Here is a 72,089-nt window from a genome sequence, read left to right on the forward strand (position 1 = left end):
CTAAAGCGCGTGAAACTATTTTGAGAATAATGTTTTTTTAAAATAAAAACAAGGCTCACGCGATGATATAAGAAAGATTTGTGATTTGTGACTTGTGAAATGTAAATATGAGGTGTGGTACCTCGGGATGATTCTTGTTATACATTCTATGTTAGAACGGCTTAGTGATATGAACGGTTATTATTTTCTTTAATTTATTTCACTTGTATTTTTAACTGTATTTGATTATTTGCTATTTTTATCACATGTTTAGTCTATATTGTCATTTATTGCTTTTACTTTCCATTATTATCCTTATATTAATATTATGCTTTGTTGTCATTTATTGTTTTTACTTGCCGTTGTTAGTTTTATATTAATATTCGGTACAGATTTCTATATCTAGTGAATGTTTTGACTTGACCTCGTCACTACTCTACCGAGGTTAGTCTTGATCTTGCTGGGTACCGTTGTGGTGTACTTATACTAAGCTTCTGCACATTTTTGTGCAGATCTAGGTACCTCTGACTGTATCGGACATTAGTGAGTTGATTCAAACACGGAGACTTCAAGGTATACTTGTTTGACGCTCGCAAGCCTCGGAGTCACCTTCTAGTGATCCTTCTTTTATTTTCGAGCAGTATTGTAATAGAGATCCCTAGTTTATTTCAGTAGAGTTTATGAGGACACACTTGGTTTTCTAGACTAGTGTTACTGTATACTCTGCACCATGGGCATTGTGGAGGAGAGCGGAGTCGCCTTTACTGCATTTCAGCTGACATGATTGGCATATATGTGGTGGTAGGCTTATGAGGAGGGTAGGCAAGTTGATGCAGCGCCACTCACTTGGGCTCAGTTTTCAGATTTATTTTTATGGAGTTTATTCCCCAGACCCTCCGGGATGCGTGGCGCACAGAGTTCGAGCAGCTGCATCAAGGAACTATGACGGTGTCGGAGTATGCCATGAGGTTTAGTGAGTTATCCCATCATGCACCTACTTTGGTTTTTACAGTCAGAGAGTGAATCTGCAGATTTATTGAGGGGCTGAGTTACAGTCTTAGATTCAGTATGGCACGGGAGTTAGAGATGGATACTCCATTTCAGTAGGTTGTCGAGATTGCTTGGAGGATGGAGCGTATGCATGGCCAGGAGAGGGAGGACAGAGAGGCCAAGAGGCCTCGAGATTCTGGAGGATTTACTTCAAGATTCATATGTGGTATTTAAAGATTTTTGGAATTGTTTATGGCTAGGGCTTGAGATCGGCAGCGGATGGTGTCTAGAATTGCGGTACTTCTATATCAATATGGACATGACATGGCAGTATTAGAGAGATGCAAGAAACAGTTTTGTATTCGCAGAAGGTCCCTTTAGAGAGAGCATTTCGGATTGATCTACTTTTGGGTTTATCAGTTTGTGTGGCTCGATTAAGTTAGAGGAAATTAGTTCTGATGACTTGATTATATGTTAATGGGTTTCGGAGAATTCGTGATGGTTATGGCCAGGGCTCGAGGTTGATGTCTTCTACAGGTATAGAAGGTGTGTTATGTGTAGTGATGTCCTCACATATTGAGTTAAATGGAAGGATCTTCGTTGATGAGTTGTTCATCCTGCTGGTGATTTAGAGTTAATTATAAAGTTTTTGTATTTTCGCAAATTAGCATGATAGAGGCAGTGTGCAGAGTGGGATTGAAAGTTGCGAGTACAAGGTTGCGGTTTAGTTTCGAAGGGCAGATCACGAGTTCTAGTTTTCAAGGGACGACTTTATATGTTTAAGAGAATGCTGGCACTGTTTGATGTCACCTGAGAATAGTGCTCAGTTTAGAAGGCGCATTGTATTTTGACTTGCGGATCCCTAACTAGTATTACGGTGATCGCCTAGTTTTGGGTTGTTGAGGTTCAGGTTTTGCTACGTGGTGCAGAAGATCTATGTGAGTATTTTCTATAACATGATGGAGTAAGAGTGATGTATCAATCATTTGAGTATTGGAGTTAGGATCAGATATGGAGATTCTGGTATTCTTGAGGTTTAGAGACTGGATGTTATCGTAGGCAGACTATTCCTTCGTTACGGACTATGAAGATATGTCAAGAAATGGATAGCTAGGGGTATGTGTTATGGATAGGTTGCTATGGACCTTTGGAATGTTATTTACCTGTTTGGGAATAATAGGAATTGCTTTGGGGGCTATTTGTAAGCCTAATGAGAATGTGTATTTTATATCGAATCATATTTGCTTACTCTTACGCGACTGTTACTGTGGGTATATGATCGGGTGTAATGAACGGTGTTCGTGCCCTGGGCTATGATAGGTGTTTCTCTCTTATCCTATGATGGGTTGAGTGGCTACTTGATTATGCGCACGCATGCTGTAATTCTGTTTAGGCCTTGCAGCAGTATTTGGGCGAGATAGCTCTTGTGATGTTGAATTGCTTATTGCACCTCAGTTGTGCTTGCCTTCTCCCATGTTGTGTTATACCTATTCATCTTCCCATAATTATATGTGTGCACTCTATCGTGCTTGATGTTGACGCATATGTGCTTAGTGAGTACGGACATTATGGATCGATGGGTATCCCTATGTAGATTGATATGTTTAGGATCGGGTTGCGCGTCGCAACGGAGTTATGTGGGATACCCTTCCTTATATTTATTTTGTGTGTTTTGTTTTCCTTTTTGTGGGATGAGTTCATGAAATTATGCTTTTGTTGTTTTATCAGTTGTACTTGTTGGATAGTCCCCATACCTTTTTTTTCATTTTTGAATATATCTGAGTTACTGACTTGTTTGGTGTACGGACCGCATTATGTGAGGTTCCATGTGGCTTTTGGTGTGACTTGTCGGTTGGGCTGCTTGTATTTGGTGAGATAAGGTTTTTGGACCTGGGTTTTGCACTATCGTATTGGGTATGAGGAACGTTTGGGAGAATAATACCATGTTTCCGCTCAAAATTTGGCAATGGTCCTTGTCGGATGAAAGATCTCCTCGACTCGTTGATTTTATGGGTGGTACTAGCTTCTGCATTTTTCTTTTATCATTAGCAGCGTTGTGAAGGTCCTTAATGAGGTCTCATTTGATATGAAATATATTATCGGTATAGGGTTTGGTAATGAGCAACTATTGTGGTTAGAAGTTATTACTGTGAGTACATGAGTTATGTGGTACATCATGTGGTTTGAATTTGGCAGTGTATTGATGGCTTGATGCAGCTTGTTCTGATTGATACAGTGTGTACATACAAGGATCAGATCTCATAGGAGGTTCAAGATGTTGGAATTTGGTTCCACATATAGTGGGGCTAAGATCGAAGGAAGAATCTTCAATCGAGGTCATGTTCATGGACTTATATGTATCGAGGTGGCACGAGATCACTCATGGGTATGGGTATGATGAGTTCATTCAGCTAATTGACGCCATTGGAGCGACTATTAGTATGTTCGAGGACAAACGTATGTTTAAGTGGGGAAGTATATAACCACTCGATCGGTCGTTTTGAGTAATAACTTTCCTTTTTATGTTCTGAGACTTTTCATAGTTCTATTTGATAATTTATGACTTGCATGTGTGGTATGTGTCGATTTTCAAAAAATTTAAACATGAATTTTTAAAGAAAATATGATTGTTGACTTTAAAAATGACTAGAGTTGACCAATGGCAGGAAGCTCGCGTCAATATTTTTGGAATTCAACTTTGGCCTTGTTGTTCGATTCCTTGATGACTTTCATGGAGTCTTGGTATACCTACTTGGACCTTGAAATCAAAACTCCACCCAATCATGAATGTAGACCTCGTGAACATCATCCTTCATTAGTTTGTAGAACGCCGAGAACAAGTACATGCAGCTTCTTAGGAGGAAGGATTTTCCTTGATCGTCTGCTTGTGTCCATTACTTAGTTGAGGGGATAACTTCGTTATAGAAGGATCCGGGAAGCCTCTGATTGATCACAAGTCCCACAAAGAGATGGATAGTTCACAAATAGAGGTAGAAACTGTGTTGTTAGATGGACGCCAAAGCTCGCAAAAGGAATGAAGGACATTCTCGTTATAGTCGTATGTGAACAATGAAGCAAAGATGGCGTCATACACCTTGATAAAATCCAGAGTCTCCTTGTTGCGGGCGAGAACATCTTCTACCCACTCCTAATATTTGGACCATAGCGAACTTCACCAAAGTTGGAGGAGGAACACTCTAAGTGTTGAGACGTCCATCATGATCATAATGAGGAAGACTAGCAGACGCGACATTCTGATAGATGGAGGACTTCAAAAGTAGGACCTTCATACTCGTGGCTTTACCCGAAAATTTATAGGCCAATGCATCCTTCGTCTCTCTAGTCGACTATTCTGCAAGATCAAGGGAGGCGTCAAGCGGCTTTCTAGCGAGCGGAAAAACACCTATCACCGGAGGATGAACTTTTAAAGTGAGAACTTGGGTCCGCGGATTCTGATCTCAACATATAGGTATGGCACATCATTGCCAATAAAATGAATCTTTGCTGATGGGATTCATTGTCCTATACATTGCTTTGGGAGTCTGCAAACAAAAAGGGAGTATCCATAAAAACAGGCAAAACTGATGGGGCCAGCATGTCAGAATTTATTGCCTAGCTTCAAGAAAATTTCTGGGAAGATTTAGGAATATTCGGATTATGAATTTTATATATTTTGTAGCTCTGGAAGTCTAGTTTTCGGTACCATAAATCACTCATGATTTCGGTATTCATATAATAAGATATAAATATTTCGATGAAGGCTCATAAAACAGAAAAGTTGAGCGCGACAAAATATGAACCAAGTTTAAAAAATTCACTTGGGATGGTACAAAGCGAATTTAGCTTAAAATTTTTAATATATTGCAGTACTCCGAAGCTAGTTTCAAAAGAATCCAGCGGCTTGTATTTTCGAGATTCCTACAAAGAGATATGAACGTTTTCTGCAAAATGCGCAAAGCTGATAATTCCTGGCAGCTTCTGCAAGAAAGGGAAAACAAAGTTAGTCAAATAAAAAGGGATGACTCGAGAGCGGGTTTCAAAGGTAGTGTTAAATAAGAGAAAAGAAAAGAAGGGTGTAAAAGAGAGTATAAGAGAAGGGATAAAGACTGTCAAGGGACTTCTCCATTAAGACCTTCATAGGAAGCCAAGAGCTAAGAAGTTTCAAGAATATATGATGAACATGGTTGTATAACTTGTTTCTTATATTAGAGTTATTAAGGGGTTGATTATGGCTTATTGTGCAAACAAATATTTTAAGGAAAAGAAGAGTCCTAGTTGACCAAGGAAGTCTTATATGGATGTTTTGGATAGGGCTGGACATATATCGGGTAAAATTGATAGCCCGAACCTAATAAAGTTTATTAGGTAATCGGTATCGGGTTATTGGGTTACCAATTCAGTAATGGTTTTGTATTATTTTACTAGTGGACTATCGGTTCGGGTCTCGATTTGCCAATTTTATTAACTGTTTAACCGATAACCCAATAAGCTTTAGAAATTTATAATTTTACCCTTAAGTATATAAATACATCGGGGCTTCATTCTCTCATATTCCCTCTCAACCGCACTCTTCATTGTCTTCAAGTCTTTATCTGCAGAGACCCTACTCCTAGCATGTCTTACTCAGTAGATTTTTATAACAAAATTCATCTTCATCTAGGGATTTTTGATTGTTAAAGATTCTTTATTTTGTGCTCATGTTTTATGATTTTTATTTTTGATTCTTAATATTTTGAGCACATGTTGTGCGGCCTATACCTACGACTAGTTTCTCTTCTCACTTCTCAAATCTCAATTGACAGCCTATACATGCTGCTTTCCGCTCCTAATTAGCTACATTTTGACCTCGTGTTATGTCTAAAAGACTAAAACAGTAAGAAAATCTTCTCAGTTGCAAGCTGCTGATAAGTTTTGCCATTTTGAATGTTTTTTGTTTGTCAAACCAAAGGGTGAAAAGAACAATTTTGATCTAGATCGAGTTATTTTATCGAGTAAACCGATAACCGAACCGATAAGAGTTGATAACCGGTTAACCAAAACCGATAACCGATTTCTTATCGGTTCGATTGTCGATTTTACATATTTATAAGCCGATGACCGATATGTCGAACCGATAATATTCATAACCGAACCGAACCGACCGATACTCACCCCAGTTTTGAGGGAGCTGCTAAATTAGAAAGACCAATATTTGAGGAGTTTGTTTGAACTAAAGGGGAACTAACTAACATTGTCCTACATGGAATAGGTTTAAGGAAATCTTTACCAAATTTGATAGTTTCGATTTTGGCTTATACAAAATAGATTTTGTCTTAATCGAACCACGTAGAGCAAACTTGTGTTGGTCAAATATGAATTTAATGATTACTTGAATTGTCAAAATGTGCTAAGATGATATCACTTAAAATTGTCACTTTAGTAATATTGATAAAGTCTGAGTTGCTTCACATTAGTTCATATTCGACGGAAGAAATTACTAGCTACTCTTCTTGTTTAAGATTCATTTGCTACAAGGAGCTTTTTATCACTGTTTATTACCTTGATTAAGTAGCTCGACTTGAAATTCATGTTATCTAAAAAAGTAAAAAAAAAAAAAGGAAACATTGATGACTAGCCACTCTCAAATGAACATAAACAAGCATTTTTGTGAAAGAACAAATAAATGCATGTTGTCTAAATAGATACTTCAAGCTCGCCTTGAGTTTTAGTAAGTCTACACCCAACAAGTTTTGAAGCAAGAGGCATTTATAGACAGTTAAAATTTTATTAAAATTAAAAACACAATAATTAAATTTAAATCCACAAGAAATTTAGATTTTACTATGTATTAAATATATATTAGTCTAAATAATAATATGGGATTTAAATATAAGTCAAATTGATTTAAACAAAAGTTCAATATATCATTGTGCTAGCTCATCAATTGGTCTTCTATCAAATTAATTGACCCAATATGAGTGTCAGGTCCAACGGCTTACTAGGGTTTTCTTGGAGGCTACTCCACTCCACACCTATATCAAAAGGGTCACAGAAGAAGAAATCATAAGGCAAAAAAAGTACATCAAGCAAGCAGAAGGAATGCTAAAGAAGCTCTGAAGAATGGCATCAAGGTCTTCTTCTAGGTCTACAATCTTCGTTCGTGGTCAAACCCCAAAGGCAAAATCAAGTCAAATCCTAGGCGGGCAGCTTAAAATCTTACGTTCGTGATATCTCAAACCTTGTTTTGTGATGGTCACCAAGTCGTTTGTGAGGTACTACAAATTCAAAATTTATCAAGTTCAAGATCAAACTCTCGATCCCTTGAACTGATATTCGTGAGGAAAAGAATTAGAAGACTGCATTTTCTTAGACATGAGATATTTTAGAGATTGTAACCCTTAGATAATATACTATTAAGCAGGGTGGTTAGTGGCTAAGTTTATGAATAATAAATAAAAATAAATAAAGTATTACAGTTTGAATGTCACGATCCAAAATCTACCTAGTCGTGATGACACCTAACCTGTAATGATCGACCGGTTGTTTTGAGCTTTAGCATTCCGTTCGGTAGTTTAAGGTCTTGAGAAGCTTCATATTATGTATTAGGACTTGCGTTTATGGCCGGTTTCGATTTTTGGGTAATTCGGGATTGATTTGAAAGAATGATTCTTGTTTTAGATGCTTAAGTGGTAAGAGTTGACCGGAGTTTGACTTTTATGTAGACGACTCTGAAATGATATTTTGATGATTCCAATAGCTTGGTATGGTGATTTAGGACTTGTACGTATGTTCAGAAGAATTCGACACTATTTGTCGAAAGATAGCAATTTGAAGAATTTAAGAGTTCAGAAGTTTGACCAAGAGTTTACTTTGATGTTATTGGACTCCAGTTGGTGTTCCGAGACTTTGGATAGGTCTATATAGTTGAATTAAACTTGTGTGTAAAGTTTGAAAGTAATCTGAAGTGTTTAAGTATGTTTTAGACACGTTTTTGAAAGAATGAAGATTTAACACCTTAAGAGAAATTCTATTCGGTTTGAGCCTCGATTCTTTATTGTGATATTTTTGTGGGTATTTTGGGGCTTTGGATAAGTTTAAATGATATATTTGTACTTTTTGGCATGATTGGATGGGGTCTCGAGAGGCTCGGATGTATTTTGGATCATTCGTTGAGAAACTAGTTAAGGATTTGAAGTTTGACCATTGTCAATATCGGGTAAAGATGACCTTATTTCGGTGTTTTGAGTGCGCGAGCAGGTTTGTAGTATATTTTATGATTTAAATGCATATATGGTTTGTGTTCACGAGGTTCCAAATGAGTTTTGGGTGTTAAAACGAAGATTTTCTTATTGGTGGTTTTTTCTGGTGTAAGTAACTACAAAAATACCATTTATGTCCGTGACATCATATCTCCCTCATTTTAAGGCCAAATTGGGTGATTAAAGAGGCTATCTTGGGTGTAATCTCACTAGGATTATGTTGAACTTATCAAACATGAGTTTTATTATCATCTAGGACCTGATTCGTGCTAGGACAATTGTTTTATTTTTTTTTTCTTATTTCGAAATTTAGTTACTTTTTCTCATAAGGTTTTGGAACTCGATTTTGGGCGATTTTGGAGAGAATTTTTACTACTTGGATTTGCGTAAGTAATTTTGACTCGGATTTGTTATTATTTCATGATTCCAACCTCGAATTTAGTGTTTGATTAATGATTTGAATTGGAGAAATTGGGGATTTTAGTAAAAACTTTCTAAAATATAAATTGATGATTTGAAGGTCGATTTGAGGTCGGAATTAAATGATTTTGGTATAGTTGGACTCATATCGTAATGGGTGTTCGTAATTTGTAAATTTTGTTAGATTCTGAGGTGCGAGCTCGGGGTTGACTTTTTGGATTGACTTTTTGATTTTTATTAAAGATCGAAACTTTATTATCCGCAATGTTTTCCTATGAATTTTATTTATGATATTAAGTTATTTTGGATATATTTGAGTCGTTCGGAGTTTGTTTCATATGGAAAGGTCTATTTAGAGTATTGATTTAGCTTATTTGAGGTAAGTATCATGCCTAACTTTATGTGGGGGAACTACCCCTTTAGGATTTGGGTTGATTGTATTATTTTAATTATGTAAAAGACATGTACGCGAGATGGGGAGTGCGTACTCGAACTTATACGTAGAAATTGACTGGATTAGACTCTTAGGCTTCTTATATGTATTTAATTGAAGTTGTCATTACATGTTCTACATTCCTTTATTAAATTTATTCTTATATGCTTTAATTGAATTTGTCATATCATGTTCTATATCCCACTGTCAAATTTATTCTTACATACCTTATTTGAAGTTGCTAGCACATGTTTCATCTTTTATTTGCCAAGTTTATACTTACATGTTTTATTTGAAGTTGTTAGCACATGTTCCATTTTTTATTTGTCAAGTTTACTTTTACAAGCTTTATTTGAATTTGTTACCTTTTGTTGTCACGTTACCTCTTTCGTTATTGAATTATTCTTATTCAAAGTTGCCATTTCATGAAAATACCTTCATTATTGAGTTTATTCTTAAGCAATTAATTGAAGTGGAATAATTTTATTTGTCAAGTTTACTTTTACAAGCTTTATTTGAATTTGTTACCTTTTGTTGTCACGTTACCTCTTTCATTATTGAATTATTCTTATTCAAAGTTGCCATTCCATGAAAATACCTTCATTATTGAGTTTATTCTTAAGAAATTAATTGAAGTGAAAGTTATTGAAAGCCATTAACTAGTTTTAGTTGAAGTTATCGTTTAATAGAGTATTGTTCATTGTTGGGTTATTTTTTTCTGTTTTATTTTTTTGTTATTGAGATTCTTGTACACATCATGATTGAGCCATGGTCTATGTATGGTGGTGATATTGGTATTATTATTTTGGAAAGATTGTGGCCTATGGGCACTTATGGTACGAGTTGATATGTCATGTTGTTATGATGTTAGCACATGTGAAATTTGTTGTGTGGATTGATTAATGTTATGCGGAGCATAAGGGTGTCATTCCACTATTGTTGTCATGTGGAGCATAAGGGTGGAATCTCACTATTGGTGATTGTGTGGAGTGATACATATGGCTATTGTGTTTATTGTCTGGACGGAGCGATAAGGGTGGCTATTATACGGAGTGATATAGGTGACTATTGTAATTTATTGTGTGGGTGGAGCGATAAGGGTGGCTATTATGATGTTGTTAATACAGAGAGATAAGGATGACTATGTCGGGGATGATATGTGTCGTTCTGGGGGCATAATGTTGATGATGTTCGTGTGATGGTGTGATTTTCCTTGGGTGTGTCATGCACCTTACGTAACTTGTTGTGTTGTTTCCAAGGAGCTACTCGATATCTTTGATATTACTTGTTGATTCATATTGTAATAGTACACTTGCACATGTATACACCATAGCATGTTAGTATACCAGCTTAGAAGCATGAAACTTGGCATTCATTGAACATGCACATGTATTCTTGTATATTTGTTTTCACTGTAACATTGAACTTGTGACCACATCGGGCGCATTGTGATTGTGAGCATGTGATCATGTCGGGCGGATTGAGATATAGGCACGTGAGTTGTTCGTGCGGTTGTGATTAATAATGTGGGCACGATGTGCCATGAGCACATGATTTGTGATTTGGAACTCGTGACTTGTGATTTGAGATGAGGAATCCCGGAGTAATGTTGTTGTGAGACTTGTGTTAGAACGACTTGATTAGTTGGTTGTCATTTGTCAATCTAGTACTTAAATAGTGTTCAGATTACTTAATTGTTTATATCACATGTTTATTCCTTGTTGCCAATTATTGATTCTTGCTTCCTTTATTAGCTTTATACTTATATACTGCACAAATTTTATGACTAGTGGGTATCTTGACTTGTACCTCGTCACTACTCCACCGAGGTTAGTCTTGATACTTACTGGGTACCGACCGTGGTGTACTCATACTTTACTTTTGTACTTTTTTGTGCAGATCCAGGTATTGGAGATAACAGACTGAGTCGGGGTTAGCTTCTGAACCACGATGATTCAAGGTAGAGCTGCTTGGTCGTCGCAGTCCGTTGGAGTCCTTTTCCTTTTTATTGCATTGTCAACTTGTTATCCGAACATTATTGTATTTTTAAATTTTGAGATATTTCTATGTATTCTTCTGGGGTTCGTGACTCTGGATTACCTAGTCTTGGGAGGTTGTTGTGATTATTGCAGCGTAGGCTTTTTTCACCTTTATTTCGGTATTTATATTAAACTCTGCTGTTAAAATATCATTGTTAAACTAGCTTAACTATTGTAAGTAATGGGCTTACCTAGTCTTAAAGACTAGGTGCCATCACGACGCCAATGGTGGGTTTTGGATCGTGACATAACCCAACCCGCTAGGTAAGCTAAATAACATTAATTACAACTAAACTGAAAAATCAACAATGTACCAACGAGGAGAATGCCCCATTTGTTGAGCTTGACGTGGAGGAGTCACTTAGAGCTGAGACTTATTTGACGGCTTTCCTTGCATGTTGGTTTAACCCAACAAGAGGATCAACTACATTTGTGCTAGTATCGTTAAAATTGCGACTTTGGTGGCTCATGGTGAGAAGTTTTTCTTGGTAGTTCTGGTCCTTGCAAGTATTGGCCATGGCTTGAGAGAGATCTCCACTTCTCAAGATTTGGTCGGTTGGAAAGTACTTATTCCTATTCATTATGTATATGGATGGATAAGAGTTTGAGACCTCCTATCATGTTAAGGGTCCACAACAAGGTCCATAGGTGTGCAAGATTTCTGGCAAGAAGATGACCAAGAATTTGACTTTGGGCTAAAATATAAAAAATTGCAAAAAATGAGGTCTGTTAGTCCGAAATTGTAATTTTGAGCCACTTTGTAACAACACATAGATGCCACATTTCAATGGAGGGGTAAATTGGTAATGGTTCAATTTTGAATAGTTCAGCGACAATTTTAGCCAACTAATTTCTGAACACGTGCATTGCACGTATATCCATATCAATTAGTACAAATTTTATTAAAGTAAAATAGATAAAATTAAAAAATGTGTGTGATAGAAAACTTGAAAAGAAAGAATGTATGCTCAATTTGATTAATGATGAACTTATTAAGCCGATTTAATATACGGAAAAAGAAATAAGCTCAAATTAGTAACATGACATTTTTAAAAGGAAGAATATAAGCTCAAATTGATCAACGTCGAACCTATTCGACGGATATAATAATCTATCAAAGAAGGAATAAGGTTTCAGTTCAATTATGAGAATGAGAATTGTTAACCTTAAAACATTATGAATACTTGGTATATTGTTTGTTGAAATTCACTTGAAATTGATTTATTTTTCTTCTTTTTATCTAAAGTGAATTTATAAAGATGACTATAAAATGGAATAAGTTAATAATCATATGATTACATAAAAGGTTAAAACATTTGAAAATTCATAGGTAATAATTAGGTACGAAGATTTCTTCATCGAAATTTATCTTTTGGTAGGAAAATTCGCGAAAAAACTAATTACCAATGAATATTTTTGTATAGCCCCCATGAAAGTTTTCATGGATTTTGCACCTTTCTTGTAATGCTAAAAAAAAAAAAGTTTAAGAGAGAAAAAGAAAGAAAGGGTGACTGTTCAACGCCATAAACATTCTGAATATTTGGTAATTTGACTATTGAAATTCTGCTCGGTGAATGACTTATTATTCTCCCATTTGTCTAAGATAATTCATAAAAATGTCTGTAAAATGAAAGAATAAGGTGAAGTATTAAAATAAAGAACCATACCATTAATTTAGAATGCATAATAAACATTAATTAACACATTATTAGAATATTACTTCAAAAAAGAGCTTACTCAAGGTTATTATCGACTAAAATGTCAAGCCAATCACCAACTTTTTCCCTAAGAGCAATAGAGCATAATGACATATATATTCAGATGAAATATACCATATGTATAACTTTACGAAAAATTAATGAAATGCAAATTCATGCTAATAAGTGATGTATCCATGCATCTCAAAGAGTAACAAAACAAAGCTATAGACATCAAATCATATAATGAAAATAAAAAGACAAAAAAAGGAAAGAGAAAGAAAAAGAGTTTGAATGATATTATAGTAATTAAATTATTTAATAAGGTTCAAACTTCAAAGAACCAACGGAAAAAATAGAAGAAAAGCAATAGAATGCACCACAAACAGATTAAATTTTTTGATGGAGCATCTTTCATGGATTTCTCAAAACTTTCTTTTATAAATTAAATTATCCAAGAACTTTTACACAGAAGCATAAACAAGGAAAAATATCGTTAAATATCTATATAATTAGCAAAACACTCATAGAAAGTAACTGAAAAAAATCAAATTACCTGATTTGGCACGTGTTGCAGATGTTGAGTAAATATGCTAAGAAAAGAACTTCAAAACATTAAATTGGTATTCTAGAAGGTTGCAATAACTGTTGGAATATGAAAGAAATTCCAACGCCTTGAATAAGATGCAGTAAGTGAGTGTTGTAGCATGCAAAGTATGAATTGATTCTTATTTTATTTTAATTACATTATATTTTATTGAAAGGTAGATTTATTTTTTAGTGCCAAAAATTATAGAAATAGTATTAAATTGAAGGGTAAATTGGTCACTCAATTTTTAATGGGTAATTTAATAATTCTAACTTTAACTTTTTGGCTTTAGGATTGAGCTCCAAAGTCATTTTGAGTCCCAAAAATGTACTTACCTCCTAATAATACCTAAGCGACAAGACTCTCATTTTTATTTTTATATTTCTTTTATTTTTTTGGTTTCACCACTTATTTTTGGACTGACAAAACAGGAATGGCTACCAGCATCACATTTTCAGAAGCTTATATCGAGGCACCCATCTGAGAAAATTAGGTGTACCGAACTAAACTAGCAGAATACATGCATTAAACGTGCTGGCTAGGTTCTAGTTCAAATTAATTTGATTTCTAATAAGCTAAAGATAATAAGGATTTAGGTAGTTAAAAGTAGAGTACCTTTGGTACTGATTGAGAAATCAAAAAATGGAATCTTTGCTTATTGGGTCGTTTCAGAGACCATCCGTTCCACTTGCAGCAGAGTTCTCTCCACTCAAAACCAGTATGCACAGTACTAAAACTTGAATCCTTTTGCTGGGTTTTTAGCTAATTTATTTATTTATGTCTCCATTCTCATTTTTTACTCGGTTCTTGAATTTCTGGACTTTTTGAGTGTTTCAGCTTTGCATGATGTAGTTTTCTTATATATTTTGCTTCTTAATTGGAAAATATGTTCATTCTTGAGTTTGTTTCTAAGTGCTGGACTCTAAGCTCTGGAAGTTCTTAGTTCCACATTGAGTGTTGAATTTCTTTTAATGTCTTTTAGTCTTCTTGATGATTTTGTGTGGTTGGAAATCTGTATTTTCTCGAAGCATGTAAAATTTGAATCTCTTTCCTGGCTCAATAGCTAATTAATTTGTCTATGTCTTCATTGCAATTTCTAATTAAGGACCTGCCCTTTGTGTGTTCATTAATTCCAGTAATTTTTTGGTGTTGCAACTTCAGATGGAGGTGGGTTTCTTGCAGTTTTCCTTTTATTTTTTTTAATGATGGTGGTGTCTGGGTTAGCTTGCGCGCACCTCGACTATTCCACCGGTACCTGCTACCTCCCGCTAGTACCAGGTAACTTTGCCCATCAAGGTTAGGCAGATGAGAAGAATTTACCTAGTGTTTTTGGCCTCCGCCGGGAAGAAATCACCTAGTTTTGCTTTTAATTTGATTATATGTTCAATCTTGAGTTCATTCTATGTGCTGGAGTCATAGCTCTGGCAGAAAAAGTGATAGTAAATCAAGAGAACAGTAATATGGTGCTGTTTTTTTGACAAGACAAGCAATGATGATAGTGGTTGCTGGGATGATACTGGGAAAAGACTTATGCTCTTGGATGATGCAATGTGCTTTTGTATATTGTTTCCACTGTATAGTGTTCACTTATGATTTGAAAAAGCTTGAATCTACGAAGTAGGAAATTTCTGTAATGTGTATGCAGTACCAAGTGGAGAAATAGATTGGATTCTGTTAATACCCTGAGATATGTTTCTCTCTATGCCTACGACATGGCGACATAATAGGTTCACGCACAATAGTACGAGTTTTGAAGTGTAAAGCATGGAAGAGACCAGGAAAGTGTGATTCCACTTCTATGAAGTTGCAAAGGCAGTATATGACGCAAGAGCTTGTTGGAGGCAGTGATGGAAGCATTATTCCCACTGATCGAAAACTTACAAAGAGGTTTTTGGTGCATGCATCCTCTGAACATCCTCTTGAATCTCAACCTTCAAAGAGTCCATGGAACTCAGTGCATGATGCAGTGGATGCTTTCTACAGGTTCTCGCGGCCCCATACCGTAATAGGAACAGTTAGGTCCACAACTCCTATATTGTTTTCATGTCATCTGATATGCCATACTATTTCGTTATCTATCTGTGTAAACTCCATCATTCATTTGTGTTTATTTATGTCATTATAATTCTTAACCACTTTTAATTTGTGGAGCCAGTAATGACTTGCCAAGAAATGAATTTTTTATTAATGCGTATTTGGACTTTGACTACTATGAATTTCATTAGATGTAGCTAGAGGAATAGGTTTTTAATTTCAGAAGGTGTCGAAAGATGTTAATTTCAGAGAATCTGCCTAATGGATAAAGCTTAAAATTTCATGGCATAATTACGCAAACACGCATGCGATCAAATATAGTTGTTTTTGAATTTTGATAATTTGAAAGTATTAGAACAGTGACTTACATTACTTTTCTCTGAGCAGGCATTGAGCATAATTTCAGTTTCTCTCCTTGCAGTTGAGAAGTTCTCTGATTTCTCTCCATTATTTTTTACCGGGATGTTAGAGGTGGGTAAAGGCCATTCTTAAGTCCAACGGACGATGTGATCTGGGATGACAAGAATTTTGATATCCACTATATTGTTGCAGGCCATTGTTGCTGCCCTATTCATGAATATTTACATAGTTGGTTTAAACCAGTTGTCTGATATCGAAATAGACAAGGTATTTTTATATTAAGTGTCCATGAATTTAATTTATGAATGCAGAACATGCAGGCTTCGGATATCAATATGAAGGCCTAATTCGAGAAGCCACATTTCATGTTTATGTTTTGTCATTTTATATTTGGGCTATGGAGGGAGCTGGGTACATGGGTTTATCTAGGCTAACACTAATTGTAATTCCTGGATTCATCTTTGGCAGCATATTGATACATGAGAAGCCATTTAGAACTCACTGAATACTGCTCTTTTTACTCAATGTTTATGAAGGTATTTGAGTATCTAGCTTGTCAACCAGTAGTTATACACTACCTAACACTCAAAAGTCTGTAATTGTTATACTACTGGAAAAAAGGCCCTACAGCAATTCTGCTTTAATCAATTGTCATTTCATTATAATCCTCACGCAGTATAAAATCTTTCCTGAATCTGTCCGTGATAAGGACGATTGCAGTTTATGTTTTTTTCTCCTAGGAAAAGTTCCTGGGAGTATATTTAGTTTTTCTTTCTTTGTTGATATAAAATTTTCCAGCAACTTTTTCTGCTTCTGCATGTGAAATTTTAATATGTTTTATTTTCCAGGTAAACAAGCCATATCTTCCATTGGCATCAGGGGAATACTCTTTGCAGACTGGAGTAATTATCGTGTTGTCTTTCGCCATTCTGGTGAGTTTAAAGATCTTTACTTAACCACCATGGAGAAAATTGTCGTCTCGAACTGCAAATAATATGTATTCTGGCTCTTATTTGCTGTCTTTCATATGTTTGGTAAACATTTATCTTCAGGATTCCCCAGCCTAATCTTCATGGAATTAGAAGAAAAGTTAGAAAGTAGTACGATGTAAGGGTTGGTGAATATTGCAATCCCTATTGTCCCTCAGAATCTTTTGGGGTTCGGGTACGGGATTCGCTGTTAAAGCAGTATCAGAATTTAAATATCCCGCTTAACATAATGGTCAAATGTTTGTTTTAGGCATGTAAGCTTCACGTTTTGTTCTATTGGTTTTACTTTTAGCTGTATGTTTATGTGCTTTACTGTCATAGAATACTTAAAAGCAGCATTTCTATCATTCTATTTGAAGTTTCTGAGAAGATAAGAAGTAAAATAGATTAAATGCAGAGTACTTTTTTGATGGACCTCATTTCTACCCTTTATTAGAATTGTAAAACTCGGAAAACTTCAGGTTTCTATTGTCATCTTGTGTTCCTCTTTTTCTGTTACGAAATCGTAAGTGATGAGTATAATTTTTGAGCCTAAAGGAAGAAGGGGTTCTAAATATGAAGCTTGAAGCTTATTCATGTATCTGCATTATTAGATATGTATCATCCTTAGTCACTGAGACCAAAGTATTGGTTGCAATGTGTGAAAATATAAAAATTTTAAAAAATATTGGTTGCTCAATTCTTGGGACTTGGGTAATTATTCTTCATTGGCTGATGTTATGCTACTGCTCTACATTCGTCTTATTTTAATTTCAGGAGTCATGGCATATCATGTGAACTTGCAAGAATTCTATTATTTTTCCAGTTTCTGTTTTCCAAAGCATTAAATTTCATCAAAGGATATTCCTGTACACATCCTGACTACAGAAATACCTCGTACTCCTCCTTTCCAGAGTTTTTGGCTTGGATGGATCGTTGGTTCCTGGCCTTTATTTTGGGCTCTATTCATCAGTTTTGTACTGGGAACGGCCTACTCAATCAATGTGAGTTGCATCTCATTGTGGCAGCTAATTACTGGTTTCCAAAATTATGAGTTTATTTATTCTCTCATATAGACTGTTCTTTTTAGAGTAGCTTGACATCATGAATACTCATTTTAATCTAAAAGGAAAAGAAAATATTGTTGCAGCATTTCTTTTTCTTCTGTTTCACTTTCGTTTTTCCTTGTCATGATTTTAGCAGGTAACTTAAGTTAGAAAGACCTTGCAATTATCTATGTTGCAGGTAAATTAAAAAGTTAAGAGTTGTTTTATGGCAGATAAAAGGCTCTAGTATATTCCATCTTAATGGTCAAAAGTTCTTTTCCACAGTAAGCAATTTTTTTAAACTTCCTACCATGGTTGACATCGAGTTGCGAGGAAGATGATTGTATTAAACTATACATAATGTAGCAGATTGGGTTGCCCACTTAACACCTTATTACGATCTGGTTCTATTGTATTATCCCACAAATAGGGGAAAAATAACACGATAGGAATGGTGGCATTTCCTATTATGCACTGTAGATATCCCGTATTACAATACCTTTTGTACGCCTTCATATTATTATCCACTTATTATCTTATTGACCTCCCGAACTGCTGATTAACAGTTCTCCTCTTTGAATTTGATTAGCATGTAATGGTTCCAAGAGCTTGTGTTTTCATGAGGGGTAAAGCTGGGCTTCTGGTATCAGTGACAAAATAAGTTTTCTGCTTGTTCTTAAGTCTTTGTATTTTTTTGCTTGGTGAACTTGTATAGTCCTATAGTTCTGTGATTGACCTTTCTTCCTTCTACATTTTTGGAGGGTCAATTTGATTGCCTTTGAAGTTTCATTTCACAGTAGTAATTTGGTCCTCACAGTCAGACTTGTATAACTGATAAATTCTTTACCTCTTAGTGATTCTTTAGCAGGTAAATTTGAAACCAGATAACTTGTCGAGAATTCTATAACTTCCACAAAGCTTTGGATAATGATCAGCTAAATATGCTCCTTGTCAAAGAAATGATCAGCTATGTTGTGGCCCTGATTCTGTAGGAAATAGTGCATCTCTATTATCTTGTTTATAGTCAAATAGAGAATATCTTTTCTCTTTAGTTTGCTTCCTGAGACTGAACACATAATGTGTATCTTTACTTCACATCCATTACTACTTTTTGTGAACGCATTTGATGATATAAACAAGTGACTGGGTCATCAGGCATCTGTTATATTTTTAATTAGTTCATCCGAGTCTGTCTTTACCAATAGAAAAAGTATCTTCTAGTTAATACTCCCTCTATCCCATTTTATATAACAGTACTTGACTGGACATGAAGTTTAAATGTTAATATAACTTCTACTATATTAGTAGTAGTGGAAGAAGCTAATAAAATAGTGGTTGAGTAGTTAGTCCGATAGAGGAAACATCACATTGACGTTTAAAATTTTAATCGTTTTAAGTAATGTTGAGAATTGTAGAACTGTTAAAGTAGTGGATGGTGTCAAATTATTTGGGACATTTCAAAACGAAAAGAATGTTATATAATCTTGGACAAAGGGAGTCAAATGTTACAGCATAATATCTCATGCAACCAGTTTATAGCAAAATTATTGTAGATTCTACCATCATATTTTACCTTCAAAGAGTGTTAGAAGATTCCTCCTGCATATTATTGCTTAGACTCTACAAGTATAATCCGGTCTCTCCTCTATAGTTTTGCTTTGAACTATTATATCAGATCTGTATTTTTGTCACTTGTTTCATTAGCTGTTGCTGTATTGTTACAATCTGGTAAAAAGGGGAAAGCAATAATAAGGGAGAAAATTCATCTCCTCATCACCACATGTAATTACAATTGCTTTCCCAGAGTGCATGGCAGTAAGTGGGTTGCAATAAATGTTATATGTAAGAAATGAAGCTTAGGAGAGGGTGGTGAATTAGATGCTGTCCAGAGAGTTCTCTAACTTGGATAATCTCACTTCCATGGTATGAATGGCTGTAAGATCAGTAAATTGTGTATGATTTCTCAGGAAGTGTTTCTAATTGTTGCTTTTCAAAATGCTTCTACATTTTCAGCTGCCACTTTTGAGATGGAAGAGATTTGCCTTGGTTGCTGCAATGTGCATCTTTGCTGTACGAGCAGTGATAGTTCAGATAGCCTTTTATTTGCATATTCAGGTCTTTACTATTTCTATTTTTTACAGTTATCTTTTTGTTTTATCTTCAAAGAGAATGCATAGATTAAAGTGCTTACTGTACCATATGAAGAACTAAAATTTCAACTAGTATGGCTGTCAGAACATGCTTGATGTTATTGGTAAGGACCAAATACCTTGTATCTGTTATGTAATTGTTCGACTTCATTTAATAAAAAAAAGGAGGAAAAGAAAAGGATCCAGGTCATGTGAAAAACTTATATCTTTGTCGTTGGTATTGTTCTTAATCGTCAGATTTATAGCTGCTCAATATTAGCAATTTATAGTTATTAGTCTGTTATAGATATATATTTGCGTCAACTAATAACTAGATCAAATATGCTCAAGTCGTAGACTACCAGGATCAACTTTAACTTTATAGTGCTCTTCTCTCATTTCTTGATAAAAGTAATTTCAATTTTCAGACTTATGTGTACAGAAGACCAGCTGTCCTTTCAAGACCTTTGATATTTGCAACAGCATTCATGAGCTTTTTCTCAGTTGTTATAGCATTATTCAAGGTAAATATATGCTCTCTAATCCTGATTAGTTGTTTTAATATCTACGAGAAATATCTATGAGAAAGAGACTTATTTTATATGACTTAAAGAAGAAAATAGCTGCTATGGATGACTGGATGTTCTTTGATTAGAAGAAACAAAGTGAGTCAAATTTGTTACTTTGCTTTCACAGTAAAAACTACATGGACAAATTCACTTCTCTCTCATGTATCCAACTAGTGTATAGCCAACTATATAGTATGAACTGTTTGACCAAAAAATATGTATCTTGGTTCAAATAATTAAATTTATGTAATTAGGGGTTAAACTTAGTTAACAATAATATTTCTAGATAAAACTTTCAATGGTGCAATAATCAATAGATGAGTTCGGTCAAATAGCAATGACAACATGCAATAACTGTGCTAAAAAGCATGAGCAATAATGTGGCATTCAATAGCAATGAATATCAATAAATGGCATTTAAGTAAATAGGAGGAATGATTCACCCAATAAAGGATGAAATAGATGGTTGTTCCTCCTGATAATAATGAATGATAGACAAATCCTTGAATATTCGAGTTATTCTCGGATCTGATGGAAAAGTATGGAATAGTATAAGCAAGAATCTTAGTGAAAAGGTGGTGTTTGTATCTTAGTAAGAGAGAATCTTTTTGTCAAAGTGAGTTCTTACAAGTGAATATTACATGCCCCTATCATTATCTCTTTTTTCTATATATATGGGACATATTCCTAGATCTTAGGAAACTCTAATAGTACAAGTGCAGAGAATATCCACTAGAATATTCTCTTTTAATACCCTATACTGACAAACTAGCTATTACAGCTCTCATCAACGATATTCAACCTCGACCTCGACCCTTGTTGTCATCTCGACTACGACTCTCGTCGACATCTCGACTACGGCTCATGTCGCCACTTCAGCCATGGACTTTGCTGCTTCTTGGCCCATCTCGACTAACGACGACTCGAGAATTCCTTTTTTAGTATTATCTTGCCTCAAATATTATAAGAGCGGATTTTGACCCATACATGAACCATGCATAAAGATTTGTTTTAAAACTGCTGTTTTGAAAGAGTCAGGTAAAACTGTTAGGTACCTTAACCCATCTAAAACTCAAACAACACTAACCACCCTTGCATGAAGATTCTTGACACAAGTAAGAAATCAAAGTGAATGTATGTCTAGAACAGAGTTCTGAAATGGGAGCGCCATGTATAGCAAGATATGAGACAAGCGATAGTGATTGACATCTATCACTAATCCTAAGAAAATGAATGTGACACCTTGATCCACTCTTAAGACACAGCTGGAAGATAGAAGATTAATCCAAAGGTTTAAAAGTTATGATGGCCTTGAACAAGTAACAATTTTATGTGATCTTAGATGTACATCCATACATTTTGATAAATGCCACTTTCAGTAAATTTTCGCCAAAAGCTATGTAATCGTTGCTCAGAATTATACATTAAGTTTGTAAGGACTACTAGCCATAAACGATTTTCATCTTCATCTAGAAGCTTAATGCTAAGCTGCCAACTATTGATCTGTCCAAGCTTGAAAAACACTGACGTAAGTACATGTCAAATGTGGAGCAGGAGTATTACTCCTGCTAAAGTCATGACAACTTTGTCAGGTCACTGATCTTGAAGTCATGTCAAGCTATATTCTGGAGGTGATTTTACTGTGCATGATAATGTCAAACATGTGTTATGACAACCATATCTATAATTCCAACTTAGTATTTTCCAACACTAGGAGGTTTTTACTCACAAATGCCTTTCCAAGCTATTTAGAGTTCTATGCAATACAATTGTTAATGCCCAAGTAAGAATCCCCTATTCCTAGTTTGGTTCTATTAATTGAGATGAGATTAATTCCTTAATCCACCCAATTCCTTATACGTAAACTCGGTTCCACTTTTCCAAGTTAGAATTAAGTGTGATAGGTGTTAATCTAGTGTTTGCAACCACCAAATCATGCAAGAAAGCATGGAGCAATTAGATAACACAATATTTAATCAAAAACAAATTTATATTATTAACCCATAGTCATAACACCACTCCGGATTCACAAACCTAGCTAATGAGTTTAGCTAGACATGACAATAGAAGAAATAATCAAATTATCTTCAAATCCTGTCATTGATGCTAATGGAGAAGAAGATTGAGAAACTGTGATGTCACTCGTTAACCCTCAGGAAAACTTGTACAATATTCTTCTCTGTCAAAGTTACTCAAAAACGACCTAAAAAGTACTATTTATACTCGTTCGAAAAGCTGGACAAAATTATCCTCGTCGGGTCCTGCGTGGCCAAGTTGCGTGGCCCACGTAGGATGCGTGGCTCAGTGCTCTATTTCTTCAGCTCTCAGTGTGCGGCCAAGCTGCGTGGCCCATGCAGGATGCGTGGCCACTTCCAGAACTGTAACTTTCAGCCTCCAAGTTTTCCAACTGCGTGGGTGACTTGTGTGGGCCACACAAGATGGACTTTTGCTTCTTTAGTTTTCTTATTCAGTTTTGGCCCGAAGTTTATGTTTTCTTGCGGGTATTTGATGATTTTCAATCTCTTAGCTCTCACACAACTCCACGACCTGCAATTATATCATTCAAAACATAATTAATCCATTAATCACATCAGCATTAATCAGGGCATAACTCTATTAAAAGGCATAAGAGAAGTTAGGAAAAATACCAACTTATCACAAGTTAATAAATCGAAGCAAGAGAAACAATTGGTGATAATAGAAATCTAAGAATAAGAATATACGAGAATGATACTACAACTACAGGACTGAAAAGTGGTGACAATTGCAAGATAGTAGAAAGTAGTACGCTTGACTACCTCCTAGCCTTCTACCCTAATCCTCGACCTCCACATCTTTCTATCAAGGGTCATGTCCTCAGCAAGCTAAAGATGTGACATATCCTGCCTAATCACCTCTCCCTAATACTTCTTCAGCCTGCCTCTACCTCTCTTCAGCCTGCCTTTACTTCACTTCAGCCCACCATTGCCAGCCTCTCACACCTCCTTACTGGTGTATTTGTGCTTCTCCCTTTCACATGCGCAAACCATCTCAGCCTCGCTTCCCGCATCTTATCCATCACGAAGTCCATTCCTACCTTGTCTCAAATACTTTCATTCCTAATCAAATCTCTCCTCGTATGCCCACACATCCATCCAACCCTCCTCATCTCTACTGCTTTCATCTTCTGAACATGGAAGTTCTTGACTGGCTAATATTCCTCCCCATACAACATAGTCGGTCTAACGACCACTCCGTAGAACTTACCCTTAAGTTTTGGTGGTACATTAAATGTACCATCGAATGTTCCCCAATAAAAGGGGAAAGAGAAAAAAGTATATCATATGGAATCATCACATAGCAAAAGGTATTTCACAAGATCAGAAAAGATAAGATAGATATATAAAGCAAAATTCAAACAAAAGCATGGTGAAGAGTGGTGGATTGAAGGAAATTACAACCTTAAGCCATTTGAACCTCACCAAAATTATCCATTAAAATCCTATCTTTTCCCACTAAAATCCGAAGTATTTCGTATAAGACCACTATCTCTTGTCTTACCATGTCTTGACAAAACTTCCCACTATTCCATGTTTTTCCACTCTCTTGGTTTTCTTTTCCATAAAAATCCCAGTATCACATACCTTGTCCACTAGCTTTCCATAAAAAACATCTATCCCATGTCTTGTTCTCTAGCTCATGAAAAGATTTCACACTCTATCCTATGGTCCATTACCTAATATATCTCTATAATATAAGAGATTCCTCACTACTACTTTTCTAGCATTAAGTTTTTATGTGAAAATGCCCTTTATGTGTGATCGCAACTTGGATTGTGGAAAACAACTTGTCATGTATTTTAATTCCACTGTTATGTAAATTTACTAGTGTAAGTTGTAGGAGTTTTTCATTCCCTATATAACGGAGCTTCTATAATAGTTGGAAGATCATCTAGTAACTCTTGTAAAACTTGTGTTGTATTAAAATGTGTTCTAGCTAAAATCTTTATTGTTTTCCTTCAAAATATTGGAGGCTGATCCTTATATGAGTGTAGAGTGTTAAATATTTATAGTAGATGTATTTATTATAGTGTATAAGTTTTTTGAGTTAAAAGTTAAGCCCAAGTTGGCAAGAGTGCCGTTGTGAGCTATGCAAGCCAATTCTTTGTAGTAGGACTTTTGCTTCTAAGATTTAAATTTAGTATAGCTACATAAATCCTTATCATTCAACAATTCCAGGTACTCACCCAGGAAGGATTTATCAATTCCATAAGTCAAAAAATAGCTTTTGCATAGGAGTTATGTGGGGAAGTTTAAATCTTTGCTAATCAAAGAAAAGGGGAAGAAAACTGTTAAATACAAGAATGAGTGACTCCTAATACCTGTCATAATCAGGAGCTTGTAAACTCCACTATCATGGCATAGATTTTGTGTACAGCTTCACTGCAGCGCCTATATCCTCTACCAACTTATTAACAATTTGGGTAAAAATCAAGAATCTACCTTGTCACGACCCAATTTAGGATCACGACCGGCACTTAGAAGAAAGTGCCCCCAAGTAAGCCTTATCGGTATTTTACAGAAAATCGGACAGAGTTTCCCCGGTTTTTGGACTATCCAAAAATTTTTCTGTCTCAAAATCAACAACCAAACATCCTAATATCAATCCAAACAACAATAACTTTATCAATAAACCAAAACAAGTCCCAACCATTAATAGTCCACCCACTAACAGCCAGAAATACTAATTTATCTCCAAATTCGATAAGAAAGTGCAATACTCAACATGAGTCTATAATAACGAAAGAGTACTCATGACACTAAAAGAATGACTAGGGAGCGACTCTAAGAGTTCAAAGAAAAGACCATAACAATTAATTAAACTCCTTGCCCACGCGAACAAATACGGGGCTCACCAAGAACTATCAACCTGTACACTCTAACTAACGAAATCCTCGCCTGCGTCAACTGCTGTGTCTGTAAAAATAAATAGCGGGGAGTGAATCGCTAGCTCAGTGAGTAATAACACTTAACCACAACCGTTTTTAATTGGGGACAAGTCAGAAAACATGCTTGTATAATAATAATAATAATCAGAACTATCATAAAAATAAAATGCCCTCTCAAAAACGGTAAATATAATAAGTCTATTCATGTGCTTCCTGTAACAGAAATCAATTTAACAAATCGGTAATAAATTCGGTAAACACTGTCTCATAGCAAGTCTTTATGTTTGGGAGGTTTCCAAGAAAGGATCATGTAATCTGTATGTTACGACCCCAATTTCCTTCCGTAAGATGACGTGATGACACCTAATCTTTAAGACTAGGTAAGCCTAACACTTACTGAATAAATGGCAAAATTCAACCAACAACTATTAAATATGAAACAGAAATTTCTATACAAAGCCAACCAAATCCCAAAACCGGTAGTACAAGTCATAAGCTTTACTAAAATCTCTAAGTACAACTATTCCGGAATAGAAATAAACTGCACAAATAACTTCCGAAGGTGACTTCGAGGCCTGCGAACGCGACGGCAGGTATACCTTAAAGTTTCCACAGCAATATCTGATCCGCTATCTAACAATCCAGACTCCGAAGTACTTGAATCTGCACAAATTTGTGCAGAAGTGTAGTATGAGTACACCACGGTCGGTACCCCGTAAGTATCAAGACTAACCTCGGTGGAGTAGTGACGAGGTACAAGTCAAGACACTAACTAGACAAAGTAACATGTGTAGTATAGAAGTATAAAGCTAATAATGGAAGGCAGAAATCAATAAATGACGACAAAATCAACATGTGATATAAACAGTAAGGCAACAAGAACACCGACAAGTATCATTGAAACCAAATAAGGAACACAGAGGACAATCAATTAATCAAGTTGTGCTAACACAAGATTCACAACGAAATCACCCCGTGATACCTCATCTCATAATCATACGTCACGGGTCTCAACCCACCATCATGTACTCACGGCACCTCGTGCCCACATCTCGAATCACAACCGTACGTACAACTCATATGCCAATATCTCAATCCGCCTGGCATGATCACAGGCTCACATTCACAATCCGCCCGGCATGGTCATAGGCTCACAATCACAATCCACCAGGCATGGTCGCAGGCTCACAATCACAATCCGCCCGGCATAGTTGCAGGCTCAATATGAACATGGAAACAGATAATACAAGAACACATGGGCCTGATCAATAAATGTCAAGTTTCATACTCCTGAGCTATTATAAGTGGCATGCTACGGTGTATGCTTGTGCGAGTGTACTACTGCAGCCCAAGTCAACAAGTAATATCAAAGACATCGAGTAGCTCATCGAAACAACAAAGCAAGTCACGTAAGGGGTATGACAAACACAAGGAAAAGCACACCATTACACGAAAATCATCAACACAATGTCTCCAAACCATCACACATCATCCCTGACATTGCCATCCTTATCTCTCCGATAGCCACCCGTATCACTCCGTGTAATAGCCACTCTTATCACTCCCCCTAACAATAACATTTTTCACCCTTATCTCTCTGATAGCCACCCGTATCACTCCGTACATTCAACAACGGTGAAATGTTACCTTTATACTTCGCATAACAACGGTGAAATGTCACCCTTATACTCCGCATAACAACGGTAAAATGCCACCCTTATACTCCCCATAACAACAACAGTGAAATGCATAACAACAACGGTGAAATACCACCCTTATACTCCGCATAACAACAAACAAAACCACACAACAATTCACAAATGCTAACATCACAACAACACGACGTATCAACTCGTAACACAAGTGCACATAGGCCACAACTTTTTTAAAGATCCAACAATATCAATATTTCCACAACAAATAGCCCACGGCTCAAACACAATGTGTATAAAATCTCAATAACAACGAGAATGGGAAAGTAACTCAACAAGGAACGACACCCACTTTTTACACAACTTCAATTAAAATCGATTAATGACTTTCGATAACCTCAATTCCAATTAATTGTTTAAGGATAAACTCAATAGTGAAAGTATTTCCATGAAATGGCAAACTCCGGCTCCTAGTGTATGAATCAGGCTGACATTGAAAGAGATGGCACGAACTAGTACTACGTCTAAATGCATGAGAATAACCCGGCAACAAAAGGGTTATCATGTACAACAACTTCAACTAAGAATAACTCCACAATAAAAGAAATCTTATAATGATAAAAGTGATAACAACTCAATATAAAACATATAAGAGCAAAATCGACAAGTAAAGAATGTGACATGTAACGACAACTTCAAATAAAACATGTGCTAATACATGACGAATAAAAGATACAACATATGCTAACAATTCCAAATGAATACATGAAAGAAGCCTAAGAGTCTAAACCGATCAATTTCCACATATAAGCCTGAGTACGTACTCGTCACCTCGCGTACACGGCTTTCACATGACACAAATAGCACAAACGACTCGAATCCTAAGGAGTAGTTCCCTCACACAAAGTTAGGCAAGATACTTACCTCAAAGAAGCTAAACTGATACTCTAAAATGACCTTCTCGTGTGAAACAATCTCCGAACGGCTCAAATCTAGCCAAAATAACTTAATATCATAAATAAAAACCATAGGAAACAATTCCGAGTGATAAAGCTTCGATCTTTAATGACAACTAAAAGTGAACCGAAAATTTACAAAATCCGAACACCCATTCAATTACGAGTTCAACCATATACTAATTTCATCCAATTCCGACTCCGAATCGATGTTCAAAACCCAATTATTCTCATTAGAAAAGTTTTTGATAAAACCCCCCAATCCACCAATCAAAACATGGATTAATTCAAAAATGAACTTCTATAATCATATTAAAATACAAAAATTATAGTTAGATATTGACCCCCATGAAAAGACGAGAAAAACGCCGCGAAAATCACCTCAATCGGAGCTCTAGAATTCAAGATATGCTCAAATACCAAAAGAACGCGGTCTGATTTTTTTATACACAGGGATTTTCGCTTTTGCGACAAAAAAATTCTCACCTGCGCATTTCCAGCTGTCATTTCCGCTTTTGCGGACCATTTTTCACACCTGTGGGGTCGCAGATGCGGACCTAACTTCGCATCTGCGAAGCACCAACACCAGCTCTCTTCTCCGACACTAAAATGAGCATAACTTCGTCATATGATGTCCAAATTCGACGATTCTTTTTGCTATGGCTCCGTAATTACGATACAGATCTAATGCTTCAATCAAAGCAGAAATTGGAGCTCATTTGCTTAATGTGGTACCATTTATGCTTGAAGAAACGACGTCGAAACATAAAAAACGAGCGCAACACAACCCAAATCTATTCGAAACTCACCCGAGACCCTCGGGACCCCGTCCGAACATACCAATCAGTCCCAAAACATAACGCGGACTTGCTCGAGGCCTCAAATCACATCAAACAATATCGAAACTACGAATCACGCCTCAAATCGAACATAATGAACTTATGAACTTTCAACTTCTACAACTCGCGCCGAATCATGTCAAATCAACTCGGAATGACATCAAATTTTGCATGCAAGTTCTAAATGACACAACAAAGCTATACCAACTCCCGAAATTAAAATCCGGACCCGATATCAACAAAGTCAACTCCCGGTCAAACCTCTCAGCCTTCCAAACCTTAGCTTCCCAATTTTCGCCAAAATGCATCAAATCAACCTACGGACCTCCGAATCCAAATACGGACACACGCCTAGGTCCAAAATCATCATACGAAACTATTGGAATCATCAAAACACCATTCCGCAGTCAACTACACAAAAGTCAATCTCCGGTCAACTCTTGCCACTCAAGCTTTTAAAACAAGAATCATTCTTCCAAATCAATCCCGAATCATCCGAAAACCGAACCCGGTCACACATGCAAGTCATGATACACAAAACGAAGTTGCTTGAGACCTTAAGCCACCAAACAGAACGCTAATTCTCAAAACGACTGGCCGGGTCGTTACACTGTATCACTGTGTGGATCCTTCTTAAAAAATGAGTCAAATATAAGTGTAGGTCCCTACTCGAGGGAAAACTGTAACTGTATGCTAGTTCTACCTTCCCACTAGCGAGGGCTATAACTGTAATCGGTAATCTGTAAATACAAGGTGCACCAGGTCTAACGAACCCGTCGTTAGCTACGGGATCCTTCAAAGTCTCCTCTCATTTATACTTTTCTTTGTAAATAGTAAATATTCACATGAAAACATTTTCAAAATAGTACAGGGCATTTCAATTGTTATCAAATACAAGAACGAGGGACTCCTAATACCTGTCTTAATCAGGAGCTTGTAAACTCCACTATCATCTCATAGGTTTTGTGTACAGCTTCAGATCAGCACTGCAGCGCCTATATCCTCTACCAACTTATTAACAATATGGGTAAAAATCAAGAATCTACCTCCTCCAACAAAAGTAATCTGAGCTCAAGTTATTTAAAACTGGCAGAATCTCAAGGACATGACATCCTTGTATCGGGTTAATGGGATGAAAGTTGAAACTAATTAAAATTGTGGGAGCAATTCTTCCTTCGAACTACCTAGTATCTAGCGGTTAACTTGAAAACGATTTGTATTGCGTTGCTGTACATATTCAGCTTGATCACAAGTTGAGTCATCTGGTAATGCATGGAACTCTTGAGAACTGGCTAGAACACTGCATTAATGATATGCAGACATCAGCTACTTTCTTGGTTGAACTTATTATCCTTATTGGATACTCCCCTTTTGACAAAAGAGAGCTGCTTCCATCACTAAAGAACTGATTTCTGTCACAATGCTGAATATTATCTGTTTACCCTCAAAATCGGACAACAATTAAATTTGTAAGTGGTTTAAGGATACGCGGATTAATTTGATACAAAATGATAAATCGGATTAAAACGAACAAATAGAAATACTGTAAATTCAAACCACGCGGGGAAGATGTCTTCAGCCTTAGTGAGCTATTTGCCCTCGATCCGGGCTCACAATGGTCAATATTGATGAATGAAAGAAAAGCTTAGAATAACAGTGAAAATAATAGTATGTTGCTTTTGAATGCGTGTTACAACATGTTTAATGAATTATCATACCCCCTTTATATAGTAGGGGAATTCTACTCTAAGTATAACTCTATAAAAAGTAAAAAATCTTCTGTTTAATTGGTTGCTGGTTCTACATCGATACGTGCCGAGATCCACGCCGTGATATCCGGCCGGTCACGGATATTACGGCCTCCTGTTGGCCGCGCTTGATTACCCGGCGACGCCCTCCATAGTCCTTCAAGTTTTAGGTCGGTCTCGAATCATGACCCTGATATTATCGAGGGTAGATGGTCGGCCCCCGTACTCTGACTCGAGGATATCCTTGCTTCGATTCCGATCTTTCACAATCATATCTCGAGCTCGTTTTACCCTGTTGGAGGCCGGAGTGTATCATGAGTCCAGTATTTACCTGTACACATTATCCTTTTTTTTTCTTCCTTTTTTCGCTTTGGTTGTCTTGTTACTGCTTCTTCTTACACGGCTTCTCCATTGATGTATTTCTTTCCAATTATATTGTGACTATGCTTTTTCTAAGCCAAGGGTCTCTCAGAAATGGTCTCTCTACCTTCACAAGGTAGGGGTAAGGTCTGCGTACACACTACCCTCCCCAGAACCCACTTTTGAGATTACACTGACATTGTTGTTGTTGTTGTTGTTGCTGAATAATGTGGTGGTACTCAAAGAGATCATAAATGGAAAACTGAAATTTCTTTTTATAAGTATAGATCAAAGTAAGGCAAAAATGTAAAACACATAACAAATTTAAGAAACTAATTTCTCTCTAGCTTCATAGCCTGAAATGTGATCATTTATAGATATCTACAAAACATCGAAGCTACAGAAAGTCTTATCCAATTTTTACATGATACTGTAGGACATACCTGATATTGTTGGTGACAAGATTTTCGGAATTCAATCTTTTACTGTTCGCTTGGGTCAAGAGAAGGTAAGTACCAAAAGTATGGCCAAGGTCTTAAGGAATTTATTTTATTTTATTCTGAGTCCTTTTTACCTGACTATACTTATTACACTTTTTGGCAGGTCTTTTGGATTTGTATTTCTCTTCTCGAAATGGCTTATCTTGTTGCCATCGTAGTGGGTGCAACTTCTTCCAACATCTGGAGCAAATATTTTACTGTAATGCACCTTGAACTCGTATAATTGCTTAATAGAGAGATTGTTAGTTATCGAAAAAGAAATTTTGTAAGTAGGCAAATCGCTAAAGACAAGCTGTTAATGAAACAGTAATGACTCAATATACATAAAGACTTCCTACCTGCCAGCAAGATGGTACATCTGCTCTGCCTTCTGTGGCATATATTGCACAAAAGTCCAAATAAAAGAGTTAGCATACCCAAATTAGAAGTCATTTCATTCATCTGTCTGCATTTTCAATTCACTATCAAGAATTTTCAGCTTTTGGATTTTTAACTTTCAGAAAAAGCAGGGGAAAATAGATTATTAGTTGGGTTGAAAAGGAAAAGTTTCTCTCATTCTCAGCACATATTTATCGGCAATGGCTGAAGTCTGTTATTTCATTTGTTTACTTGAAAAAGAAATAAAGGTCCATGCTGTAGCAATTAATGACGATTATTTCTACATTTCTTCATTAAAAAAAGACGATTATTGCCAGATCCTTCCGACAGAATATAGTGAAATTTCACCCTTCTGTTCTTATTACATCATCACCACTCCATTTCTCTATTTCCGTCTTACCCCTTTCCAATATCCTGTGTGGGCATCTTCCCTTTTTGTTCTCCTGCCTTCGTGGAGTGTGGGTTGTAAACCTCGACACCATTTTCAAGGAGAGCAAAGAAAAGGTAGATCTAGTCTTTTCTCTGTTATAGCTTTTTCTTCCATTTTTTCCTCCATGCTGCTATTATTCCTAATTTCCACTTTACTACTTGCTTTCATTTTCTTAGCTCTGAATTTACATCTTCCAGATAACCTCAATAAGGCAGTGGATTGGGGCCTCAGTTCCTTGCTCCTGTTTTTGTCTGAGATATCAGAGTAGAAGTTATCACCAAAAATAATTTAATCAAAATAGGAAAATCAGAAAGTTTTTCAAAATTACTGAAGCAATAGTGAGATTTACCAACGTTTGATTACAATTTTATAGGTTTGTCTTGTTCAACATTTGACTTTCCAAATGACCTGCACTGACATGCATATGCTTATTTTGCGATGATCAGGTTGTTGGTCATGCTGCTTTGGCTCTTTTACTTTGGACTCGAGCCAAATCAATTGACTTCAGTAGAAAAGCGGCAATAACATCTTTTTACATGTTCATATGGAAGGTAAGACCTCTTCCAGCTTTGTGGATATTGCAACAAAGTCATGCAAAATGCATATTAGCTCAAAACTGTGGCAAATTCAGCATGTAAAGCAAGACAATAAAATCTTATCTAGCTGTATTGTTGCATATGCCAGATGTTTGGTTGTAAAACCAGTTTACCTTTGATTTGCCTGCACTTGCTCGAGTTTAATAAAAATATCAAACGCTAATCTCTCGTTGCAACATGCTTAAACACATGTGACAAGTACAAATATGTATGCACTTATTTAGTCGCTTGACTTGGTGTTTCACATGACATCCACCAGAGGATCCTGTGATTGAACTGCATATTAGTTTTTTGCAATTTTAATATGATAATTATATTCTTGTTCTATCTCTTTTACATTAAACTGAAGCTCGATATATTGTCATGTTGAGTTTTTGTAAATGTCGTAAATCGAAAATGATTTGGCGTTAATTACTAGTGTCATTAGTGTAGCTGGCTGTCAAATACCGACCTGCAGAGCCTTTCATATGACGTCTTATCCAAACTTGTTCTTGGGGAGTAATGCTAATTAGAACCATCTGATGCTGTTAGCCAAATGAAAATTTGGAGCAACATGAGGTGGTCAGAATTGTATAGTATTGGATATTGACCAGCCTTATTCTCAAGATCAAGTCTAGGTAATAACTAATAAGTAGTCTCCCCAATCTCGACCGAGGAAAGGGAAGAACATTTGCATTGATGGTGGAAAAGAAATTTGCTGCGGCAGCAAATATTTGTTTGTTTTAAACTTTGAAAGAGTTGTAACGTGTATCGAAGGGGAGACACTAGCAATAGATAGTGTCAAAGTAATTGTCATCATGCATAAAGAAAATAGCACATACTGTAACATTAATAATGCATATATTGAACTACAATAGTGAAGAGTAGTTTGTCAATATCACTATAAGTTTAGGCTTGAAGTCTGCCTTCAGAGTTTTGCACCTTAATTTCAATCCTCAATGTGGCTTGAACCTTGGTCATTTAGTTCATCTTCGTTTGTGTATATTCGATACATTAACTTTTTCTTTTTCGGCTGGCAGCTTTTCTATGCAGAGTATTTGCTCATACCACTTGTGAGGTGAATAACTAAGAACATGAGTAATGCTGCCTTATTCTTCTGATGGATGATAATGTGGTAAATTATCTGGCAGCTTTGTCGAAATTATTCTAATTCTGGTTAATGTAACTCTAGCAACTAATTCTGCGCATTCCTGGAATACCATCGTTTTATTGCATTTTTATATTTCTTTTAAGAAGCACATTATTCGCATTAGATATTTACTACCAAACCAAGTAATTTAACCTTAATGGTTAAGAAAAAAAGGAGAATAAGACAGTGGAAGTTGCACCCACACTTGGAACCATTATATGATGAATTTTAATCTCTAATGCGATCGACTACGTACACATACTCTTCCTGAAACTCTAATCTAGATCTATGACGGTTTCTGTACTCCCACATCTTCACAGGTTACAAAATTTTGTAAAAAGGATGTACATTAATCATTCATCCTCTAGGCCAAGTACTTTACTTGAGTCATTTGGGCCTTGTTCTGGCAATTTTGTTTGGGAGAACTACATTAATAAGTCAAAAAATAGACATTACTTACCAACTGGATAATAAGTCATCTACCAAAAATAACTAGAAAGAGTTATCAGTGTTATAAAACTATCACAAAAGTTTGGCAAATTTGATTTTTTTTTTCCATGGGTATGATTGGAATTTGTTGAAAACACGTAGATGAGGCAAGATGCAAAATTTAAGGAAGATTCGAGATGATTTGGACTGGTTTGGAGTTAAAATTTATAGTTAAAATTGAATTTAAAATTTTCTCTGCCTCACATATCCCATATATATATATATATATATATATATATATATATATATATGGGATACACATTTGATACATATGAGATATATCTCCATAAAATCGTCTTAAATTGAAATTCATACTCATTAACATCTACCCAAATGTGTATTTGGATTTGGAGTACTTTTTAGGATTTGTTTTTTGGAAAGCACTTGTGTTAGTACCTGTGAAACTTACGTTTAACAAAATTGCATGAAAGATTTTCAAGAAAATAAACAAACACGTTCACAAATGCATTATTAGATCACAAATTGAAAAAGTCCGTTGCAAGAGTTCAAGAAAAGAAATCCAACGACAAATGCATTCTTAATTTATAAATAATCCTGTTTCTAAAAACTGATATGTCTATGTTATGATATTCTTATATGCTAATTAAATTGTTGATAGACGTTACTCTAATTATGGGTATAACGCATCATGTAAGACTGCTATTGGTAATTACCTAAAAAGATTTTGGTTCATATGAAGTGGCATTTACAATTTTCAAACACAAAAAGTAGTGGATTACAATTAATTTTAAATGTCAATAATATGAAAAGATACAATTAGCTATACTTTATTATGTATCCTTAGGCGGATCTAGGATTTTAGTTCTATGGGTTCAACATTTAAAGTTATGGGTTCATTTCTACCATTTATTGTAATTTTAGTAATTTTTTACATATAAATTTATGCTCTGCGTAGAAAGTATTGGATTCAACTGAACCCAGAGAGGTATATAAATAGACAATTGAGTTAATACTGATAGTATTTTATAAGCAATTGGCTAATATTGGTAGCATTTTTGCTCTAAAAGGTCAAATTGGATAGTTCTCTCTCTCTCTCTCTCTCTCTCTCTCTCTCTCTCTCTCTCTCTCTCTCTCTTAATCGTAAATACCTAAGAAATTATTAAGTAAAAATAACGTGGGTTGGTTATTTTTTGGAACGGTAATTGAAAAATATCTCCGGATTTAAATGTTATTGAAAAATAGATACGTTTCCATGTAAAAATAAAAATTTGAACAAAAATACCTTTAGCTAAAACTCGAAAAAATTTCAGTATAGTATGCTAAGTTTAAGCTTCTATATGTTAAACTTCAGCATAATATGCTGGAGTTCAAGCTCCGAAAAAATTTCAATATAATATACTGGAGATTAAGCTTATATATGTTAAACTTCAGCATAATATGCTGGAGTTCAAGCTCCGAAAAAATTTCAATATAATATACTGGAGATTAAGCTTATATATGTTAAACTCTAACATAATATGCTTGTATAGAGTAAAATTAGCAGGTGAACGGAATCAGCAAAACCAACCACAAGGTCTCCCCGCCTAACAATAAATATGATTTTTGGTGGTGTTGAAGTAAATGGGGTGATATTTTCGGCAGCAAAAAAGACGATCACCTTATCTAGCAGCAAAACTGAAGGAATCAATAAATAGCAATTACAGGAACCGATGCCAATTTCTGTTCCGCTACCGGCAGAGGCCGTTAGAGAGGAAGAGACATCGAACATTTACTAGACGCCCAGATATTTCCGGGTACCGGAAGAAATAGATGCAACGAAGTCAACCGCGGAAAAATTTGAATAAATCACTTTGTTCATGGAATTCCTAGAAAGGAAGTTTCATTTGGGAACGAGGTTAACCCCCGAACTAAGGCTTGGAATTATTGAATTTCTTAAAGCTAACATTAATTTGTTTGCATGGTCTCATTCAGATATGACATGTATTCCATTAGAAGCGATTATCCACAAGTTAAGTTTGAACCCTAATTTTCCTCTGGTAAAGCAGAATAAGCGGCCGATAGCCGAGGTCAGGAACATATTTTGATAAAGGAGAGGTAACCAAGTTACTAAATATAGGTTCAATTCATGAAGTAAGTTATCCTGATTGGTTAGCTAACGTAGTCGTTGTACCTAAAAAGAATAATAAGTTTAGAATGTGTATAGACTATAAAGATCTAAATAAGGCTTACCCTGAGGATTCTTTTCCGTTGCCAAACATTGACCAAATGCTCGATGCTACGACTGGGCATGAGTTGATGAGTTCTCTTCATGCATACTCCGGGTATAATTAAATTAGGATGCACTAGGAGGATCAATAAAAGACCTCGTTTATTATAAATTTTGGCACATATTGCTATAATGTGATGCCTTTTTGGGCTTAAAAATGCCGAAGCCACTTATCGAAGACTCGTTAATAAGATATTTGAGCATCAAATTGGTAAAATCATGTAAATTTATATTGACGACATGTTGGTTATGTCTTTTAGTGTATTTGACTCACCTTCAAGAAACATTTGATATCTTGAGGAAATACAACATGAACCTCAATCCAGAGAAGTGCACTTTTGGAGTTGGATACGAGAATTTCTTGGCTTTTTGGTTTCTCAAAGGGGAATTGAAGTAAATTCTGACAAAATTAAAGCCATAGAAGATATCCCTGACCAACTGAAAAGTGTAAAGGAGGTGTAAATATCGACCGGCAGGTTGGCAGCCCTTAGCAGATTTATATCAAGGTCATCAGAGAAATGTCACCATTTCTTTTCACTGTTGAAGAAGAATAATGACTTCTCGTGGACTCCGAAATGTTAGCAAGCGTTGAGAGACTTGAAGAGGTATTTGTCTAGTCCTCCGTTAATGTCTAAACCGAAGGAGGGAGAATAATTATTAATTTATTTAGCGGTATCAGAAGTTGCGGTGAGTGAAGTCCTATTCCGGGAGGAAGAATGTACGCAATTTCCTATATATTATGTTAGTAAAATACTATCAGGAGCGGAAATACGTTATCCACACCTAAAAGAATTGTCTCTAGCTTTCGTAGTCGCCTCTCGAAAGCTTAGACCTTACTTTCAATGTCACCCAATAGCCGTTGTGATGACTTTTGCACGAGGAATGTCCTTCATAAGCCTGAATTATCGGGTCGATTGGCTAAATGGGCAGTTGAAGTTAGTGAATTTGATATTGAATATAAACCTCGAACTGAAATTAAGTCATAAGTTTTGGCCGACTTTATTGTTGATTTTATCCGGGGAATGATCCCTTTAGCTGCTAAAGAAGTAGGTCTGGTATCAGATACTGTCTTCGGTGTATGGACCTTATTTACGGATGGAGCCTCCAACGTAAAAGGTTCCAATCTTGGGATAGTACTAATCACTCCTTTGGGATAAACCCTTAGACATGCCATTAGAACTGTTCCATTAACTAACATTGAAGCCGAGTATGAAGCTTTGGTTGTAGGAGTTGAATTAGCCAGGGAGACTAGGCTCAGAGGTGATTGAAGTAAAATGCGATTCCCAGCTGGTAGTAAATCAGATATATGAAATCTTTGATACCAAAGAAGAGTGCATGCAGTAGTACTTGAATAAAGTTTAAGTTTTACTTTTTTGCTTCAGGGAGTGGTTAGTGATTCATATCCCAAGAGAAGAAAACGTAGAAGCAGACGCATTGGCCAATTTAGGTTCGTCCATAGAAATGAAAGGAGTTGATTCCAGTGCAGTTGTTTAGCTGTTGCATTCGGTTCTAGAAATGGATGGATATTGCGAAATTAACTTAACCAACCTAATGTGGGATTGGAGAAACGATTTTATTGAATATTTAAGGTACGAAAAACTGCCTAAAGATTCTTAAGCCTCTCGGGCATTACAAACAAAAGCTACTTGGTATTATCTCATTGATAGACAATTGTACCGAAGGTATATTTTCAAGGATAATTGGCTCGGTGTTTAGGAACATTAGAGGCTGATTATGTCCTGAGAGAAGTTCACGAAGGGGTTTGTAGAAATTACTCCGGTGCAAATTCATTGGTGCTCAAATTAATGAGGGCCGATTACTATTGGCCCTAGATGGAGTAAGATGCAAAGGCATTTGTACAAAAATATGACAAGTGCCAGCGTCATGCGCAATAGGTGCATCAGCCGGTGAAGCTTTTGTATTTAGTAGTGTCACCATGGCCATTCATGAAATGGAAAATGGATAAAATCGGTCCCTTGCCTCAAGGGTCCGTGCAAGTAATTTGATTTTAGTTTTAACTGATTATTTTATTAAATGGATTGAAGTAGGTATTTTTAAGAAGATTGGAGAGCGAGAAGTGATTTATTTCCTTTGGGATCATATCATTTTTCGGTTTGGAGTACCAAAAGAAATTGCTTGTAACAATGAGCCACAATTTATAGGTTCCAAGATTATAAAATTTTTAGAGGGTTTGAAGATTAAAATGATCACATCCTCCCCATACCTCCCAAGTGTTAACGGTCAAGCAGAGTCAACCAACAAGGTAATAATTCAAAACCGTAAAAAAAATTAGAGAATACTAAAGCAGATGACCATAAGAGTTGCCGAGAGTATTATGAGCATATCGAATGACGACAAAGTCGAGCACATGAGAAACACCATTTTTCCTTGTGTATGGTGCAAAAGATTTGATTCTAATGGAGGTTGGGGAACCAACCATAAGCTTTTGCCGAGTAACCGAGTAGAAAAATGATGAAGCAATGTTGATTAAGTTGGACTTTTGTGAGAAGCGTAGGAATTTAGCATATGTAAGGATGGTGGAAAAAAATCAAAGGATGGAATGATATTATAATCTAAGAGCAAATCTTTATTATATCAAAGTCGGAGACTTGATTTTATGGAAGGTAACTCATAATACCCGAGAAGTCAATGCTGGAAAGTTAGGACCAACCCGGGAAGGATCTTACCAGGTTTAAGCTATAACCGTTAAAGGTTCATATCAATTGAAAAATCAAGATAGAGTGAAATTACCAAGCAACTAGAACGTGACTCACCTCAAAAGGTATTATTGTTGAAGATCCTTGATGATATTGAATGTATGTGTTGAACTCTTTTTTTCTTTGTCCAGTTTTTGTCCCAATTGAATTTTTTTGGTAAGGGTTTAATGAGGCAGCAATGTAAAGCATACTCCAAAGAAGGATCTTCGACAACAACAAGAACTCCAGTGTTCAAATTTTTATACTTTGCATCCGAACACTAGGGGAGGGGGGAACTATTGTATATCAGAGCACTAAAAGTGTCAATGAAATCGGGGATTGCTAGAATCAGAAGCTGTATCTTGAACATAAAAAGTTTAAAAGTTCAGTTGTTTAAAAAAGACCTCGAGTCAGGACCAGGGATTGAATGATCAACCCCATAGCAATAAGGTATACAAGTTAGCCACATGTACTAGCAACGTTATTTACTTTAGAGAATGTAACAATTTCTGCTCATGTAAATGTACTTCTGGAGTTTGGATTAGAGCTTTTTGATTTTAGATTGCAGCCGATCATTGTCAACCCTCAAGATATCATAAGTCCGGCAAAGGTCAGTATTGGTCTTTACGTGTTTATGATTTTTCTCCATGAACTTTTTGAACCTTTCCTCCATTCTTTCCCTCTTCTACTTATTCACAACAGCTTCCTCGATTTTGGAACGAAAGTTTGCTTCCAAGTTGTTGATTTGTTCCATGAAAGCAGATTCGCATTCGGCTGCCAAAGTTACAACATCTTGAAGCTCAGCCTACTTGGTCTTCAACTCAGCAAGCTTAGCATGGAACTGAGTTGCCTCTGTGATATGTGCCATTTATTCTTGCTTAGTTTGCTCCAATCGGGCCTCAAGTTTGCCTGCATCAGCAGTTTTGCCTATAAAGCTGGGAGGCTCTCAGCAATTTGATCCCGTTCAGCAGCAATTTGATCCCGTTCAGCATCGTCTCTTTTTCCAGGATCATCTTCTGTATTCCCTCAGAGGCGAGGAGGTTGTTATGTAAAGTCAAAATGATAAGAGAAAAGAGAAAAATGAAGTGGTACCTGAGTAGCAAAATGCATGTTGTTATTGATTAAGCACTCCACGGAGAGACCGTCCATCTTTCTCTAGTCCTTATACGAAGCCAATGGCTTCAAGTAATTGGCAACTTCCACCGTCTTGGAAAGCAAATGGCACTCATTCAAAACCGAGAAGGTAACATTACGTTTAACTTTGAGGTTTCGAATGGGTGACGGAAAGGCATTTTCTATGTTCCCTTTATAGGGTGATAGAGGAAAAAACACATCTTCTTCTTGTTCGATTGGGGCCGGTGGCGAGGCAAGAGCTGGTGATGCAATAACTGGTGTTGGAATAGAAGATGGAGGAACCTCAGAAGTGGAACCCTTCTGAGCGGAGGCAACAACCGGAGCAGAAAGCGGGACTCAACATTCTCAACCAACACTAACTCTATAAAGAGTCATTCTATGTTCTCCGGTTGAGCTTGGGGAGTTCTTGTTTTCTTCTTCTTTGACGAGAAACTGCTTCATCATCGTCCTCGATTTCTTTTTTATTAAGGACCACTGTGGTCGGTCTTACTAGGATTTCTTCTGCAAATGGAGGCTTCTCCTGAACCTCAGCCGGGGAGGTATATTTATTTTTTTTGGTTTTTTCCCCTTGAGCCGAGGATTTAGGGAAAATATTCTTTCACTGGAAGCAAGAGCAGCATCACGACCCCTCTTCCGATCAAGGGCTTCTTGAATCTGCTGCTGAGCCATCTTCAGGTCATGTAAGACCTCAACGGTAGGACAAACAGAAGATCCCTTCGGAAGACCTACATGTTGTTGAAAGAAGTCAAAAATTTTATACTGCATAAAGTTGAAGATTAAAGAAGGAAAACAGAAGTTTTACTCACCATGTTTCTTGGCCTTCCAGTTAAACCTGTTTGATATTACCTTCCACCTACAGGAGTCTGGTGTGAAAATGTCTAAAACTTTCTCAACCCATTGGGTTAGGTTGTACTAAAGAAACCCTAACATGTGGCTCAAATAAGAGAATGGAAATTTAGTAAAAGGGAGAATTTCCTTCAACACAGTAAAAGAGGGATATTAAAAAACTTACGAGTATAGTTCCATGATTCAGGAATAGGAGATTGTAATACTGGTAAAATATTCCCGAAAGCGACGACAACGAACCTCTCTATCCATCCACGATCGTTGTCATCATCAACAATGATTATGATGGAATGGTGACCGCATGTGCTGAGTTTGATTATACCTCCATAAAAAATTTCAGGGGCATAGATGTTGATCATATGAGCAAGAGTAAGGGTTTCACCTGTCCAGGAGCACATAAACCGAAGACAAGCCACCGTTCGTCATATTGACGTCCTACTTGAGCTAAGTAAACCAGTAGGTACGACAAAATTCCAAGATGATGGGACCAATTTCCTTGCCCATCCTTAAAGTGAAAGGGTACGTGTAAACGTACATGAATCCTGGTTTACTAAAAGTGATCATTTCCACATTATTAGGGGCTGAAACATCAATATTGTTCTAGCTACAATCCTCTTTTACAACGGGAATATTAGAAGGGTATTTGCCGATAACTCTATTTCTGTCATTTTTGGGGTTAGAGGATTCCTTTTGAACATGGAGATCCATCTCACAACTTACCTTAGAAGGGATGATCGTGTTAGCAGAGGGAGGATCGACATAGGGTACCTTAGATTTTCTCTTCTAAGATGGGTTGCCACCGATGTAAGTGCCCACATAACCGGAGGAAGGAATAGCAGAAGACATGGTGACGGAAAGTATAAATTTGAAAGTTTACTCTGAGAAATGGGGAGTTACAGAAAAGCTTTAAGAAAACTCGAAGAATGAGGTTTGTAAAGTGAAAGATAAAAGTGGTCTGAAGGGGAGAAGTTTATAGGCAGCATAATGTAAGGCCATCTTTACCTATGTAACGTGCAAAAATATTTGTCGAATCACAGGAAAACACATGTTCGGATCATTAAATACAAAGAGACGTGCGTTCTTTCAAGTATCAGAAATCGTTTAAGAACTTTTTCGCCAAGAAAAAGGGTCTTATCTACTTCCCGGTCACTTCAAATTGAGTCACCGAAAAGTAAAAGGACAATCTGTATATGGTAAAATTAGCAGGTGACAGGTGGATGTTCATCAAGTGAACATGTGGCAGTAAAGACACGTAGGAGATGAGTCATCAAATAATTAACGCCGAATCCAAGTATGTGCCGGTGTTGTGTGAGTCCCGGTGACATCAAGACCGAAGAGAAGAATTTAAAAACCTGTTACCGGTTGAAGAAGACAACATTAAAGAAGCAACCGTTATAAATAATTTTAGTATTTATACTCAATCATTATGCATCTATCAAGAGAGGTCTTTATTCACATTAAAGAAGAGCTTGATTTGGGGATCTTGTCTTCCTTAATCTAGCTATAAATAGAGATATTTGTACTCATTGTAGGAACATGAAATACTTGTATAAAAAAAGGCTAAACTTATTCTCTTACTCTATTAACATTACTTAGCCAAGCACCTTGTTCTTGATATTGATTTTGCTACAGGAAAAACAAAATTCGAGGCCCAGGCTCGTCTCTTCTTCAATTATTTCTTACTTTATTGAATTTTGTTCTTTATCATTTTATTTTCTTGGGTCAATTTAATTCACTTGTAAACCACGTTACAAATTCAACTGTACCATTTTACGGGCAAACAATGCTGGAGTTCAAGCATCTCCAAGTTAAGGTCCCAACATAAAGTGTTAGAATTAAAGCCTCTCTAAATTAAATTCCAACAGAATAATGCTGGAAAATTTCAGATTGTGAGTGAATTCGTTTTGTTCGAATTTCAGTCTATTGTTCAAGATTTTGAACTTCTACGGTAAAAATTCCCCAATAATATCCTAAAATTCGAACTTATAGAGTGTAAACTCCAGGATATTGTCCTAGACTTTGAACCCACATGCGATTTTGTTTATTTAGTGTCATGTATATCTTGCTGAAGGTCTTACTATAATAATTAGCTTTTACTTTTGCGTATGATGTTGTAATCCATATTAATAGCTTGCTGACTCGTTCTTCATGATGCTTGCACCTTTCAATAATGAGCATGAGTGACGAAGAAGAAGATAGGTTTTTATTTGTAGTATAGGGGTGTTTTTGTTAAACTTAATATAAAGTGGTTACATTTCAATTACTAGTGAAATTGTGGCTTATTTTCAGCTACCGATCCAAAAGTTTCTGAATGTCCAACTATTAATGTTGTTTAGTTTGCATGTTTCATCTTATGTTTGCCTATAACAAATCAAGTTTGCCTTTAAATAAATCTTCATCAATACATAATTTTAACCAATTATCATAATCAGTATCTTAAATAATCCGAGGTAGTTTAATTGATTCAAACCAAATAGACCGTAATTCGCTTAATAATATGTAATCTTAGATTTAAAAGGTTCTTTTATTTATTTAATAGTTACATATTCCAATTTTATTTCCAAGGGGTATTCTCATAATGGTTAAAAACCTAGGGGATCGTTTGGTTAGGGAACAAGCTATACTGAAACTTTAGTGATGGAATTATAATATGAGAATTAAATAGTAATGAGATTATTTAGTGAATGTAATTTTATTGCTTGATGTTTCATTCATTAGACTAAAAAGGGATATATGGGTATAACATAAAACATATATTTGGTTTATATTAGATAAGATGATAAACTTTTCTTTTCAATTTGAACCTTGTATTTTTAAAAGACTTTAGAAGAAGAGCCTTAGAGAAGGGTGTTTGAGCCAAGATTTTGTTTTGGAAAAAATAATTAAATTTGTATTTTAGGGCATTAACCATTCAGTTCGATCCAGATTTCGAGTAAGAAAACTGATAATGAACGAAATTAAATAAAAGCAATAAAAGAAAAATCTTATTATAGATGAGTTTCAATGGGCCGTATCGGCTACAATGTGAGTGAACTTCGCAATGGTTGAGCAAAGCTTGATGGCAACGTTAAATAAAGAAGATTGTTGATAATTTTCTAATGAATATTTTTTTCTCTTTGTTTTTCAATGATCCATTCTCGAAGCAGGAGGATGGATTTTATAGCAGTGGGGGAGAGCATTTCCACTCCGAGTTTTGGGCTATCATGCCCAAAAATTAGGTAGTGAGCAGCAAAATCCTCGATAGGGTAATCGCATCAGTGTAACGCCCGATATCCACAATCTCCAAGCGCAGCTGACTGAGTCTCCGAGTGCGCACATTCATTCTTCGAATACCCATTCCTCCAATAGTAAGAGGTTCCAAAACAGGTTATCGAACTCGGTAACAGATTTCTCCATCCATATCCATTCTTGGGTCCCTTTTGTCACGTGAAAAGGATAGATTATACCAATACTGATAGTCTTCCCCACTTGTCAAGCAATTCGACAGCGAATGCTCGATAAGTGTTAATCTTTTGGTGGGAGTCAGTCTTGCTTAGAATCCTTCTCTAGCAAGAAACAAATTTCAGCAGGATTTTGTCATTAAGATTGATGTAACCCCCAATGCTCAGTCCATATTTAATGTATTAGGATACGTGGCTGCCTCTCATTGAATTCTTCATCTCTTACAGTCCCCAGGTAATGATGATCACCTATGATAGGAATCCTTTATGATTTTGGCGGTTATGAAAGGAAAAGTTTTTTGCCTATATATACCCAGCTATGGGCCTCCTCATTAACTTAAATTCCTCTACTGGTTTTATTTTTTGTTTATCTTCTTGAAGCGCTAACTTTCCCCTTGATCCTTCGTTTCTTATCTCCTCTTTCATTAATCTCATGGATTCTCAAGATTTTGACCCTTCTTTAGCAGCTGACCAACCTTCAGTACCTATAGCTAGAGACGCTTATTTATCCTTACCAGAAAAATCCATACTTTTATTTCTGCTATTTCTGTGAGAGCTTCATCTGCTGCCACTTCTGAGAAGAAAGCTTCTAAACCTCACAAAGATAGGAAGGGGAAGCAAAGCTCTAAGCCCTCGGTCCCAGAGTTTCTTCCCAAAATCTTGGATCATGAGGGGGTTGAGGCATGTAACAAGATGTCGGGATAATTCAGGAGTTCTCATGTCAATAACATAGACTGCCTTGTTAGTGAAGAACATATTCCCATAATCCTTCGTGACTATCATTGGGGTGACTATCACCTTTCACCTTCTTTACGCGAACGACAGAATTTCCAGCCTTAGGCCTTATTTCTCTTTCGTCTACAGTTACCCATTCACATTTGGGCTTTAACCTTCGATAGACCCCGTGATTCTCGACTTATGTTTCTATTTTAGCTTGTGCTAGGTCCAAGTAGGGCCAAACTCATGGAGATTTATGGCGTGCTTTCATTTCTGTGAGTGTGGCTAACGCCCAGTTCTCTCTTTCACACCTTTTTGCCTCCAAGCCGTTCACGGAAAGCATTATTTTGATGGTTAGTCGGGATACTCAAACTCTCGTGGACTCATAGGATAACCATGATAGGGGTTGGTTCGATTGATTCGTCGCAGTCCCCAATCATGAGTTGATTCTGCCCGAGGATAGGCCTATCTTGGAGAAGTGGAATGACAAATGCAAGGATACTTCCTTCTGATCAGATTATAGTTTCCTTCCCCTCCCCTCTTTTTTTGAAATCCATTATTCAAATTTACCTTCTCCCTTCTTTGTAGCCACGTTGATAGCTTCGGAGAGTATCCCGAATATCTAGGAGCGGGTTGGAAAAATCTTGGCGACCTCTCCAATAATGGGGAGATCTTGGAGGTTTGTGTTAGAAGTTTTGCGGTGGCGAGCCAAGGATCATGGTGAGTATCTAAACTAGCTTCTCCTCGACTGTCGGGCTCGTAGGATCTTACTTCCTGATGTGGTTTTACTTGTTTCGTCTCTAGGTATTCCTTTGAGGAAGGCGACTTCACAAGTGCTGATCAAGCTCCCAACTTCTGCTGACTCTGCCAGGGAAAGAGTCTGGCAATTGTCTACTTTGAAAAGAAGTGCAGACTCACTATTTTCCACTCTGGCAAGCCTTCCACAGTAAAGAACGATGTTGAACTTTTTGATAGGACCCGACGGTGTCCAAGGCTTTCCCCGAGCCTCCCCTCGAACCGAGCATCCCCGAGACACAAACCACATTGTGTTAGAGGATGAGGGCTTGGAGTCCCCTAGTTCTGAGCCAGTGAGAGGAGTTGTTAAGGACCAGGGTTTAGAGTCCCCAGGTTTGGAGCTAGCGAGAAGCGAAATCCCCCACTTGGATCGTGGAAAAGGGGTTGCCATGGATGAGCTTGTCAAAAGACATGTTTTCCCACACCTACTGCATCCTTTTGCTCCACGCCCCCTCTCTTTAACAGTTCTTCAACGAGCTTCGATATTTGTTCGATTTTGATCAACGTACCAGTGAAGGTTAATTTTCTGGACCGCTCGGGAGAGGGGATAGTATGGATGGAAGGACTGATAGGACTCTCGGAGAGGTAGGAGTTATCTGCCCAATCCGGAACTACACTAGCAAATGATGTGCTTAATTGCGCCCTTCGGGTAATGTCTTTGATCTTTTATATTTTTGACCTCTTTTTTTAACTTGTATGTAAGGTTAAATTAATTATGCACAAGAAAATTTAATTTTGATCCGGATCAAAGAAAGGTTCTTGTTTTACGAAAGAACCATAGAAGAGTTGAAGCAACATGGCAAGTTCTGGGAAACTCGCTCTTTTGATGCACTTTCGGACAAATAGAACTACGAACTATTAGCCCATTTGGTCAAGGATGAGTTAAAGGAGCTGAAGAAAGAGATTGAGATGATTAGCACTATGCACAATAGTAGGTTTGAGCACCTGGAGGCATCTCTGGATGAGAAAGAAGTGCAAGAGAACCAATTGGCCGATATGAACGCTACTCCGTCTTATGATTTAGTTCGGGCAAAGTTGCGTGCATCGTACATTGAGAAAACTATTGAGTCATGGAAGGATTCACGCGCCACTCAATAGGCTGAAGTGACGAGGCTACAAAGGGAAAGAGATAACATGGCCCGAGAGCTTGATAGGTTGAAGTTGCAATCAGAACTGGCATAGAATGTCATTTTTCTTGAGTCCAAGTTGTCTACATTGGAGGGTGCTCGTGCAGGGATCCCCGATATGGGGGAAGAAATAGAGAACACAAGATAGGCGGTGGAAAAAGTTAAACTTATTCTTAATGCGGTCTCCCCCGAAGGAGGACTCATAGGGAATGAAAAACATGATGTCCCCTCTGAGGAAGGCAACGATGAAGAATCTCCCAGCTTGGGCCCTGGTCCTTCGACACCTTGGAGTAGTCCATCAACTTGCTGCCCTCCTTCACTAGGCCCTCATCTCAAGAGTCTCATTCGCCGAGTGGGTACCAATATGGTATGTAGGAGTTTAAGTACATTCATTATTTTGTTAGCATTGTCCGGTTTGCTTCTTTTCTTCTCTTGTATTTATTTTTTGAGGTCATTCCTCATTTTATTATGAACCTCGTTAAGTATATGAAAAACATCTTTCCTTCCATCTTTTTATTCCTTTTGCAATAAATTATAAATTTGAATTGTATCGGCTATGCCTCTCCGAATCTTGAAGGGACTTATCATCGTCCCCGAGAGCTTATCCATGAAGCAAAAGTTGGTATTAGAATAATGTCAACTCCTTAAAGACATTGGGTCACTATGTCTGCTCGACACACTCGAACAACACGTGTCTGGACTCGGTTCCTTTCAAATCACATTCAATGATTCTTGGAAAAGATGAAGTGAAAAGGCACACCATTCCTTTCAGACGTCCTTTTAAGTACCTTACATTTGACGTCGCCTCCGTTTAATGCTTTCAACACACGATCAAATTCGGTTGCAAGTGGCTCTAAAGGTTACACTGTTTGGAAAAATATGAAAAGAGAGGGTAGGTCCCATTGCTTGTCTACTTATCTCTTTCGAGATTTCAAGTTTTAAATTTCTTCGAGTTTTAGTCATCTTCCTCACTTTTCTTGAAAAGGTCTTGTTTATCAAAAAATCAAGCTCTATCTTTGTCCAATGGATTCCGAGGATCAACATCTCTTAGAACGGTCACCATCTTCCTCCCCTTCTGATGCACATGAGGAAGTTCCGACAAACGCCAATATAGAAAGGAAAGGTGGTGTGCATTTCTCCTTTACCGATGAAGAGGAGGACCACCAAGAAGCCGGACTTAGAATCCAAATCGGAAAGAACATTTTCTAACATAGTGCCTAAAGAATTGACGATAACGACTTCAACGTTAAAGAGAAGTCGGCGGGAGACCGAAACTCTCATATTTTCATCTATCCCACTCTTATCAACACCGACGTCCTGCCTAGGATTTGGACGGACTATGGATGGGAGGACCGGAAATACCTTATTCTCGAACTTCTATGGGAGGGCGAGAGACTCACCAGCTATCACCTTGGATACTCGTTCATCCCCACGTACGCGTTCTCTATGGAGTTCCCTCTTTCCATCGATGACATGGTTGACGAACTCTTGTGTTTGGTGTAGGTTATGTGTGGCGCACGTCGGCCCTTAGATTTGGAGGTTGGTCATGTGTCTCCGCCATCTAGCTGAAAAAGTTGGCGTTAGCCTCACTTTTCAGCATCTCCTTCACCTTTACCCCCCAAGATTTATCGAGGGGGTGTAATTAACATGTCGCAGTGGGGCTCGAAGGCTCTAATATCAGACTATGGGGACGACTTTTACTGTCTGTGTTTCAAACGATACTTGGTAGGTCGGACTAAGTTTTTTTACACAAACAATAAGATCCAATTCCCAAAAAAGTGGAATCTTAATTGTATTTAAGTCATCATGATTTAGTATTATACCTTGATTTATTTATATTTTTGATGTTTTTGCAGCCATCGTGGTGCCTCTCGAAAGAGTTTCCAACATTGAAGGGTGGTCATTTGCGATCCTATAAGTTTCAACCAACTTCTCGAGGACTTGGAAATCCATTGCTAGTAAGTTCGGTGGTATTCGAGCGTTGTACTACGGTAATCATGAGTTTAACTATGTCCTTATGGAATATTTATTTTATCTCTTATTATTTCTATTGACATGAACATAATCCTCGCAGGGGTGGGACTCGATAAGAGAGTCCCTTTTCAATTACATACCCTAGCTAGCCTCCTCTATGAGGCCGATGCCTCAAGGTTAATTTGGGAACTTCTTAACTAAGTACCTGGGGGATGGTGCCGACACTTCCATGGTACCTCCCCTTCCTGTTATCACCTGAAATAGGTGAATCTTCCAAAGGGGAATAATACATGCTAGGGCTGAAGTGGAGGTTCCCCATGTCAGTCCCAAGTTGCTCAAAAGGAAGTTATCGATAGGCCGGTTCGATCCGAGCCCATCGTGGTCAATTTTGATGAGGATGCCTCTTGTCTCATGGTTTTAAGGCCCGAGGAGGTAGTGATGTTGATCCCATGAGAGGGATTGATTGTTGGAGAGCCCACTCATATTAAAGTGGGGATGGCAGCTATGCTTTCCTAAAGTTTAGAGGATCGATAACCCCTACCAACCCGCCTGCAGATTAGAGGGTCCCTTCGACGGATGGTTCCAAGGCTCGGGTCCCCGGGAGTTCTACGTGCCCACAAACTGGCAATCAGAGGGTCACTAATTTTTCTTTACCCAGCGGGGGAGGGGGGATCTTCGTGAACCCTAGGCCCATAGCCTCACAACTTGCAAAGTTACTAAACTATCAACAGTGGGCTCAAGTAGAGTTTATGAGTGTTGAGGCGCCGATGAATCAGATATCTTATGAGACTGCTAAGGTTAGTTATACCGATCCTCTTTTTATACTTGGGATGTTAGAGATATCTTAATTACTTTATTATATTTTGAAACAACTCACTGCTCTATCCTCGGGGAACCTAAAAAAGGTTCGAGTCGATATGTCCATGGCCAAGAATGTGGTGATAATGATAAGATATTTAAGATTGAAAATGAGAAGCTCCACAAAAGAGAACGGGGAGCGCAAAGCTGAGGAGGCCCTCCTAGCGCGAACGGAAGCAATAGAGAGAAGTGACGATTAGAGGATCAAGAAGTCTTAGCCAGCGAGGCTACCCTCCGAGCTGAGCGGAACAGGTTTTCCAAAAGAATTCTAACCCTTGAAGTAGATCTAGCCTCAAAGACGAGCACAGAGGCACGACCGAGGGAGTATTTCTCTCGGTTAGAGTCTGAGCTTCGGGGCCTAAGATCTAAATGGGAGGCAATTGAGGTGAGGTCTTTAGCCAATAAACAAGATCAGAAGTCTGTTCAAGAGGCCTTCGTGGACTTACATAAGATGATGGTTTTCGACCAAGCCTGGGCAGCTGTGGAGACTCTTCTCATCACCCTTCACGAGGAACATATCCGCGAGCTAGACATTCCCTTTGTGATTTCTCAACTTGAGCCCGAGAAAAGGGAGCTTCCGGGACTACTTGGTCTTCCTTATCTTGATACTCAGGGGATAAGTAGGAATTTAGACTAGGGAAGAGCTTAAACCTAATTCCTCTGGCCCTTCGGCGACAACCAATATTGAACCGAACACACCTTCTACTTCCGCTTCCAAGCCCTAGGCCATAGTTCAGGTCCCCGTAGTTCTCCTTAAAAGTTCTCTTGTACTTCCCTCCCCCCCCCCCCTTTTTCTTTATAAATATGTAAATACAAATCCATGAATATTTCTGTGCAGTTTGCATCTTCTTTATTTTTTGAAGTTCAAATGAATTTACGTGCTTTCGCAGTTTAGCATCAAATTATACAAAAAAAGATGTTTCTTTGCTAATTTGGCGCTAGCGGAGGTGAAGTCTCATCTCCATTCAGGTGCATAATTGATGGAGGATCGGTTTCAAAGCCGATCACTGAAAAGTGTTTATTCATAAATAAGAAGACAAACAAAATTTTATTTATTATCCTAACACACTTGTTATATAGAATTCAATTGAAGTCATATGGCCAATATGACTTGCATTTACATTCACGCCTTTCTTTGGGGCATATTTTTCTAAAGACCACTATAGGGTTTCTTTTTATTTGTGCCCTTCTTAGAGGCAATTTTGTTACACCCAATATTTTTGTACGTAAAAGTACGTCGTAAGTCAATTGATATAAGCTTGGAAATGAGATCCTCTTTTAAAGTACATAAAAATAAGTTAATAATGTTACCATAGAGGTTAAAAATATCTAAGATCATGAATAACATGTACCAAGATGGTTGAAAGGCTTAGAAGCTAAACGAATTGAAGAAAATAAGTTTCGCCGAAAGTCGACAAGTTGTGAATATTATAACATGTACTTTTGGGATGAGACTAAGATTCTTAATATGATAAGGAGGTTATGTTATGAGTTATTTTAGTGGTATGATAGTCGTGTGTTACGTTTTGATATCAAGCGAGTTGTGAAAGGTTAGCAAAAGTCATCACCGGTTACATTCAGAAATGTGCTGAAATTTAGGCCAAATGTAGATGAGATTTGCTCTCAATATACTTAGAGTTATGGAGTGATCCACCCAAAAAATTTAAGTTCTACGAGTCTAGTTTCCAACGCATTATATAATTCATCAATGTGACATCGGAGTAGAGAGATATTTATATTTTGGCGAGACTTCTAGGTCACAAGTAAGTACATCACCTACTTGCTCAAATGAAGGGACCAAATAAATCCCCAAAAAGGAGCGGCCAAGGGGCCTTTTAAAGGATGAATTAACCCATTTATTTCACTCATTTCTCAGACTAAGAATATCAGATTGAACCCCTGCAATACCTCCCCCAAAAATCCCACACAAACCCTAGGTGATTTCGGGTGATACGAAGGATTCTAGTACCGAAAAGTCTGGACAGCTTGCTAGTTTTCCTTTCTTCTCCTTGTAACTGCATTGGGGGACTAATTTTGGATGAATATGGACTATTTTTCGTAGGTTCTACTCAGCCCAAGGTCAGTTTATGCTTCTCTTTTTCTTATCTAAGATTCTACGAGTTGTATCTCGATCGTAAAGACTAGAACTTGCGAGTTTCGAAAGAGTAGTATGTTGTTTGTTGTTGCGTAACTATTGGCTAGTTGTGAACTTATTTTTAAGTTGAATGCATAGCTGGTTTATATTATAAGATTCTTAATTATATACTTTTGGTTGTGTTAGATCGATTTGAAAGAAAAGAAACATGTCAGAAACATGTATAGTAATATGAAAGATCAGTTTTGAGTTGCTGAATTTGCTGGACTGTTATGGGGTCATTTTAAAGTTGTATTATGGCTAAAATTAGTAGAGATTATTTATAAGTGGAGGTTAATGTTGTTGATAAATTCTGGAAGGAGGAAGGGGTTTAAAACTATAGTTGTTTAGTCACAAACCGAGCTTGTCGCTCGTCGGAATTGTTAAACTGTTTTGAAAGGCTTATTATGAGTATTTGTTGATGTTGTTTGGGTTATTGTTGGCTGTTGTAACTTGTGGGAAGACATATAAATAGGGTAGATGCTGTCCATTTAATTGTATAATAAAGTGTGTCATTCAATTATGATAAGTTATGGCATTCGTTTGTGACGACAATATTGTTCATTACTTGTAGACAAAGGAGTTGCAGGTTAAGTTAGCTTGAGGATTGGACTGGATATTATGAGTATGTAAGGTCTTCATTTATTTTCTTTGGCATGATTTTGTAAGTTACGCTGCCCTTATAAGGGATTCTAGGGGGCGAGTCTTTATATACGTACTATTCCGACGATTAAGGTCCGTTCACGAGCATAGTCATATAAATGTTGAATTGGATTGTGCTGGACATAGTTTCATGTATTCTTAATGAGTAAATAGAGCCTTCCAAAAGATCCTTGCCTTCTATATGTAACAAGACGTCCAGATGTCAATTAAAGATTACACACGAATGGTCTAATGAATTAGGAGCAATATAGTATCCGTATAATGAGGGATAGCTATGCACGAATAGTTCAATAAGGTAGCATAATGTATAGTTTGTAGAAAGATAAAAATGACTCGACCTAAAGAATTCTATGACTTCCAATACTTACACGTTTGTGTTCACAAAACTAGTAAAGACCCATGAAGGTAGTTACGTTGCTGTCAAGTTAAGTAAGGTTGATTATATATGAGGGTGATGTTAAGAGACGATATACGTTACCTAAGGAGTCGTAAACTACATAATATGATAAGCTTAGCAATAAGAAGATAAGTTGGTAGAGCATAAATCCCGCAACTCTTGTTATGTATTGATGAATGGATATATATATATATATATATATATATATATATATATATATATGTATGTGTGTGTGTGTGTGTGTGTGTGTGTAATGAGTAGCCTCATAAGCTAAGAATATTACATAGCTATAAGTATAAAGAATCATGTAATCCTAGCAATGAGTCATGATGTGAAATAAGGATAGATGTGCTATTTCAAATTAGTTACAACGTTCTTTATGACTAAATAATATAAAATACGAAGGATGACGCAACAAATGGCTAAGGAATAAGGATTGGTTACTACAATGCCGTTACTTATGAACTTATATATTTATGAATATGAGTGTATCTATTGATGATTGAATGATGTCTGCATGAGTGATATGAAATGAATATGCATAAGACATGATCGCTACGGACGGTCTATGAACGCATAGGTATACAGTGAAGCCCTATAGACGGTCTATGAATGCATAGGTCCATAATGAAGGTTGGTTATGGACAATATCAGTTGAACGCATAGCCAGACCTTAGTATTATGAGCCGTACAGACGGTGTACGAGCCACTGGTTATTCATGTTTACGAGTGAGCCTTACAGACGGTCTCTTATGAAATGCGTAAGTGCTACTTTTATGTTTCAATGTAGCCCTAGAATGTTTGAGGTAAGTATTCAGATATAAGGTATGATGGCTAGAAGAATGTTATAGATGAAGTTCTATAATATAATGGTTTCCATTACAGATAGCATATGTGTCACGACCCAAAATTCCACCACAGGCGTCGTGATGACACTTAGTCTCTAAGACTAGGTAAGCCGATTACAATTATATTTCAAGCCATTTTTTTGAATATGAATTAAATAGGTAATCAAAACCAACAGCGAAAACAAATATATATGAAATCTCCTAAGACTGGTAATACTGAGTCACGAACTCTAACTGAATACATAGAATGAACACAATGACTGAATATACAATACTGTTCGAATAAGAAATTAACAGTACAATAGAAATACAAGGACTCCAAGGGACTGCGACGACCAATCAGCTCTACCTTAAGTCCTTGAGATCACCTTCTAACTTCGTCCGAGTCCGATATCCCCAATACCTGGCTCTGCACAAAAATATTCAGAAGTGTAGTATGAGTACACCACGGTCGGTACCTAGTAAGTATCAAGACTAACCTCAGTGGAGTAGTAACGAGGTACAATCAAGATACTCACTAGTCTAATAACCTATGCAATATAGTATACAAAATAATAAGAAACAAATAACAATAAGGGCAACACAAATCAACCAGTGATATGCACAACAGAAAAATAAGAACACCATTAATATCGCTCAGCAAATAATAAATACAAGTACACCCTATTAAATCAAGTCCTTTAAATAAATATCTATCACATATAATTCTATCAATAAATCTCTTTCAAATATAATTTCCTCAAATAAATATCTTTCAAATAATATTTTTTTGAATAACAATCCCTCCAAATAAATATTTTGAATATAATTCTTTCAATTAAAAGTCACGATGTGACACCCCATTTTCATATTTTTCGTAAACACGAGTCTCAACCCACTTTCATATTTCCACGGCACTTCGTGCCCATAATTAAATCATCATATTTTTTCGGGATCTCATGCCCACTTTTCATATCACAGCTGCACGGACAGTTCACATGCCAATAATAAAACTATCATATTTTTCCGACACCTTGTGCCCACGTTTCATATCCGTTGCGGCGTGAAACCCGATCCCATATAACATTACCTGCCCGGCAATAGCCACAAGCTCACAATTTCAACATAAATCAGGCTATTATCAAGTTTACCAAAACAACAAGACAAGTTGCACAAGATATAAAAATAAACACAAGGAATACCCCAACATCACATGAAAATTACTAACACAATAACTCTACATCATCACATATCATCCACGACAATAGCCACCCTTATCTCTTCCATAGCCACCCTTATCACTCCTATAATAGCCTCCCTTATCCCTCCGCCCTGGCAATATCAATAGCCACCTTTATCGCTCATATAACCACCCTTATCTCTCCTATAGCCACCCTTATCACTCCTATAGCCACCCTTATCGCTCCGCCCAGACAATATCCTAACACACATAACAGCAGTGAAATGCCTCCCTTATGCCCACGTAATATCAACATTGAAATGCCACCCTTATATCCTCAAAATAATAACTCAATTAACACAACCATTTACACGGAATATTATCACGGCAACGTAACAAAATCAATTCATATCACAATTTGCCCAATGGCCACAACCAATTCCAAGGATATAACAAAATCAATTAATTTCACAACAAATAGCCCAAGGCTCCACACAATATATATAAAACCTAAAAAGCAATCAACTGAGATAGAAAATAATCAACATAGGGAAATGCCTTCATTAATCCAAATTTTAATAATTATACTAACAATTCTTCTTAAGCTTGCTTAATTAATTATTTGCATAGAGAAAATCAATAATGAAATTAAATTCCAAGAAATATCAAAGCATCAAACTCACGGAATTCACATAAATATACAAGTAATAATTACATCAAATTATCATATAAAAATAAATTCAATAAATGTGATTTAAGGCATGAAAATAGATGATTAGATAAATGCAAATAATTATCCAATTTACTACACAATATGCCCAAGACTTTAACTCAATAAATTTTGCACATATAAGCCCGAGTACGTACTCGTTACCTCACGTACACGGCTTTTTACATTTCACAAATGGCACATAAGACTCGATGCCTAAGGGGTAATTCCCCCATTCAAGGTTAGGCAAGATACTTACTTTTTTGAAGTTATGCTGATATTTCAAAATCGCCTTCTTGCTTGAATTGACCTCCGGACCGCTCAAATCCATCCAAATTAATTGTATAACTTCATTAAAATTCATCGAAAATAATTCCTGATAATAAAACGTCGATTTAGAAATTTATCCTAAAAAGTCAACAAAAGTCAACGCGGAATTAAACGTTCATCCATACCAATTTTATCAAATTTCAACAACAAATCGTCCTCCAAATCTTGAAATTTATTTTTGGAAGATTTTTCAAAAATCTTGATTTCTTCCATTTAAGTCCGAATTAAACGTTGAATATAACCATAGATTCATGAAATATAATCACTTTAGGATATAGAACACTTACCCCAGTCGAAGTCGTGAATAAATCGTCAAAATCGCCCAAAAACCGAGCTCCAAAAAATCCCAATTGAAAATGAAGAACTGACAGATTTTCAATCCTTAAGTTTCTGCCCAGGTTCGCATTTGCGGACAAAAACTTCGCATTTACGAATGAACAGTACCTCTCTTGAACAGTGTTTTCGCAATTGTGACAAATTGTTCGCAATTGCGAGTGAACAGTGTTTTCGCAATTGCGATAAATGGTTCGCATTTGCGAATGACCAGTACCTCACCAGAAACCAACAAACTCAAACTTCTCCGAAATGATCCGAAACCACCCCAAACTCATTCGGAACCTCCCGGACAGAAACCATATATGAATTTCAATCATAACACATGCTATGGACCTGCTCGCACACTTAAAACACTGAAAAGAGGTCGTCTTCACCCGATATTGACCATGGTCAAACTCCCAAATTTCTTAACTTTACTAGTCTCTCAACCAATGATCCAAACATACACCCAAGTCCCCCGGGACCCGTCAAATCATACAAACAATTCCTAAAACATCATACGAACTTAGTCAAAACTTCAAATTACATCGAACAATGTTAGAACCAGGAGTCATACCCCAATTCAAGCTTAATAAAACTAAAAAAACATTCCAACTTCTACATTCAATGCCGAAACCTATCAAATCAGGTCCGATTGATCTCAAATTTTGCACATAAGTCATAAATGACATAACAGAGCTTTACAAATTTTCAGAACTCGATTCCGACCCTGATATCAAAAAGTCAACTCCCCGGTCAAACTTCTAAATAATTTTTCGGATACGCTCCTACGTCCAAAATCACCATGCGAAGCTATTGGAATTATCAGAATTCGAATCCGAGGTTGTTTACACACAAGTCAATCTCCAGTAAACTCTTTTCATTTAAGCTTCAAAAATGAGAATTGTTCTTTTAATTAAATTCCGAATCTTCCGAAAATCGAACTCGACCACACCCGCGGGTCATAATACATATTACAAAGATGCACGAGACCTTAAGACACTGAACGAGATGTTAATTCTTAAAACGAAAAGTCGGGTCGTTACATTCTCCCCCTCTTAAATATACGTTCGTCCTCGAACGTGCCAAGAATTATTCCGATGACATTATATTACTGAGTGCATTATTTCACACATGCTCACGGGTGATTCTACATCACCGTAAATTTAACAGGGGTCCAACAATATCATCTCAATAGAGATTATTTCTTTTATCCACACTTATAAGCTTTAAACCAATTCCTTACACTCCAATCAAATTTCAAATTCGTCACATCAACACACGACATATGTATGTCTATAACCACATCTCTGGTCATAATAGTTGTTTATAATTAATTTTCAGCATTTTTAATTAATCTCATATTCACCAAAATCTCATTTCAACTTTTCGTAACACTGAAAGCAACACGCGAGGCATGAATAACTCATAATTATTTACCCTTATTAACGAGTCATATTTAACGCCACCTGGGCACCCACCTTATAGGCTAAAACTCAATGTTTACAGCACGAATATGGCTAAATATGCACAAAAAAATATACAAGAATTATCAAATAAGCCTAACAGGTATGACTCCCTATTATTACTATAGTACAAATTTAGTTTCACAAAGGGAGAATTCAAACTCATAAAAATTTTCACCACAAGGACCTCGTCCCTATATAACTTCTACCGTGGCTTGTAGCCCGGTTTAAATATTTCACAACATATATAAAAATATGAGGATCTCATACTCAACTCCAAATCACAAGTATTTTGCACATTGTGCCAACTGAAATTTTCAATTTCCTTTCTTTCTTCTTTTCAATATATTTCGTAAAGAGTTTTTACAACACATAATGAACCCTCATCCCGGTAGGGCATATAATTCATAAAATTGAAATCAATTATTCCGAAATCACATCAGAACCCACTGTAGTGAGTAATACAAAGTCACGTTTGGACTTATAGCCCTCAATGGTGTACAAAAATAAAAATGATAGACATGGGCTAACATCATCAAACCTCCCAACAGGGATAAAAATGTAAGTGAGTCACAAAATTACGAAGCTTACCTATAAGCGGAGCATAACAGGAGGACTCACCTCAATATTCAGAACCGAATAAAATTAAGGAAAAATACCCTTTTTATAACAAATCAGGATCATACCTGTAACGACACTCTCTGGTGTAGTGGCCTCAGCCATATCATAGCAAATATATCAACAGGCTGGGTTTCCCCCTTTAGGGCGCCCTCTAACCGCTCGTCCTCCATCTCTAATTGGCTGTGCACGTGATGTAGTAACTGTATTGGGGCCCATAGCCTGAGTGTTCTGATGAAATCCACCCCTCCTAAGTCTAGGACAATCTCTCATAATGTGCCTAGTATCACCACACTCATAACAACCCCTCTGAGGTCACGACTGCTCGTACTGAGTCTGTACCAGATAACTGAAATAACCATTGTAAGAATCTCGTGTCGGTGGTGCACTATAAGAACTTATTGGAGCATCCCGAGTAATCTGATGTGCGGACTGAGCTGGCCGACTGCTCGAGCCTCCGCCATAATGGGTCATAGACGAAGAGTAAAATCCATTGAACCCTCCAGAGCTTCGAGAAAGTTTTGGTCTCCTTAGACTCCCTTTCCTCACTTAGAACACCCTCAATCCTCCTCGTAATCTCCAATACTTGCTGAAATGGAGTATCAGTTTGCAACTCTCGAGCCATGCATATATTAAGATCATAATCGAGCCCCATAATGAATCTACGGACTCACTCTCTAACTGTAGGAACCAAGATAAGTGCATGACGTGCTAATTTGAAAGGATTATATTTGAGAGATATTTATTTGGAAGGATTATGAAATGGGGTGTCACATGGTGACTTTTAATTGAAAGAATTATATTCAAAATATTTATTTGGAAGGATTTTTATTCAAAAAAATATTATTTGAAAGGATTATATCGGAAAGATATTTATTTGAGGAAATTATATTTGAAAGAGATTTATTGATAGAATTATATGTGAAAGATATTTATTTGAAGGACTTGATTTAATTGGGTGTACTTGTATTTATTATTTGTTGAGCGATATTAATGGTGTTCTTGTTGCCCTGCTGTGCATATCACTGATTAATTTATGTTGCCCTTATTGTTATTTGTTTCCTATTATTTTGTATACTATATTGAACAGGTTATTAGACTAGTGAGTGTCTTAAATGTAGCTCGTCACTACTCCACTGAGGTTAGTCTTGATATTTACTGGGTACCGACCGTGGTGTACTCATACTACACTTTTGCACATTTTCATATTTTTCGTAAACACGGGTCTCAGCCAACTTTCATATTTCCACGGCACTTAGTGCCCATAATTAAATCATCATATTTTTCTGGAACCTCATGCCCAATTTTCATATCACAGTTGCACGGACAGTTCACGTGCCAATAATAAAACAATCATATTTTTTCCGGTACCTCGTACCCACGTTTCATATCCATTGCAGCGTGCAGCCCGATCCCATATAACATTACCTGCCCGGCAATAGCCACAAGCTCACATTTTCAACATAAATCATGCTATTATCAAGTTTACCGAAACAACAAGACAAGTTACACAAGATATAAAAATAAACACAAGGAATACCCCAACATCACATGAAAATTACCAACACAATAACTCCATATCATCACATATCATCCCTGACAATAACCACCCTTATCTCTCCCCTATCCACCCTTATCACTCCTATAATAGCCTCCCTTATCCCTCCGCCCTGACAATATCAATAGCCTCCCTTATGCCCACATAATATCAACAGTGAAATGCCACCCTTATATCCTAAAAATAATAACTCAATTAACACAATAATTTACACGGAATATTATCACGACAACGTAACAAAATCAATTCATATCACAATTTTCCCAATGGCCATAACCAATTCCCAGGATATAACAAAATTAATTAATTACACAACAAATAGCCCAAGACTCCACACAATGTATATAAAACCTCAAAAACAATCAACAGAGATATAAAATAATCAGCATAGGGAAACACTTTCATTAATCCAAATTTTGATAATTATATTAACACTTCTTCTTAAGTTTGCTTAATTAATTATTTGCATAGGGAAAATTCATAATGAAATTAAATTCCAAGAAATATCAAAGCATCAAACTCACGGAATTTACATAAATATACAAGTAATAATTATATCAAATTGTCATATAAAAACAAATTCAATAAATGTGATTTGAGGCATGGCAAATAGATGATTAAATAAATACAAATAATTATCCAATTTACTACACAATATGCCCAAGACTTTAACTCAATAAATTTTGCACATATAAGCCCGAGTACGTACTCGTCACCTCGCATACACGGCTTTTCACATTTCACAAATGGCACATAAGACTCGATGCCTAAGGGGTAATTTCCCCACTCAAGGTTAGGCAAGATACTTACCTTTTTGAAGTTATGCCGATATTTCAAAATCGCCTTCTTACTTGAATTGACCTCTGGACCACTCAAATCTATCCAAATTAATTGTATAACTTCATTAAAATTCATTGAAAATAATTTTGAATAATAAAACATCGACTTAGAAATTTATCTTAAAAAGCCAACAAAAGTCAACGCGGGGCTTGCCTCTCGGAACCCGACATAAGTTTCACGAAATCCGAACACCCATTCCGATACGAGTTCAACCATACCAATTTTATCAAATTCCAACAATAAATCGTCCTCCAAATCTTGAATTTTTATTTTTGGAAGAGTTTTCAAAAATCTTGATTTCTTCCATTTATGTCCGAATTAAATGATGAATATAACCATAGATTCATGAAATATAATCACTTTAGGATATAGAATACTTACCCCAGTCGAAGTCGTGAATAAATCATCAAAATCGCCCAAAAACCGAGCTCCAAAAAATCCCAATCGAAATTGAAGAAATGACAGATTTTCAATCCTTAAGTTTCTGCCGAGGTTCGTATTTGTGGACAAAAACTTCACATTTACGAATGAACAGTACCTCCCATGAACAATATTTTCGCAATTGCGACAAATAGTTCGCAATTGCGTGTGAACAGTGTTTTTGTAATTGCGATAAATGGTTCGCAATTGCGAATGAACAGATCTGAAACCAACTCATCTGGAACCTCCCAGACAAAAATCATATATGAATTTCAATCATAAAACATACTACTAACTTGCTCGCGCACTCAAAACACTGAAAAGAGGTCGTCTTGATCCGATATTTACCATAGTCAAACTCCTAAATTTCTTAATTTTACTAGTCTCTCAACCAATGATCAAAAAATACACCCAAGTCCCTCGGGACCCGTCAAATCATACCAACAATTCCTAAAACATCATACGAACTTAGTCGAAATGTCAAATTATAGCGAACAATGCTAGAACCACGAATCATACCCCAATTCAAGATTAATAAAACTAAAGAAAATTTCAACTTCTATATTCAATGCCGAAACCTATCAAATCACGTCCGATTGATCTCAAATTTTGCACACAAGTCATAAATAATATAACGGACCTATACAAATTTTCATAACTAGATTCTGACTCCGATATCAAAAAGTCAACTCCCCAGCCAAACTTTCCAAATATTCCATTTTCGCCATTTCAAGCCAAATTCCACTACGGACTTCCAAATAATTTTTCGGACATGCTCCTACGTCCAAAATCACCATACAGAGCTATTAGAATTATCAGAATTCGAATCCGAGGTCGTTTACATATAAGTCAATCTCCGGTAAACTATTTTCATTTAAGCTTCAAAAATGAGAATTGTTCTTTTAATTAAATTCCGAATCTTCCGAAAATCGAACGCGACCACACCCGCGGGTCATAATACATATTACGAAGCTGCTCGAGACCTTAAGTCACTGAATGGGGCATTAATTCTTAAAATGATAAGTCAGGTCTTTACAATATGAGATAGGTTCAAGTATAACATGACACGAATTAGACGTATATACGACATTAGATATTCTCGGCCAACAGAGCCTTCCATTTTCTGTCTACATCCTTTGTAAGGTAAGTTGGATAATTCAATACTTAGATATGTTACAAGTCCGAATAAGGTAAGTATGATTCCCGGGCCTCATTGACCGTCCAAATTTCTTTTAGTATATCATATATACATGTCAATTAAGTATCAATTAAGTTATTCATATGTTATCTGCCTTACATACTTAGTACATTTTTTTGTACTAATGTCCCATCATCAGGAACTGCAATCATGCCTGCAGGTTCAAGTATCCAGTTTGACGGGCTCTTATCGTAGACGGAGTTGATATCCAGCTGAGGATTGGCAAAGCTCCATTTCATCCGGAGTACAGCCGAGTCTAGAGGTTATCAGACTGTCCTATGTATATATATACTTATATATATATATACCTATGGGTTCATCTGTCCTGTCCTGGCCATATTTTGATGTTAGATACTCTTAGAGGCTTTGTAGACACAAGTTCAGTATGTTCAAAATGTCAGAGGCCTTGACGGCCCGTGTGTATTCATGTTCTGAGTATGATGGCTCGCTGAAACAACATTTTCCCACTTATAGTTACAGAGTACAAGTTGTGGCCATGTTGTTCCATGATAGTTACAGAAAAAATGAGTTCAACCAAGTCGGCCTATGTATGTTCTAGTTTTTATCGAATAATCATGAGTTATAAAGTGGTTCACTCGGGCCAGTATAATACCGGGTGCCAGCCACGCCTTCGTAGGTTGGGGCGTGATAAGTTTTTTTCTAAAGACCTCTGTAGGTTTTCATCAAGACATCCCGGTCTTTTGAAATATTTCTTCTAATGGTGAATCTTCCACTTTCCCCTTAGATCTTCCGTTCACAGGTCTTTTGATCTTTTGAGATGTTCTTACTTTGGCTTCCACTTCTCGAGTGTTCGCGTATGAACTCGATAAGGGGTGTCGGTCACCCCTGTGTTTGGGCTTGAGGAATGAAGGATCGGGCACTGGTGTGACAAGGTACATGGCTTGTGCAGCTCTTCTCGTTGGTCCTACACTCTACAAAAAAAACAAAGGGGATAGGGGAAGTATTTCTAGATGAAGTCTATCCTGGAACCCTTTTCTGATATGACATTTTTTCCTTGGCTGTAAACTACAGTGGTTCATTTATATTTTCCAAGATCCTATGTAGTCATTGCCTATCATCTAAAAATATTAGTGCTAATAAGAATAATTAAAAACTTGCAAAGAGGGAAAGAAATAGAACTGTATGTGCTTCAGAAGTACAAACGTTTAAGGTGTGCCACGTTCCAGTTTTCCTTCACATGCTTTCCATCCATTTCCTCGTGCTTGTACAACCCCTTCCCAGTTATTTTAGTGATTCGGTAGGGTCCTTCACATTTAGGCCCTAGTTTTCCAACATTCGGTTCTTGAAACGCTGAAAATATGCTTTGCAACACATAGTCCCATACTTTGAACTACCAAAAATTCGTCTTTTTATTGTAGTATTTCTCCATCCTTTACGCTTTGTGCCACTATTTGTATTAAGGCCAGCTCTATACGTCCTTCCATTGAGTTCAAGTCATCATTTAAAGCTTCATTGTTCGACTCTCCGATAGCATGGTTGAACCTAAAGCTGGGTTCTCCTACCTCAACTGGGATGAGTGCTTCTGACCCATACAATAGGGAGAAAGAGGTCTCTCCCGTACTCGATTTTGCTGTCGTCCGGTAGGCCCATAAAACTCCGGGCAGTTATTTTGGCCACCTCCTATTAGCAGCTTCAAGTGTCTTATTTAAATTGTGGAGTATGACCTTATTCGAGAACTCATCTTGTCCATTTGCTTTATGATGATACGGGGTAGAATTAATTCTTTTAATCTGCCAATCTTCAAAGAATTTAGTCACTTTGGCTTCCAGAAACAGTGGGCCATTGTCACTCTCGATTCCTTTTGGTGCTCCAAATCTGCAGATGATGTGCCTCCACACAAAGTCTATAATATCTTTTCCCTCATTTATTAGAATGCGCATGCTTTTACCCATTTAGAGAAATAATCAGTTAACACAAGCAAGAATTTTACTCGACGGGGAACCTACGGTAAAGGGTCCACAATGTCCATCACCAATTTCATAAAAGTCCATGAGGTAATAAAGAGTGAAGCAGTTCATCTGGCTGGTACAATTGATGGGAAAACCACTTGTATTTGTCACCCATTCTAAGCCAATAGTACCCGACCCTTAGTAGCATTCGTACAAGTGATCTATCCTAGAGTGGTTACTGTAATACCCCTCATGAATTTCCCGCATTACATAGTCTATGTCAGCGGGTCCCAGGCACTTAGCGAATAGAGCTCCAAACATTCTTCGATACAAGTTCCAGTTAAAGAGGAAATATCGCTCTGCTAGAATCCCTCGTTATACCGATCCCAAACTAAGTTCGTAGTGTTTACCTCATCTTAGGTTTTGTCAATGGAGGAATGAAGCAAGTGTACGGCCCAGTTGGTCCCAAACTCAATGATGCAGACAACAGATCCAAGATTGGCCAAAGCATCGACTGTAACATTCTCCTCTTAGGCTATTTGCATTACTTTCTATTCCTTGAAATATCTTAAGAGTTCCGTAACCTTGGATAGGTATAGTTGCATGCGGATCTCTCATGCTATTTAAGTCCCCTGAACTTGGTTCACCACCAACTGAGAATCACTTCTTAGCTCAATGTGATCTTCCCTTAATCCTCAAGCCAATTCAAGTCTTGCAGCAGCAGTCTTATACTCGACTTCATTGTTAGTTATAGAGGGACATTTGATGGCTTGTCTTACCGCTTACCTTGTGGGTGTGATAAAAACATTTCCATGCCCGGACCCTTTCACATTAGATGATCCATCTATAAAGAGGGTCCAAGTTCCCGGAATCGTTCCGAAAGCGAAGCAATGATCGCTTCCTTTTTGGCTTTGAGGAGTATACCCGTACTGAAGTCAGTGACAAAGTCTACTAGGACTTATGACTTGATGGCACAACAGGGTTGATATGAAATGTAAGAAGCGTTCAGTTTAACCATCCAATTGGCGAGCCAAACTTAGAGCTCTGGTTTGTGCAAAATATTTCGTATAGGGATAGTAGTGACTATAAAAATAGGATGACATTGAAAGTAAGGTCTTAGTTTCCATACAACTACTATGAGTGTTAATGCTAGCTTCTCCAATTGTGGATACCTGATTTCAGTGTCTAGTACTGTTTTACTTACATAATAAATAGGAGATTGCAAGCCTTTGTCTTCTCGGAATAATACAACACTTACTGCGACTTTGGATACTGCAATTCATCAGTCATTCCTCTTCCCGCGGTTTAGCTAGAAATGGCGGGTTCGTCAAGTAGTTATTTAATTCCTTTAATGCTTGATGATATTCTAGTGGCTATTCGAAGTTTCATTGCTTTTTAAGAACCAAGAAAAATTTGTGACACCATTCCGAGGATCAGGCTATGACCCGTCCTAGAGCTGCTATTCGGCCGGTTAACTGTTGCACCTCCTTTTTGCTGATCAATATATTTGGTATGTCTTGGTTTACACTATGTTGACTTCAATTTCCCTGTTAGACACCAAGAAACCGAGAAACTTACCTAAGGCCATTCCGAAGGCGCATTTTTCTGGATTTGGTTTCATGTTGTATTTTTGGAGTGTAGAAAATATATTCCTACGCAAGTGATATTTCACTTGCAAGGACTTAGCGAGCATATCATCGATGTAAACTTCTATAGTCATTCCAATGTGGTCTTTAAATATTTTTTTGACCAGCCTCTGATAGGTAGCCCCTGCATTCTTTAAATCTAATGGCAGAACATTATAAAAGTAGGTTCTTTTTCCATTATGATAAAAATTTTCTCTTGATGTTCTTGGTCCATGCAGATCTGATTGTATCCGGAGTAAGCATAAAAATCATAATAGCTTGTGACCAATCGTTGCATATATGAGCTGATCAATATGTGCAAACGGAAAGGAATCCTTTAGACACACCTTGTTCAGGTCCAAATAATCGATACACATCCTCTATTTTCTATTCTTTTTCAGCACAACCACAACATTTGTCATCCATTCTGGGTATTTGACCTCCTTATCAAACCGATCTTCAACAGCTTAGCTACCTAATCATTGATGATTGGGTATTGATACATCCACTGCTTTTTCTTCTTCTATTTTACTGGTCAATAATTGGGATCTACATTAATCTTGTGAGTCATCACTTCTAGAGGAATTCTCGTCATATCCGTGTGTGACCACGTAAAGCAGTCAACGTTGTTACGCAAGAACTCAATCAACTCGCGCTTTTGATCAGGGGTTATCCCTGACCCAATGTAAACCTTCTTTTCTGGATAATGTATAAAGAGAGTTACTTCTTCTTATTCTTCGGTGGTTTATTTTGTAGCATTAGTTTCTTCTGGTTTGAAGATTTTGTCCGCATATGCGTCGATATCTGATTCAAAGTCGCCTGCCTTGAATTTTTCTAGCATGTTCTCGGTACCACGCGGGTCATCTTGCTTTAGTTTCTATTTAGGCGGCTCCTCTTTCGGGTGCTCCTTTCTACTGCTATAGTGTTGATTTATCTGGATTCCCGTTGCTCTCCTCGGAGTTTATTCGTATTCTCTATTTGGATGGGAACTTTATCACTTAATGTAAGGTTAAGGGAATCATGTCCATCTCATGAATCCAAGGCCTTCCTAGGATGGCGTGGAAAGCTATGTCTCCTGATATCACCTGGAATGGGATGTCTTTGACCACTCCTTCAGTATTGATCGTCAAGATCACTTCTCCCCCGGTCATCTCACTAGAATTATTGAACCTCGAGAGTAGCCGTACCTTAGGGATAACTTGACCAGTGATCTCCATCTCTTTGATCACTCTCAGTTGGAAAGTATTTGTTAAGCTACCTGGATCAATCAAAAACGCTATTATAGCAGTGTCAAAAATTTGTAAAATGTTTACCAGTATGTTGGTATGAGGCATGTTAAAGCCATCAGCATCCTCGTCGTAGAATATTGTGCTTTCTCCGATCAATGTTTGATGCGTCTACTTCTCATGGGAAATGGACATCTTGGTGAATTTCTTTGCTATAGTAAATGTTATTCTGTTCGCTTCTTCCCCTCCGAAGATGACATTCACTATTCGCTTAGGGGTCGAGACCTTTAGCGGCTCCTACTTGCTTCTTTCATTCATATAAGACAACTTTGACTTTTTAATGAAAAGTTCGTCAAGTATTCTTGTTTAAGTAGACAATCAACTTCTCTTTGAAGAAGCCTGCATTCATAGGTCTTGTGTCCATGGTCATTGTGGAATTCATACCAGAATTCCTGGCTATTCTTACTCGGATCCGTTCGCATCTCCTTTGGCCATCTTAATTTGTCTCTCATGTCTTTGAGTGCTGCTACTAATTCTATCATGTTCACGCAGAAGCTGTAGTGGGCAAGCGTCGGCCAAAGTTGGTAGACACTACTTTTGGATGTTTTAGTTTCCTTGTCGGCTCGGCATGTGGTTACTTCATCTCTTTTTCCATGAGTCTTCTTGTCTCGTGAAGGTCTGGGCCACTGATCTATGTCTCGCCGCATGGGTCTGGGATATGGCTCTTGTTGTGCTCTAGGATCCCGACATCTAGGTTCATATCGTCTATGAGGTGTGTCTGGTCGTCAATCAATATTTGGTAGTGTCTCTTACTTCAAATCCAGGAAGCACCAAGATGCCTTCCTCTATTATGAGTTTCATGCTATATCGGTGGTACACTTCATTCCATGTTTTTACAGAAAATTCTCCCAATCTCTCCTTCAGCCCCCTCGAAACTTCCGAACTCTTCAGGTTCAAGTTCCTGGTGAAAGCCATGTCCTTCCAGTTGTCTTCCACTTCTGGTACTAGCATCCTTTCCCTCTGAAATCGATCGATGAATTTTCGAAGCGATTACATCTTCTTCCTCTTCTGTATGATTTTGAAAATATCTTCCACCTGCTTCTCCATTTTTTTGCTACGGAATGGGATTTGATGAAAGCATTTGTAAGTTCAACTAAAGAACTAATAGAATGCTCGGGTAAGTGAGAATACCAAGTTAGGGCTCCTTTCGTCAGTGTTTCTCCAAACCTTTTAACTAGAACCGTTCCGATCTCTTCTTTCTTGAGGTCGTTCTCTTTGATTTAAGTCCTATATGCCATGATGTGGTCACAAGGATCCCATGTATCATCATACTTTAGAATGTTGGGCATCTTGAACTTCTTCAGGATTGGCATCGGGGCAGGGCTAGGCTTCTATGCCTGTTGCGAATACTTATTAGCATTGATCCCTTTCATGATTGGTGGCACTCCCAGAATTTGTTCAATTCTCTCATTTTTCTCCTTAAGTTGCCTCTATAGGGTTAGATTTTTATATTTCCATTCAACATTCAAGGTCATACCTGATCATCCGGCTTTGGTATCCCTGAGAAGATCTCGATCTGCCATGTGTGCCGTTTTATAGATGGGGTCCCGTCAGTAGTATCAGTTCTCGTAGGTGGAGTTGGCATCATCACTGTTGCTCTGTTAGTCCAGTCTTTCAGGGTTTCTTTGATTTGGGTGTTCAACTTCTGCTGAATTGACATGAAATTGTCCACCTTTTTCTTCAACCCTCGGACATCAGAGTGGCTATGGCTGGATCTAGTCGGAGATTCATTTCGACCACGAGGCGGTGTGGATCTAGTAGATCGATTGTCAGGGGTTCGAGTCCCCTCAGATCGTTCAACTCTTATACAATGACGTTTACATTGAGTTGTTCCTGGACTCCAAACATGATTATTTTATCTAAACGGACGATTATCAAAAATTTCAAGGAGTCGAAAGCTTAACTGTCAGGGTCCCGCGGTGGGTGCCAAATTATTTGACCCAAGATCCAATTTTGGAAAAATTAATTAAATTTATATTCTAGGGCATTAAGCAATATGTTCGATCCAGATTTCAAGCGAGGAAACTAATATTTAAGAAATAAATAAAAGAAATAATAAGAAAAATCTTATTGTAGACGAGCTTCAATGGGCCGTATCGACTACAATGTAAGTTAACTTAGTAATGGTCGAGCAAATCTTGAAGACAGTTAAATAAAGAAGGTCACTGATAATTTGCTAATGAATACTTTTTTCTCTATGTTTTTCGATGATCCCTTCTCAAAACAGGATGATGGCTTTTATAGAAGCAGGGGAGAGCATTGCCGCTTCGAGTTTTGGGGCATGATGCCAGTGAATTAGGTAGAGGGCAGCAAAATCCTCAATAGTGGTAACCACATCAGCATAAAACCCAATGTCCACGATCTTCGGGCACATTTGACTGAGTCTGTGAGTGCACACATTTATTTTTCGAATACTTGTTCCTCCAATAACCAGAGGTTCCGGAACAGAAAGGGTTATCGAACTCTGTAACATTGTCCGTCATCCATATCCATTCCGGGGTCCTTCTTGGCATGTGGAAAGGGTAATTTTGCCAATATAAAGGGTTTTTTTTTCTCATTTTAGTATTTTATCACACCCTCAATGTGTGATATAATAATACTACAATTGTGGTATAACTATTATTAATTTTAGATTAAAAATGTAATAAAATACAGGATAAAATAATCTTGTATTTTATCTCGTAATTATTATCCTTTATCCCACCAACAAAACGACCTCTAAAGGTTTAGGAAAGAAGGAGAAAGTGTGATATCGAGCCGTGAGCTTGGGCTTTTAGGCTATCGAGCCCACATGAAAAAGGAATTTTTGTGTATATATACTAGGGGAAGTTTCATAATATAACCATTTGTAAGACTTACTTTCATGATATACCTAAGTTTTAAAATTACTCTATACCTCCAAATCTTTCCACATACTCTGAAACATACCATAATATTCTAATTTCGAATACAATCCAAACCGAACATACTATAATATTCTAAGACAAAATTATAGAATAATGCATTCAATAAGTTGACTTTGCACTATTTTAGGCTAGTTACAAGTTTGCAAATGTGTAGCTAAATATCAATACGATCTTTTCTTTTCTCATTCCCTCTAACTATAAAAACTTTATATTTTTTCGTCACCTACCTACCCCTATTGTATCTCTCTCCTCATTTTTCATCCATAAATATTTAATTTAATTAATAAAAAAGAATCATATGCAAACAAAAATGAAAACAAAAATGAGTTCCCCATTTTTAGTGTAACCATTGATCGAGACAATCGGTCAACACACATTCGTGCCTTCTCCCATAACTAGTACTTCTCTGAATTATTATTTTCTATTTTATATATCTTCAGGCGTAAAATATCCATGAGTTTTTATTCTCTTTTTTCCTCAAGTTTATACATACCTATCACAACTACAAAATGCAAAAACAGATGCGAGAAACCTAAAATCTCACCTCCTTTAATGTTAATCTTGTTAAATTTTGAATATGATTTTGTGAGAAATTTGGAGTGAGTATTGTTTGAACTTATTAGAAATAATCTAAGTAGGTTTTATACAAAGTTTAAAGTTATTTGCTGGAGATTTGGACTAGTTTTATACAAGGATTGCAAGTGAAAATCATACAAAAGGTTCGTCAGAGATGCTTATACACTTTTATACAATGTTATACACTTTAATACAAAGAGATACATTATATATATAGTTGTATAAAAGTGTATAAAGATGCATAATAATATTAGTGAAAATATTCGTGATACACTATGTTTATAGGTGTATAAGAAGAATGAGAAGAAGAAAATGCAAGAAATTCACCAAATACATGTAAATAATGTATCAACCTTGTATACAATAGTGTATAAGAGGTGTTTATATACTATTTATATAATATCATATATTATTATACAAATGAATCCCACAGGTTCTTCTTCTTCTTCTTCTTCTTCCTTGGGCATCTTCTGAAATTTAACTCAAATCTAGCTTAAATTTACTCCAAATCACTTGAAACTTAAGTTTTGAACTCCTCTTGATGATTCCAATCAAGTGGGACAACATCTATTCCAAACAATTAACAACTCGAAAAACCCAATTTCTGAAATCGCTTCTTTGAACCGCTTTAGTGGTGACTTTTATTTTTCAAAATTTTAGTTAACCATTGGGATCAAAATTACATGTGGAACGAGGATAATGCCGAGACAATGCCGACACCTTCTTTCTAGTTTAATGATCCAACAACCTAATAAGTGAACCTCTTTAGTGCATGACAATAAACACATTTCTCCCCATTCCAAATGGAGGAAGTGATCTTCA

General features: G+C 36.9%; 1 protein-coding gene across 2 annotated transcripts; it reads left to right on the top strand.

Annotated features, from left to right (window-relative positions):
• The first annotated feature begins 13,791 nt into the window (after window positions 1–13,791).
• LOC107761331 (homogentisate phytyltransferase 1, chloroplastic) lies at window positions 13,792–34,112 on the top strand. Of its 2 annotated transcripts, none has more exons than XM_016579562.2 (12): window positions 13,792–14,103; window positions 15,113–15,399; window positions 15,807–15,890; window positions 15,972–16,046; window positions 16,628–16,711; window positions 17,662–17,751; window positions 19,807–19,908; window positions 20,351–20,446; window positions 31,410–31,481; window positions 31,577–31,672; window positions 32,728–32,832; window positions 33,897–34,112. In XM_016579562.2, exons 1-12 carry the CDS (start codon window positions 14,028–14,030, stop codon window positions 33,936–33,938), a joined length of 1,209 nt encoding a protein of 402 aa, XP_016435048.1. In that variant the 5' UTR covers window positions 13,792–14,027; the 3' UTR covers window positions 33,939–34,112. The 2 variants fall into 2 exon arrangements, with proteins under 2 accessions (XP_016435048.1, XP_016435047.1); XM_016579561.2 differs by having other exon boundaries at window positions 13,867–14,112.
• The last annotated feature ends 37,977 nt before the right edge of the window (window positions 34,113–72,089 follow it).

This window comes from Nicotiana tabacum, chromosome 9, assembly GCF_000715075.1.
Source record: "Nicotiana tabacum cultivar K326 chromosome 9, ASM71507v2, whole genome shotgun sequence".
In the NCBI taxonomy this organism is placed as follows: Eukaryota; Viridiplantae; Streptophyta; class Magnoliopsida; order Solanales; family Solanaceae; genus Nicotiana; species Nicotiana tabacum.

Coding starts and splice junctions, on each gene's coding strand:
- LOC107761331 (XM_016579561.2), top strand. CDS start 14,028: ATGGAATCTTTGCTTATTGGGTCGTTTCAGAGACCATCCGTTCCACTT. Junction 31,482..31,576: donor TTCGCTTGGGTCAAGAGAAG/GTAAGTACCAAA, acceptor ACTTTTTGGCAG/GTCTTTTGGATTTGTATTTC. Junction 32,833..33,896: donor TTTACATGTTCATATGGAAG/GTAAGACCTCTT, acceptor TTCGGCTGGCAG/CTTTTCTATGCAGAGTATTT.